The sequence below is a fragment of the Spermophilus citellus genome (genome assembly GCF_964194105.1).
Source record: "Spermophilus citellus genome assembly, chromosome: 8".
Classification (NCBI taxonomy): Eukaryota; Metazoa; Chordata; class Mammalia; order Rodentia; family Sciuridae; genus Spermophilus; species Spermophilus citellus.
Genome location: NC_138189.1, coordinates 3,076,626 through 3,137,573, shown reverse-complemented (window position 1 = coordinate 3,137,573; position 60,948 = coordinate 3,076,626). Strand labels below are relative to the sequence as shown.

Sequence of the window (60,948 nt, the reverse complement as noted above, 5' to 3'; positions counted from 1 at the left end):
TCGCCCACTGGAGGCCAGCAGCCGCCCACTGGACTGCTGCAGACCCAGGTCCCAGCCATGCCCAGGGGTTCTTTGGCCGCAGGGACGTAGCTGGTGCGGCCCACCTGTCCAGCTCCCGTCCAGTTCCCAGCACGGCTTTCGGGTTCGGCATGGGATTTGGCTAGTGTTCCCACCGAGAGCTGGTGAGGGTGAGCAGACAGCGCAAGGACGGAGGCTGGGGTCTGGCGGGGTCACACAGGTGAGGGGTCTCTACAAGATGCTGCCTGGAGTGCAGGCGACACCCTCTGCAGAGCTGGAGCGCCCCGGGCAGGGCTCAGCACACAGCCTTCCTGTCTGTCCACGGGTGAGAGTGCAGCCAGAGTGGCCACCGCTAGCCATGGGAGGGGCAACCAAGGCTTAGCTTTAGGAGTGGACATGTTTGGGCCTTGCTGCGGCTGTGGGCTGTGGGCTGGGCAGGCAGCATTCACCCCTCACCCAGGCCCAGGGCCCCACCTTGATGGGCAGAGGCCCCAGCTGGAAGAAGTCAGGCTGGACAGTGGTGTGCTGGCCATGTCCTAGACAGAAGCCTGGCTGGAGGTGTTTGCTGCTCTCTGTGGTGTGATGCCTCCCCTACAGCCCAGGTACTGGCATGAGGTCACTAAGGAACTGGAGGGCACAGGGCAGTGGCACCCCCTGGGGAGGAGCTGTGAGCATGGAGAGGGCCCACTGTGCCCAGGTGTCAGCCCCAGCCTGGCTCACACAGCTCTGGAAGTATTCCCTGGGAGTCGCTGCCCTCCGTGTGGCCAGCAGACGCTGAGAGCATGCATCCCGTCAGACCCCGTGCTGCCCACGAGTCAGTCTGTGTGATGTGCAGAGAGCTGCTTGCTGCGCTGCTGGTCGGAACCCCTGAGCCCCACCCTCTCCTGCCATCAGACCTGCCCTCGCTGCCAGCACCCTCTTCTCCCTCTACCACTGCACTGGCCCTCGGCCTGTCACCCGCAGCCCCTCCCCACTGGCCTCACTCATTCTAGCTACGGACATGTCTCAGCTCCACCACCAGTCACCTCCCTTCAGGGCCTTAGGCAAGCTTCGTCCCCTCTGAGCCTCACCTCAACTTTCCCACCTTGAACAAAGAGATGTTAATATCTACCTCATAGGTGTGGGATGAGAATTCAATAGGGTGATAGATAAAGGGGCTTAGCAGGTGCCTGGGGTATGGTGAGTGCTCATCACCACCATCACCCTCACCACCATCATGCTCACCACCACCATCATGCTCACCACCACCATCATCTCCATCACCACCACCATCTTCACCACCACCATCACCATCACCAGCATCACCAGCATCACCACCACTGCCATCTCCACCTCATCTCCACCATCCCCACACCCCCACCCCCATCAGCACCGCCATGATAGTGCTATTCTACACTCAACAGTGTGCGAGCAGAGTGCTGTTCAGAGCATAAGCCCACATCTTCAGGATGTTTGGGGTGAATGTCCCTGTTTGTGCGCTCACAGGTGCTGGCACTAAGCCAGGAAGTTTGTGGCTCCAGCTCAGGTCTCAGGTGGGCTCTAGGGGAGTTATCCTGAGGGGTACCAGCTTGCAGGTGGCTTGTAGGACCTTGGTGAGTGAACGGCAGGAAGGAGCGTCGTCTGGGTCATGACACCACCTGGAACAATCCCAGGCGCGGGTCCCCTTCTCCCTGAGCACTCGCCTCCGCGTGCTGGAGACTGCTTGACTGGGGCCCGGTTCCTGTGCAGGTCTCCTCCGGGAGACCACTCCCTGGGCCGCCTGGACCTTGCCCGCCTGCACCCACCTCTGCTGGGCCACTCCAGCAGCACCTCCATGGCCCCCTTGCGCCTCTGGCGGTAGTTCTTAACTGGCCTCATCTTGTCACACTGCTTTGGGGTCTGCTTCATTTTCGGCCTCTGTCTCCTGGCTCCATTGGGACTATGTTAGGGCTGAGGTGGCCTAGGGTGGGCTCACTGCTCACTGGGTTGAAGGGTGGTTGAGCGGCTGGGTGCCCATGACCCCAGCGCCCACCCCCTCCTTCCATGTGGTGACCCCCACACACAGTCCACGACCATCCTGCATCTGTGAGTGAAACCTGTCCCCTCTTGTGCTCACTCTTGGGGTTGCAGAAGGGAGCAGGCACCAGCACTTAGTAAGCACCTGCTGTATGCTTACATGGGCCACCTTGGATTTTTTACCTCCTTATACGCAGAATCCCAGCGAGGGGTTGGACATGGCCCAAGTTTTGGTGGAGGACCCAACCCAGGGTCTCTCAGAACTGTTTCTGATTTTCAAAGCAGTTCATAGCGTCCCAGAAAACAAAGACGTTATAGAAACAGATGAAGAAGTGACCACTTCTGGCCTTCCCGTCCCACCCTTTGTATGCATTAAGGTGTTGGCATTACCGTGTGTCATCTGCAACAAGCGTGTCTTTTGCCACCTGCATTTGGTGGCTCATAGAGCTGTTCTAGCGGAGTGTGATGGTGCAGCTGCCTTCTCTGTGTGGGAGTGGACTCCGCCCTTCAGGCTCCCCCACCCCCCAGCCCAAGTTCATCATTTATGCTGGCACGTCGTCGTCACATGACTCCACTGCGATGCTCACCTTGAGCTGGACCTCTGTGCTGCAGGGAGGGCGCAGAGACAGGTAGCCACATCCCGTCCTCCTCAAAGCGCTTCTGGTCTCAGGTGCTGTCAGCCTGTCTGGGCCGCAGGTAGTGGCTTGAACTCTGTGCTCTTGTCATAGAGTGCCATCTCATCTCCCGACCCAGATCTGTAGGGTGAGGCATAGGTTCTAATAAGTTTATCTTATCTTCTGAGTAGAAAAAAATTGTTAAAATGTTAACTATTTTCACCACGTTAAAAACAGTAATTCACAAAGGAACAGGGAGGGAGGTGGGGGAGGGAGGCACAGGGACTCAGGGAGCACTGAATTCCCTGCATGTCTGCCTATGCCATGCGCAACAGTGCCCTGTGAACCAAGGTGGCGGCTCCTTCTGCCACCTGCTCCTGCCTGCTGTTTCAACGTAAGAGTCAGGTGGGTCTCCAAGGGCCATCCTTGCTCAGAAGTCCTTAATGGCTCCCCGTTGCCCAAGAAGATCCTCTGTGGCCCCTCCACGCCTGCTGGAAGCTGGTCCAGCCACCCCCGCTGCCTTTGGCAGCCATGACTGTACACACACCCATTCTGTCATGCCTCCCACCTGACTTTGTCTCTGGGCTGTCTTGGCCTGCAATGCCCTTCTGCACTTTCCTTCCTGTCCAACCCTTCTAAGACGATGCCACCCCGTCCACCGAGCACCCCACCCTCTCTGCCACTCTCCTCTGAGCATGTCCCAGAACTCCTGCTTCAGCCCTTGTGTGGGAGCAGGTCTGGAGTGAGTGAGACATTTCTGCTCCATTATCAAAGCTAACTGCTCTGAACTCTTTCCTTGTCTGAAAAATAGGGGCAGGAAGGCCCATCCCAGAGGCTGCAGGTAGCATTAAATAAGGGACGTTAGATCAGCTTAGAGCCAGCCAAATAAGCTTGATATGTATTAGGACCCAATACTCGTCTCCCTCCTGGCTGACACCCCTCCTTGATGGCACTTAGAATCCACAGGGGGGCAGGGAATCGGTCACAGTGACAGAGCCTCAACCTGACGCCACGGGTACCGTGCCCTGGACTTTGAACATAAGACCCCTGTCGCTCAGGGTGGCTGCAGTGTCGGACCTTCTGTCCACGTCTTCTCCTGGCCTTGCCCAGCCTCCGGGTTTGTGTGGGTCCCTCACTGTGACGCTGTCTACAATCCCCAGAGCTGCCGACCATTCCTCAGACACCTGGGAGGGGCTGGGGGTGGGCTCCTCCTGAGCCCCTGCTGCCACCGTCACCTTCCCTGTCCAGGCGATTCCCCTGAAAACGTGGGGTCCACGGGAGCTGCAGGTGCCCAGCCTTCCCAGGAGTGGCAGGAGGACGTTGACGTCGCTGCTCTGGTTCAGGCAAGGTGGATTTGGTAAGAACTTCTTGGATTCAAAGCAGATTGGTGGGGTGCCCGAGAGGGGAGGGAAGAGGGAGCCCAGGCATCCCTGGGCAGAGCTGGCTTGGAGCTCTTCTGGTAACCTCTGGATGACAAGGGCCTTGAGTTAGAGTTAGAAGGACTGTGGTTGAACACCAGCCTCCTGGCGTTTAGCTGGGTGGCCTTGATGACACTAGCAGAGCCTTGCCTTCCCCTCCTGTGAAGTGGGACTGAGTCCTCACTTTGTTTAACCCTAACAGCAGCCACACGGGGCAGGTGCTATTTAGCCCTTCAAATCTCATTCCACCAGTGAGGAAATGGGGCACCAGGAGGCAACAGTGTGCCTGGGGGCAAGGCTGAGGGTGGCAGAGCTAGTCTTGTGCATCCATCCTGTCCCCCCCTGGGCCACCTGACTCCTCTCCACCCCTTGGGGCACTGGCACAGGGAGACCCATGGAGTTAGCCCCTCTCTCCAGAGCCCCTCTGCCCCATGAAGGGTTAGGTGTGTGGACTTGCAGGTGAGGATGGGTATGGGGGAGAGGGTCTGCCCTGCTTCCTGTCATGTCAGGAGGAAATGGCATTAACCTTCCTGCTACCAGCGGCTTCTGGGTGCCTCTGCCTTATCCTTGTCCTACCACTGACCACAGGACTGGGAGATTCCCAAAGGTGACAGGTTCAGAAGCTGTGAGAGGAGACACTGCAGATGGGGAGAGACATACCCCCCCCAGGGGCACCAAGAGTCAGCTGAAGGTCTCCATTGCCCCCATGGGAGCAGGTCCTTCCTGGCCACCCTCCTTCTCCCCTGGCCTCCCGCTCTCCTCTCCCCTGTACAGCCTCCTCCTCTTCCTCCTCTCTTGCTCCTTAGACCGTATTTTCTCCAGCCAGCCTGCTCGGATCCAGTGCAGGGCCTTGTGCTGGGGTGGGGGGCATAGTACCCACAGGGCTTGCTTTCTCTCTCCAGCTCCCTTGTCGCCGCACCCTGCCCCACAGCTCCCTGCTCCCTCCGCTGTCCCCACAAGCCACCAGGTCACTGTAGTTTGGTGCCAGCGACCCAGGTGAGGCACGGAATGAGGGGCAAAGTAAATCATAAAGGACCTGCTGGCTGGCGACTAAACCGAACATGAGTCACTGCAGAGGAGCTCTGGGCAGAAAAAGTGACCGTTGCAGGCACCGACCGGGTCGGGAGCAGAGGGACACAGAATCTCCTCCTGTGGTGCTGCCAAGAGGAAGAGGATGACAGGGTGGCAGCAGAGAGACTGTCACTCCTGAGCTCTGCACCCTCCCGCCTCCCCTCGCTTCAGCAGCTGGAAGGTGCCTCAGGGCCAGAAAGTCCTCCAGCGAAGGTTCAGCACCCCGGACAGCGCCACGACCTATGGCTGTCCCCTGCTCTGCCCGGCAGCTCCCGCTTCCGGAATCCCTCACTGTGGCGGCTTTGGGCGCATGGCTCTGGACCCTGTGGGGCTCTGGATCTCTGGGAGACCGTGGGTGCGCCGGCCTCGCTGCTCCGCATTCCCCGAAGCGAGTCCTGAGCGGGACTCTGTCCTCAGGGCGCCTGGTGAGCAGCTAGCGCCCTGGGTCGGGGTAAGGCACTGCTGGCGGGCTGCTGGCGCTGGCGCTGACCGGCACGGTGCTGTCCAACGCACCGGTGCTGCTCTGCTGTGCCTACAGCACTGAGCTGCGCGCACACGCCTTGGGCGTTTTCCTGGTGAATCTGTCATTAGGCCACCCGGTGCTGGTCGCATTCCACATGCTCTTCACAGGGCTTGGCTTACTGTGCGATCTGCCACCGTCAGGGCCTAGCGCGGGCCTGGCCGTCGGCTTCCTGGACACTTCTCTGGCGTCCGACACACGTTGAGCTGTCCTACACGTGGGGTCAGCGGCTGGCCATCCCCCGCGTGGTGCTAGCCTGCTGGCTCTGCTACAGCACCACCTGGGAGTCCGCACTTCTCTCCTGGCTGCTGGCTTACAACCATCTGGGAGCGCCAGTCACCAACACCAGCACCTACTTAGCCGTTTCCAGGCACCCTGCCCACGGCTTCACACCTTCTTACTCTTTCTGTGATAGCACATGGGAGGGGTTTCTCAGCATCTGTATTCGCCTCCTGGAATATGTGCCCACAGCACCCAGGGAGCTGTTGGAGGAGTGTGAGGTCTGGGTCACCGGAGAGGTTTGTTGAGGACCCTGCTGCGGAGCTCAGTCCCTGCTCCCCTCCTAGGACAAGGGGTGTGGGTCTGAAGTCCACAGCCATTTCTGCCCCTAGATGACCTGGTCCGTTGCTATGACCTGGTCTCAAGCCTTGGGGTGGGTTGGCTCACTAGGTGGCATGGGTCTGACCACTGACATTCTTGCCAGGGTCATTGCTCTGAGTTGCTGCTGGAGAGGTTTTGTCCCTACCCCCTCCGTCTGTGGATAGGCCTCCACCCCCAGCCTCTGTCTGCCACAGTGAGCAGGCCCAGTGCCTTCTCCCTCGCTGGGGTCTCAGTCCAGCTCCTCATACAAGGGCCTGACTCAGGTCCCCCTGCACAGTGGGAAGGAAGAGAAAGGGGAGGGTGGAGGGAGGCACAGAGAAGGACACGGGGAGGGCTGCCCCTCTGTCCCACCCTCCGTGCCTCCTTTATTTCACGTGCATCACAGAGAAAACCAGCCCTTCCTCCTCCTCGCTCTTTCTCCCTTGTCCTGTCCTCTGCCTCCCTCAGGCTCTCCAGCCTGGACCTCCTCCTTGAACCCACCCTGGTCAGTCCACCTCACCCCGCCTTCTGGGCTCTGGGCTCAGGTTGCCCGGGCCCCTCCTGTTGATCTGATGGCTGTCTCCTGTCCCTGCAGGCTGCACCAATGTTGCTGCCTCCGTGAGCAGAGAGGTGCTGCCCAGGAGCCATCAGGAGGGTCAGCACCTGCATCGGGTCCTTCGTCATCTGCCTTGCCCCATATGTGGTGACCAGGTGGGTCCTGTTGGTTGGGTCTCTGATCTGGGAGTTGCTGGAGTGGGGGCTGGGCCTCAATGGGCAGGCCCCTCTGAGGGTGGAGGATGTGGGCGGTTGGGCAGAGGGCCAGGTCAGCGCCCTGGGCCAATCCATGGCCAGGTGAGTGCTCTCTTTTCTCTTCCCCTGTCCTTTCCGTGGAGACTTTGGCCCATTCACCTGTCAGGCCACATGGGTCTGCACTTCTGTTGAGAGGTGTGTGGCCAGGCTCCCTGTGGTGGTCAGCTCTGGGGTGGTGTCTGCCCCGCCCTGTGCCCTGTGTCGGGCCCTGGCAGAGGAGGCTCTGAGTGCACACGGCTCGCTCTGCCCGGCTCCTCCCGCCCACTCTTGGCCACCAGTCCACCTTGCTCAGGACAGGTAGCCCAGCTACTTGTGGATCATGGGAGCCTTTTCCTCACACAGAACCTGGCCAAAGCCCTGGTTCTTAGGGAACAGGGTGCCGCCATGGGTGGGAACTGGGAGCAGGTGGCGTGCAGGGTGTGGGGCTGTTGGAACATGGCCAGTTGCAGAGCCTCAAGTGGTTACTTCACCCTGGGCTGGGAGGGACCGGGCCTCACTGCTGAGGATCATGTCCTTGCCCTTGGCAGGCAGATGCCTCTTGACCGTACTCCTGCTGCTTTGAGACTCAGGGGACATTGGTCCTTCCAAATGACAGTGGGACACCCTGGGACAGAGGTTCACTGTCTTGCTGGTGACCTGCAGCCTCTCAGCCAGCCAGGACCCAAGAGGCTGAATGGTGGCCCTGGTCAGGACGTACACTTGGGTCAGCTCTCAGAGGCCTTGGCATGACCTGATGGCCCCTGCCCCAGGCCATGCAGACCCATGTGCAGAGGGCACAGGGATCAGACCAAGGCCCAGAGTCTGAGCCCCTCCCTTCCCCTGAGGCTCAAGCAGGTTTCAGAAGAGAAACACCAACATGGAGCCCAGAATATCAGGTTCATACCAGGGGGTCTGCAGATGCCCCTGACTGCAGCTGGGGTCTGCAGTGTGGGAGATGGGAGGGGTGACAGTGCCACCGTCACCTTTCATGCCAGCAGCTGTGCCCAGGCAGGTGGGGGAAGTGAGTGTGGTGCAGGGGGGACAAGGCCACCTTGCAGACACCCTGGGGCCTGCTGCTGTATCTTGCTCAGATCTCAGTCCTAGGAGCCAGCCCCGTGGTGCCATCCTACAGGCAGGTGCCTGAGGTCATGACCTGTGCGAGCCACCTGGCTGCAGAGGATCAGGGCTGGAGGAGCACCGCGCCTGCAGTTCTAGGAACTCCTCCCTGCAGAGGGTGATGGTGATCCTGCTGTGTGCACTGTCCCTGTGTGGCCACCTGCTTCTCTTCCCCACAGGCAGGTGCAGCTGGTGCCCTTTGTCACCGTGAACACTTGCTATGGCGTCCTCAGCAAATGCCTGGCCTACAGCAGGGAGCAGGGACCCCTTTTTGTACGTCCTGCTCTGGCATGTCCTGGTGGACATGGCCAGCTGGCTGCTGCCCGCCTGTGGTGGGAACTGAGCTCACGCAGCCCACCAGAAAGCGATCCTGACCAGGGCTGGAGGAGGTGGTGCCCAGCTCCACTGCCCTCTCCCACTCATCGCCTCAGTCCTTCCTCTGGGCACCATGCAGGCTGGGTGCCATTCCTGTCTTCAACCCTGGAATAAGTTAGCTGTCCACCAAGCTCCTGGAGACTTCCTGGGGGAGCGTTGGCCCACGTGGGCAGTGGGTGTCCCGCCCGGGAACAGCAGCCCCTGGGACTGCCCTCAGCAGCAATCTGGATCTGAGAGTGACTGTCACCTGCAGCATACACTGAAGACACTCCCTACAGACATGCCACTGGGGACCCCATGAGCATGGCGGCTTGGCTGTGCAGAGGTGGCAGCAGGGAGGAGGGATGTGGCGGGCACCGCAGGGGCAGTAGGGCTACAGGAGGGGTGCGGTGCTGGGCTGGGCTGCGGGGCCTACTGGTGGCTCCCTTGCCCCTTGCTGGAGTTCCTCAAGACACTGAGCAGGGAAGCACCTGTTTGGCCCTTACATCGGGGCTGTCCTGGGAGGACAGCGGGCCCTCTGGGGACAGTGGCTATGCTACCTTGGCCCATTGGGACACTGTCGCCTGCCACTGCAGCCTGGTAACGACCTGCCTTTGCTCACGGCATCGTTCAGGCTGGAAGATGAACCCCCAGGCATCTGCTCAGGGCTCCAGACGGCTCACTGGGCAGTCTGTGGTCAGGGGCAGGCGGGAGGCAGACTCGTCTCTGAGAAGCCCACCCCAGCCGCCTCGCTCCACTCTGTCTGCTGTCAGGCACAGACCAGGCCGATGGGTGCAGCTGCAGCCCGTCTCCCTTTCAAGGGCGTCCTAGGTGGGATGGGACCTTGCCTGGGAAGGAGGGGGTCTGGGCACCCAGAGCTGACTTTGGGGAGGATGCCATGAGAGCAAATGGCCTGTTCTCTCCCTTCCTTCCCGCCAAGGCCACTGCTGGCCTCTGGTCATGAGATGGTCCAGAGCATGTCAGTAGTGGCCAGGGGGCAGGTGTCCAGAAAGGAGGGGGTCAAGAGGGCACGGGCTTCACTCCCCACTGCTCACCCCTCGGGACAGAAGCGGTTCTGGGAACACAAACAGCATTGTCCTCAGCCCCAGAGCTGTGGGCTGCTGTTCCCGGGCGGGACACCCACTGCCCACGTGGGCCAACGCTCCCCCGGGAAGTCTCCAGGAGCTTGGTGGACAGCTAACTTATTCCAGGGTTGAAGACAGGAATGGCACCCAACCTGCATGGCGCCCAGAGGAAGGACTGAGGTGATGAGTGGGAGAGGGCGTGTGGAGCTGGGCACCCCCTCCTCCAGCCCTGGTCAGGATCACTTTCTGGTGGGCTGCGTGAGTCAGTTCCCACCACAGGTGGGACAGGCTCTGGTAGGGCCTCACAGAGATCTTGCAGGTGGGAGAGCCTCAGCATGTGCCACCTGCCCGGGGTCAGCAAGGCAGGAGGCCTCCCTCCACCTCTGGGCTGTGTTCTTCAGAGCCTTAGTGCACAGCGTCCCCATTAGTACTCACACAGTGAGACCTGGTGGAGTCAGTTTGACAACACTTCTCCAAGTGACCAAGTGTTTTTAACTGATTCTCCAAGGCCCTCTCCAAAAGAATGCTAAGAAGTGTTTTGCAGATCATAAACTGAGATGCAATAAAATAAATCATTCCTAGGAATAATGATAACTATAAGTATGAAGCCAGGAAGCTGCGATCAATTAAATAGGGCTAGCGTGTCAATCAAAGACCCCCCAAGACAATGGAATCCCCCCATCCCTGCCCTCAGTTGTAGGGTCGCAGTTTTAGACTGGCTGGGGGCTTCATGCCCTGGGCTTGCAGACCTGAAGCCCCCACTGTCCCCTGGACCCCTGAACATGCAGAGGGAGCACTCCCACAGGGGAAACCAGTTTGTCTCCAGAGCCCAGGCCAGGAACCTGCTGTGTGAACTCTCTCCCTCCTGGGAAGCCACCGGCCAGCTGGGCCTCAGTGTCACATGGCATCACCATGGTAAACACCAGCTACAACCTTTGATCCACTCAAGGAAATGTGTGTTGCAGAACTGTGTGGGGCCCAGTAACACAGGGGCCTGGGCACACAGGGGGCCCAGAACACATGGGGACAGGAGCAGGGGCCCAGGAACACAGGGGGCCCAGGAACACAAGGGCCCAGGAACACAGGGCCCCATGAACACAGGGGCCCAGGAACACAGGGGGCCAGGAACATGGGGGCCTGCGAACACACAGGGCCAGGAACAGGGGCCCGGGAACACAGGGGCCTGGTAATAAAGGGGGCCCAGGAACATAGGGGCCCGGGAACACAGGGGGCCCAGGAACACAGGGGCCCGGGAACACAGGGGGCCCAGGAACACAGGGGCCCGGGAACACATGGGGACAGGAACAGGGGCCCAGGAACACAGGGGGCCCAGGAACACAGGGGCCCGGTAATAAAGGGGGCCCGGGAACACATGGGGACAGGAACAGGGGCCCAGGAACACAGAGGGCCCAGGAACACAGGGGCCGGGGAACACATGGACCAACAAACCTTTCACACAAGGGTCTTCATTTCCCTGAAAAGGGGCAGATGCTGTTTTTGCGTTAGCCGGAGGCCTACTTTTAACCAGGCAGCAGGCAGGGCTGCAAGTCGTCCCTGCAGGGCTCCTGGGACACATGGACTGGGCCCTGACCCTGGGCGGGGGCTGGCTGTCACCCCAGCAGTTGTTTTGACCCTGAAGCTGCAGCTGCTCCCCCAGGTGCGGCGGGAAGCAGAGGCCATGGGGCTGTGAGGCTTGCAGGCGGCTCGCAGGACACGGGGCTCACTTTTCTGGGGACCCGGAATTTCTGTTGTACCCACCGGCCACTGGAAGCAGCCTGTGGTGAGAGGTGGGGCAGAGGGAGACCCTGAGAGCCCAGAAGTGAAATCCTCCCACACAGCTTGTCTTGTCCTTCTGAGACCTTGGCCTGGTCCTTGAGGCTCCAGCCTCATCACACAGGGTGGCTGGCCAGCCAGAGGGACTGTGGGTAAAGACGCCCTCTCCCCACCCCCTCAGGTACCTTGCACTCCCACCCTCCTTGGACCCCACCTGGGCATCCATCGATGGCTGCAGCCTCTCCAGTCCTGGTCCCCAGCACAGTGGCCCTTCCCTGTACCCTCCCAAGCAGATCGGGCTCCTGGGACATGGCCCAAAGCAGGCTGCGCTCTGCTGAGGCCTGAGAGCTCCCCGGCTCTGCTCCTGTTCCCAGTCTCCACCCTGCCCACCCCCCCAGGCTACAGCTGCGGGTATGCAGCCTCTGGGACCGCCTCCAGGGCTCATGCTTCTGCACCTCCCTGAAAGAACTGCCTCTTCCCAGGTGAGCCAATCCCAGCTTCTAGCCCCACCCCACATTGCTGCCCCCCTAGGCAGATACCACCCGGTCCCCTCAGGGTCTCTAGTAACATGCCCCTTCTCTTGCTGCCCTGTCCCAGGGTGTGGTCCCTGCCCCGGCACCCTGCCATGCTCCTGGCACCTACCCTGTGTGAGTGCATGTGCAGGAATTATCTCAGCTGGGAGCACAGGCCACCACCACCTGTGGGCTCCTATAGCAGACACTGGCTCACCTTGACTGGAAATTGATGGACTAACAGGGGCTGTGCTCTCCCGGACTCCACGTGACTTCTTGCCGGCCCCAGGCTCTGGCAACTCTGGAATGCAGGTCTGCTGGCCACCCTCCCTGCCCCCAAGGCCCATTGTTATTGAAAGGGAGGCACACAGGGACGAAACCTGTCCCAGGATGGAAACTGGACGCACTTGTCTCATGCGGGTACCACCATCACCCAGCCTCTGGGCTAAGTGGCTTGTCCAAAGTTGAGTGGCATCTGACTCCAGGATCCATGCACTGACCTCTGCCCTGGCCTCCCAGCTGCCCAGGACAGTTGTCCAAGGATGCCCACAAAGGCAAATGCCCCTGAAGATCATTTGGGCCGAATGTCTCAGCAGGGAATGTAAAGGTAAAATTTCTAAGCTGATTCTAAGCTGCAAAAGTCTGAGTTAAAGTGTAAAAGACTAGGGCATTGTAAAGCTTCTAGATTACAAGGCCTGGGCTAAAAGGTAAAAGCCTATTGTTACAATTCCTCTGCTATCCCCAGAACCTGTAAGTTGTTAGGACAATGCGGGAGCTGCTCAGTAAATATCTCCATTGATTCCCTGGTTGTTTAATAGCTAAGGGCTCCAGGTAGCATGGCACGTAGGCATATAGGCCCCAGGACCAATCAGTTTGAATGTGTGCCCCACTTGGAAGTGACCAATCACCCCTGCCCAAACTGTTCCCACCAATGAATGGACTAATCACGTATCAGAATTGTTGTTCAATTTTCCCGCGCCTCATGATGATTTGTTCTGATGTATGCAAAGCCCCCCGCCCTCTCCAAAAAGTGTACTTTAGCTCTGCTTGACCTCTGCTCTGGGCTCTGGGCTGCTTTCCCTTCTTGAGTGAGCACAGAGTCCCAGCGCGCTGGAAAGGGTCCCTCTAATAAAAATCCCCCTTGCCATTGCATGGAGTTAGTCTCGTGTGGTCTCTCCTTCTCCGACGCTTCGCCGGACCCTTACAGGAACACCACAGGGCTATGAGTCTTGGGATCTGGGCAGTCCTGGCCCCAGGGCTCAGATGTGCATCCAGATGGCACACCAGCTGGACCATACCATTGGGGCAGCAAGAAGTGGCCAGAAGGAGCCAGAGTCTGTCCAGCTGCATGATGGACCCCCTTCCCAGGAGGGAGAGGCTCCAGCCTGGCCAAGTCAAGGGCTCAGGATTACCTTTGCTTCTGGGTCTTTCAGGCCCTGGGGATCTCCCAGGGGGGTGGCTCCAAGGTGGTGTGGCATGGAATAGGAGACTGAGGACGGTCCGAAGAGTCCTCGGCTCCCTAGGTGCAGACCCAGGAGTCCTGGCTTATCTCCCTCCACCATGACCTTGCCTTTGGTTCCTGGTCGAGGTCAGGGGTAAGTAGAGGGCCTTCAGGCCACTCCTGGACCAGGTGTCCACTCCTTTGATGAGAGGGGGCCAGTTGTCTGCTGGGCCCTGTGAGTGAGCAGGAACCCAGGGAGGGACTTCTCTCAGCCTGGGCTGAAGACAGCTCAGAGAGAAAGGCAGCCACGGAGGGGCCGCCTCTCCCTTCCTGTCTCCTAAGTGTTTCCTCCACAAAGACCTTCGGGGTGGACACACTTGCCTCCCGAGGGGGAAGGGTGGGGCTGTGGGGACCCTTCTGCCCTCTTCATTTGCGGGGGCCTAGAGCTGGGCGATTAGACGGCTCGCTGCTGGCTGGGGTGCCATGGCCTCCAGACCCTCCCGTCCAGGCCCCAGGGGTGGGGGCTGCCTCTGCAGGGAATTTGTTCAGATTGTCCATCGGGCGGGAGGTGGGGTAGCTGGTCCCGAGGAGAAGCCGTCGCCCGCGGAGGGGGCGGGTTTCCCCCCCTGGGCGGTTTGTCTGCGGTTCTCCTCCTCGTCCTCCTCTCCACCGCACCCTCCGCGGCTCCTGCCCGCTGTAACCCGACTCCTGCGGCGCTCGGGGCGCCCCCCCAGAGGCGGGGCGGGGGCGAGCCGCGCAGCCCGGCCGCGGGCCCAAGTGCCACATCACTGCGCCCTCGCGCCGCGCCCGCGCCCACCATGCCGCCGCCGCCGCCGCTGCTCCTGGCCGCGCTGGCCCTGCTGGCCTCCGCCGCCGCGCGGCCCGGGTGCGGCGAGCGCCCCTCGGACCCCGCCGGTAAGGCCCGCCGCGCGCCCCGGGGAGGATGCGGGCCCCGACCCGGGAACTCTCCCCGCGTCCCTCGCTAGACCGCGGTCCCGCCATAAGGTCCCCAGAGCGGACTCCGTGTGACTTTGGACCAGTAGAGGGACCTCTGCCCGGAGGGGGCGCGGGTCTCTCCAGCACCTGGAGGCTGGGACCCGGGCGCCCCAGCAGTGGGCGGGGACAGCGGAGTGACACCGCGCCAGGCCAGGCACAGGCCCTCGCGGTGGGGGCGCAGCGGACTGGCGGGGTCCCGCAGGTGGGTCCCGTCCAGCAGGTGCCAGGACTTTTCGGGGCAGAGGCCGTCCCAGGCCTGTCCTTCCAGGAACGGGAGGGCTCTGGCGGCTGCGGGACTCGGACTCTGATCCCTCCCTCCCAGCTCGCGGCTGTGACAGGACTGCAGCTTCTCCGGAAGTGGGCCCAGGGGTGGGAGGGGCTGCGGGCCTTCTGGGGGGATCTGGGCAGGACTCTGGGATCCCTGGGAGGCGCACCTGTGCTGACCTCACCTGAGAAGGTCCTCCAGCTGGGCCTGGAGTCTGGGCCCAGTCTTGGCCACGCCTCCCCTCCAGGAGTGGGCCCCAATTTCCCTGCCTAATGAGAGTTGGGGTGCATCTAGTCCCCACCGTCGGGGCCTTATCAGCCGCAGACATCTGCTTCGGCAGGGCTGGGGTCCCCAGAGGCCTGGATACAATGGGTGTCAGATTTGTGGACACCCGAGATCTTGCCTGGACCTGCCAAGTGCATGAGGGGACGAGGCCCCTTTCAGTCTCCCCCACCTTTCCTTCTTCCTCCCTCCCCCAGCCGCCCCTGACTGTCTGGCACCTCTGGCCCTGCTCTCGCTCTTTCCTCCGGCTCACTGCAGAAAGCCCAGGTGTGTGTAGCCAGGGGACACCAGGACGCATCCCCTCATCTGACCCCTGGTGTGGTCCGAGCCCCCTGCAGGCACTTGGCCTTGAGAAGCAGGTGTTGGGTGGATGCCCACTTGCTCCTGGGGTCCTCACCTCCAATTCCTCTGAGGCCAGTAGAGCCCCAGGTCAAGCCCAAGTTGGTTCTTCCCACTCACTGACCTTCTGCTGAGCCTGGGGATGAACTGTGCCTGCTTGTGAGATGCTTCTAGAACCTGCAAGCTCAGAGAAGGTCTGGGGTCACAGTTCATTAGGGCCTCCCCCCATCACCTCCAGGAAGCCTTCCTGGTCATACCCAGGAGCAGTACAGCCACCTCCATCTGGGCTCAGTGCCTGCGTTCCTTCATTTCCTGCAGGGTGGGCAGGTGAGCTCTGTCCTTGCCAGGGCTGAGAACACAGATCAGGGCTGCCTCTGCAGCCCCTTCCTCCTCCAGGCCCCTCCTTCCAGAGGAGCGTGGGAGTTTATAGACAGTGGCCTGATGTGCGTGGGGCTGGGCAGTGTGGGCATCAAAGGCTGCCGTGACCCTGACTCTCTTGTGCCTGGGGGTTCACAGCAAGCCTGGACTGCTTGCTCACGGTCCCTTCCCTGGTGGAGGACTCCAGGGCTTCATGGGAGCCTGGGGTCCCAGGTGCCTTTATGCTCACGGGTCCTTGGTCCTGGCTTCCAGCCCTGATTCCTCCACTTGGCGACCTCCCTGAGTTGGTTCAGGTGTCTGCTCTGCTGGAGGAGACCCTGACCAGGAGGAGCAACCTATTGTCCAGTGAAGAGGGAGGGAAGGAATTGAGTTCAGTCTCCATCCCCGGTTTGAAGAAATACTGCCTCCTTGTGGTCATGAGGTGTCACAGCACTGTGGGCTGCGGTAAAGCAGCAGTCAGGGGACTGCCCTCTCGGATGGCCACCATCGGCGAGTGCCACGCTAGCCACGCAAGCGGGGTTGTTTTCTGGCAGCCACACGAAGGAGGCAATGAATGAAATTAATTTTTATAACAAGAATTTTAATCCAGCACATCCAAAAGGTCATTCTAATATTTAGTCATTAATATAAAATCACTTCTGAGACGTTTCCTCTTGTTCTGACGCTGGTGTGTATTGTCCTCCCAACAGGTGTCAGTTTCAAGGCCCTCAGTAGCCACCTGTGGCTCGGGATGCCAGGCTGGCAGTGAGGATGCAGATCCTTCTGGGGCTGCCCTTTGCCCCTCTGTTTCCAAGGCTGCGGGGGGGTCACGTGTGCAGGGTGGGCCTGCATGGGTGGTGGGCGGGCTTGGTGACAAAGTGCTCCAGGTGTCCCTGCTTCAGCATTCTGTGGCTACAAGAGCAGGCAGGTGCTGGGATGGGCAGGGTGGACTTTGGGCTGTCTGGTCCATCCCTTGATTTGTAGACAAAAATTGGAGGCCCAGAGAGTCCACGCCAGTTGGGCGAGGCCCAGCTTCACTATTAACTGGCTGTGTGTCTCGGGGCAAGTTGCATAACCACTCTGGGTCCCTCCTCCATTCCATCCCAGCTCCATGGTGGCTGGAGAATCACCCACTTGCTCATTGTTATGGCTTGAATAGTGTCCCCCTCAAAAAATCAGCTGAGGTCCTAGCCCTCAGTCTCTGAGGAGTGAACTCACTGGGAAGTGGGGTCGTTGCAGAAGAAACCTGGTTAAGATGAAGCACACTGGGTTGGGGGAGCGCCAGGTCCCTGACAGGTGACCTTAGGAAAGGGGCACGTCATGTGCTTGCCCTGAGCAGAGGCTGGAGTGATGTGGCCGCAGGCCAAGTGACCCCTGGAGTCCCCAGCTCATGGCTTGGCTTCTGGGTCCTGGCCTCCAGACCGTGGGGCCTTGCTTTCTCTTACTGTGGTGGGTGGTCAGCTTGGCAGATGCCAGCCCCCTGTCTGGAGTCCACATGGCCTGGGTGGTCCCTCCTTCTGCCCACTGACCCAAGCTGCTGTGCTGAGCACTCACGGGGCCAGGCCCTGCTGGCCCCCGCCTTGGGGGACCTCAGCACGGTCATCTCACGCACAGTGAGCAGACCCAGGCCTGGGGCTTACTCCCTAAACCTAGCTTTCTTAACTATAGCCTGGGGACACCTGAAGCAGGGGACACCAGGACGCATCCCCTCATCTGACCCCTGCTGTGGTCTGAGCCCTCAGCAGGCACTTGGCCTTGAGAGGCAGGTGTGGGGGTGGATGCCCACTTGCTCCTGGGGTCTTCACCTCAAATTCCTGAGGCCAGCGGAGCCCCAGGTCAAGCCCAGGTTGGTTCTTCCACTCACTGACCTTCTGCCAGCCTCGGGATGAGTCTCCAGGTCCCCACGCTCAGCTGGTTGTCAGTGCACAGCAGGTGCACAGTCCAGGCCCAGGGGACGAGGGACAGGGCGGAGCAGAGCACAGGGGCACAAGTGTCCACCTGATGAGCCTCGTCCTGAGCTGATGTCCACTCCCAGCATCTGCCTCAGTCCAAGCTCAACAAGGGACTAGACAGCCACTCTGCAGAGTGTGGGTCCTGGACCAGGATGAACCTGGAAAGTGTAGTGCCAGATGGAGCTGCTGCCAGGCCTGCAGGGTGGACGCTCACCCCTGACCTGCTCACCCCTGGGCCTGAATGGGGTGGATGCTCACTCCTGGTCCTGCTCACCCCTGGGCCTGAATGGGGTGGATGCTCACACCTGGCCCACTCAGACCTGGGCCTGCTCACACCTGGCCTGCAGGGGTGGACACTCACCCCTGGCCTGCTCACACCTGGCCCTGAATGGGATGGACGCTCACTCCTGGGCCTGCTCACTCCTGGGCCTGCTCACCCCTGTCCCTGCTCACACCTGGCCTGGAGGTGTGACTCAGTGCCTGCCTGGGGTGGTCCTCCCATCTCTCCCCACCGTCACTGGTTGCCGACAGGTGGATGATGCTGTGATGCTCCAAGCCTCTGTCACTCTGCAGGGGGTGATGACGGCGTGAGTCTGGGAACTCTCAGGGCTATGGAGATGTCCCACCTGCCTGAGGAGAGCAGGGTGAGGCCCTTGTGCCACTTGGGTGGCCAACCAGGTGACTTGAGCCCCCTTGACAGCTGCTTGTGGATTTGTAGATGAAAGTTGCTTTGCACATCCCCACGTGTGTGGCAGGGCATCCAGGGCCTGGGGATGGGCACCCTGCAGCCCTCTCTGCCAGGGGGCACCCAGCGGTGCTGTTTCCAGACATGCTTCCCTAGGGAGGCCAGCCCGTTAGGACACCCGGGAGCTTCTGGCCATCTTAGGGTTGGTGCCAAGTGACAGGAACGGGAGTGACCAACCACGGAGTGCCTTCCAGGCCGGGCCTGTGCCGGGCGCTGAGCCGAGGTCTCCTGGAGTCTTCACAGTCCCCTAGAGACTGGGGACACTGTAGGAGAGGGGCTTGCCCGGGCCCCTGCTGCAAGGGGGCTGAACCCAGAGCTGCCCACGTCCAGGCTGGCTGCCTGCCCTGCCTGCCCCTGTGGCTCATGGCCAGGTCCTCTGCTGCACGGCTGATGAGGAGGGACCATGAGTCATAGGCGTCTTCCTGGGGACCCAGGTCCACCCGTGGACGTGTCAGTGTCCCCTGTCATCAGTGGCTAGGGTGGCAGCAGCACGGTCTGTGGTGGCCTGGGGGAGGTGTCCTGCCACAGATGCTGTCATCCCATGAGAGCTGGGCTAGCTGGTGGGTGTGGGGATCGTGGGGACCATGGTGGCCTGTCCCCTGGGGTCAGGAGTTCCTGCAGTGGGCAAGCCCAGAGCCCCCTGTGGGGCCACACGGGGTGCTGAGTTCAGCTGGGTTTTCACGCCCTGGGTCTTGAGAAAACAAAGTGGCCGTGCCCTTGCCAGCCTCGCGGTCAGGCCCGGCTTTCGTTCAGATTGCCTCTGGACCCAGCCTCCTGCCCCTCCTCGTGGGCTTCCCACCCCGTGCCCACCCGCCCACGTGCCCACACCTGCTAGGGAGCCTATCCTCTGGGTCCTGGCTGGTCTGTCCACCCAGCCTGCCTTTCCCTTCCCAGGCCAGGTGGGGACGCAGCCAACCCCATGCCCAGCCCCATCCAGAACCAGCTCAGCTGCAGTCTGACTCGAGGTCCCTCCGCAGAGCCCCTCCTTCCCCCTCAGCGCTCACCGAGCACCTGGCCCTGCTCACACCAGGGGCTTGGCAGGTGCACTGGTCAGCGTGAGTTTCATCGGGCCCTGCCAAGGTCCTTGAGGAGACCCTTGAGGTCCCACGGTTGCAAGGACAATATGTGCGGATCCTTTTCTGGGAAGGGGCCCCAACTCCAGCAAGCATGTCACCCCACACTCTGGGGCGTTCTTGAGGACAAGGAGCCTGTGCTTAGATGTCCTTTTGGAAGGGACTTTTAGTAGCATGGGGGTGCAGCCCTTGGGGGCTGATTGTTAAAGACTCAGGGCACTGGGTGACAGCCTTGGGGGGCTGAGACTGACCTCGGTGGTATTTTTAGGTCAGGCTGCTCAGCCTGGACAGCAGGGCCACCTGCACACTGCTGGCCAGTCCTGGGCTGTGGGGCTGGAGGCTTTCCTGGGACCCACCCCCCACCGGGGGCCTTGCTTAGGTAGGTCTCCTGAGCTCAGGCCCAGTGTCCTCACCTGGTAGCAGGGTGCCTGCTGCCCTGGGGGCGCAGTGGGGACTGAGATGAAGCTGGCCAGAGAGAAGCCTGGCCCCCAGCGAGCGCTGGGTGAAGATGGGCTGAGGTTGGTGCCGCGGCAGGCGCCTGGGGTGGCCGAGCAGGACGCTAACCGTGGTGCATCTCTTCGCAGATGAATGCCGCAGGCCGACGGGAGCCGACAGCGGTACGGTACTGGACGCCCCTCTGAGGCCTAGGTCACTGCCGCCCCACATGCTCCAGAGCGTTCAGAGCTGAGCCCAGGTTTCCGCAGCGGGTAGAGAGGGACAGTGCTGCTGTCAGACCTCGGCTCTGGCTTCAGCGGCTGAGGGGACAAAGGAAGCCCAGGGCCAACCTGCCCCACAGAGCAGCTTGCCCAGCTGCTCTGCTGCCCGAGCTCTGCAGACGTCCCCTGCCTCCCTCCTTCACCTGCTGGCTCTTGGTCCCTCCCACGGTCTGCTCCAGAGGGCTGAGGGCAGGCCTTGAAGTGACAGGCTTTCTTTTGGGGGGCAGGTGCTCTACCCTGGCCACACCCCGGCCCCCTGGTGCATCTCTGTGGGCCTGTGGGCCTGGTGAGCTCCTTGGTCCCAGTGTCCTTTAGTGAAGGGGTGGGGCAGGGCCATCTCCAGGGATGCTGTTGGAAGCGTCCCAGGTACGCAGGAATGTGCCAGGGGTCTGGTGCCAGAGGCCGAGGCTGTCCTGCCAGATTTGGGCGACTGGTGTATTCTCCATGGAGAGCCCAGACTTCCGAGAACTCGGAAAGCAGCCCCAGCCTGAAAGCCAATGTCCCAGACAGAATGCTTTGAGCAGAGAGAAGCTGAACAGGAACCACCCATCCTTTCTGATCCCTGACTCAGGACAGGCAAAGCCTTATGCCTTGTGCCAGACTCTGGTTGCCCCATCCCTGCGGCCCTGGCCCTGGGTGGACCTCTTGGGCTGAGGTCATCATGTCACCTGCCCACCCTGCCTCCTCAGCCACCTGCATGGACCTGCAGCTCAGCTCCTGTGCGGACGCCGCCTACACCCAGACTGCCTTTCCCAACCTGCTGGAGCAGCGGTCGCGGGAGGCGGTGGAGTCCAGCCCCGAGTACATCCTGCTGAGCGTCCTGCACCATCTCTTGGAGGGCCAGTGCAACCCTGACCTGCGGCTGCTGGGCTGTGCCGTGCTGGCGCCCCGGTGCGAGGGCAGCCGTGTGCGCAGACCCTGCCAGCACGTCTGCGAGGGCCTGCGGGAGGCCTGTCAGCCGGCCTTCGACGCCATCGACATGGCCTGGCCCTACTTCCTGGACTGCGCCCACTACTTTGCCCGGGAGGAGGAAGGCTGCTATGACCCTCTGGAGAAGCTCCGGGGTGAGGGGGGGCCACAGGGTCCTCGAGGCTCTGCGGGAACTCAGCGGAACCACCAAGGGGGTGGCACGGGGACCATCTCTGTGCCAGGAAGAGCCCCCAACAAAACGTCCCACCTCTTCATGGACCCAGGCTCATGGGAGGCCTAGTGACGGGAGGGGGGGGCAAGTGCTCTGGGGAGGCCCAGAAGGGGCCCCCAGTGGAGGTGGCCGTGCTCAGAAAGCAGATGGGACATGGGCGTGGTGGCCCAGGGGACAGAGTCCTTGGCCGCGGCTTCCCTGGAAAGTTGCAGTGCTCGGCCATGCACCTGGGCTGCGGTGGGCAGGGAGCCCCTCGGGGGGCTGCCAGGTGAACCTGGGGTTGCTGGGCCGGGAAGGCCACACCAGGGGTTCTGGCCTGGAGAGAACTGCTGGAGGTGGCCCTGTGGGGCCTGTGGACAGCAGGAGGCAGGAGGGGGCTGCAGAAGGGGGCCCGTCCTCCTGGGAACCAGCTGGGTGATGGAATGGGCAACTCTGGGCTAGTGAGCTGCACCTTCGGGGGTCCCAGAGGCTACCTGGCTATGATGCTGTGGGGGTACAGGTCTGTGTGCCCCAGGTGGGTAGGAGTGGATCCTGAGAGACCAGCTGGCCTGTGGCCACACTGACTGGGGGGCCTCCTGTGTGAGGAGTGAGTCTCCTGTGGACGTGGCTTGATGGGAGGGTACAGTCTTCAGCTGTAGTGACCCAGGCCAGTCATTGGTGGATGGACCGATGTGTCCATTCCTCAGCAGATCTTGAGCTCCTCCTGTGTACAGGACTCCACTCTGACACATGGTGGATGGCTGGGGAGGGCCCCAGACATGTGTCTGGTAACGTGTCGGTGGGCGTGGGGGGCTCAGGGCTGACCGGGTGCTTGGAGCCCAGCGTTCCCCGAGGAGGCTGACGGCTTCAGCACAGTGCGAGAGGCGGCCCAGGGACGCTGTGCTGGTGGCAAGGAGCTGTCTGCTTGGGGGCGGCGAGCAGCTGCTGAGGCTAGGGTTTGGGGAAAGAATCCAGACGTCTCCCCGGTGGCCAGGCCCCTGCCCTGGGGAAGCCCGAGGAGGAGGCTGAGAGGTTATTTTGGGCATCTCCACCACTAAATTGCCAGTTCCACCTGCCTTCCTTCCTCCCAGCCATTCTGAGCAGAGGCAAAACCGCAGGCCAGGGTGGCACTCAGGGAAGGCCGCAGCAACTGTGGCCCCAGGCGGCCTGCAGGGAGCTGCTGCCCTGGGCGGGGTCATCGGGGCTGCGCAGGGTCCCTGGTGTCCTGGGGCTTCTGCTCCAGGGAGGGAGAGCAGGGGGTCCTGCTGGCACCCGCCCGGGTGCCTCCCTGCCCTCCTCCTGGTGGAGGCGCTGACAGTGGACAGCCGGGAGTGGGTGCAGCAGTGGAGGCAGGCCATAGGGAACCTCTGGAGCTGTGCTTGCTAACTCATGCTGGCTCTGACCAGGGAGAGCTGACCAGGGAGAGCTTCGGGGTGCCCCGCGGGCGAGCCCCAGGGTTCAGAGGGTGTCAATGGGCTTCGAGGGCACAGGGCTGAAGGTGTTGCCACGTGCTGGGGTGCTGGGTGCCCCAGGGGAGGCCCCTAGTCCCTGCTGCCGGCTGCACTGGGAGTCCTCACCCCGTCCCCACATCTTGCCAGCCCGGGGAATGCTGTTGCTGGGCTGCGTGTGCCTCTTGGCCGTGTCCTCGCTGTGGATGGTGATATAAGTATTACTACAAGAATCTGACTACAGTCAGAAGCAGATTGGCAGAGCCATCCGAGGGGACACGCTGCTCCCACCCGCAGGTCACTGCGGTGTGTGGGGGTGGGGAGGGAGGGTGCTGGGGAAGGGCTTGTCCCCAGACAGTGCCAGGGAGGCTGGGGTGCAGACAGAGTGGCTGCTGGCAGGCGGGCAGTGCCACCCACTACCCTCTCTTCCCCAGGGGACCTGGAGGCTGAGGAGGCCCTGCCCTCGGGCCTGCCGCCCACCTTCATCCGCTTCGCCCATCACTCCTACGCCCAGATGGTGCGGGTGCTGAAGCGGACTGCGACGCGCTGTGCCCAGGTGGCCAAGACCTATAGCATCGGGCGCAGCTTCGATGGCAAGGACCTGCTGGTCATCGAGTTCTCGGGCCGCCCTGGCCAGCATGAGCTGAGTAAGTGCCAGGGAGGGGCTGGGCTTGGTTCTGCATCTGGGGAAGGGCTCTGGGCCGCTGGGCCTTGGGGTGCACCAGCTGGGGGAGCCGTGTTTGGGGATCAGGGTTGGAGGAGACTTGGGGCTCTGCCTGGCTCGTGGCCACATCCCCTGGGGAATCTCCCCAGGGTGCACTACACTTGAGCACTTGGTGACGGGAAAAGAGCTTTCTTCATGGTGACAGGGACACAGGCTAGAGGGATGGACGGGAGACCAAGCAGGAATTTAAAACAAGCGGCAGCGCGGGGGTCCGGTGAAGGCAGAGGCCTGTTCTCTAGGAGCTGGGGGTCAGGTCCCCGAGGAGCTGCAAGTGGGGGAGGTGGTTGCGTTGGCTGCGGGAGCTTGGCCTCACCTGTTGGCAGGCGTCCTGTGTCCCTGGTCCTTGCTGTCCCAGGCTTGCCCTTGAGCACCAGGCCCCGGCCAGGTCTGTGCAGCCTGGGTCCTGGTCACTGTCCAAACTCTGCCCTGCCCAACTGCCCAACTGGCGATGTGGACGGTGCGGCTCCTCCTCCTGAGCAGCCCTGTCCATGTGCATGCAGGCCTGTGCTCAGCAGCAGAGGGCAGTGTGGAAGATGCTGGGTCACACTGTTCTTGCAGGGAGCTAGGAATCACTCTGCACCGCTGTAGGCTGCAAGAGCTCCCCCAGCTGGCTTCATGAGAAAATCTAGGGGAGACTCGGCCTCCTGGCTGGGCAGCCCTGCTTCCTGTGGGGTGAGGCCAGGGTGACCATGTGGTCCCCCCACCCTGAGCACTGAGAGCATCCAGGGCACAGGCCTCTGGGGATCACTGGGTCCAGGTCTTTCCTCATCCCCGTGCCCCAGCCTCATTGGTCAGCAGGATCAACCCAGAATCAACCCCATTCAGCCCTGGGCTTCACAAGTAGGTAACAGACTCAGGGCCTTTTCTCTGCATCTTGTTGGCCTAGGCAGTGTGTCCAGCAGGAGCCCCAAAGCCCTGTCTCCTGCCAAGGGTGAAAGGCCACCCAGATGCACCCATCTCCAAGACCTGCCCTGTTCCCATACCTGCAGAGGGCCCAGGGAGGTGACTGGCATGGGAGGCCTCCTGGTCATTTATACCCTGGGATCTGGAGATCAAGGGACATAAGTGTTCCCTCCCATGGCTGGAGGGTTGGGACACACGGAGCTGAGGAGAGACACCATTTCCACGTGAGCAATGTGAGGCTCTGAGAAGAGTAGCAACTTGCCCAGTCCCGCAGCAAACAAGCTGCTAGGCCTGATTGACTCCTCTTCCCACAATCCACCCACCCATCCCTCCATCCACCCATCCACCCATCCCTCCACTACCCACTCACCCATCCATCCATTCACCCACCATCCCTCCACCCATCCACCCACCCATCCATCCATGCATCCACCCATTCATCTACCCATTCATCCACACATATATCCACTCATCCCTCCACCCATCCACCCACCCATCCATCCATTCACCCACCATCCCTCCACCCATCCACCCACCCATCCATCCATGCATCCACCCATTCATCCACCCATTCATCCACACATATATCCACTCATCCACCCACCCATCCACCCACCCATCCATCCATCTACCCACCCATCCATTCATCCACCCATCCCTCCCCTCATCCCTCCACCCATCCATTCACACATCTACTCACCCATCCACTCACTCATACATCTACCCATCCATTTATCCACCCACCCCTCCTTCCACCCATCCCTCCCAGGGACAACGGCCTTCCCAGCTGAGCACCAATGTGCTTGACTCATACAATCATAGAAAGTGACTATCAAGGAGTCACAGGAATGAATGACACCCATCATGTTAGTAGTATCCTTGGTTTGTCATGCTAATAATTATGGTTAAATGTAAGAAATCAGTTCAACAGGTGGCTCCTCCAGGAGCCCTCGTCATGCAGAGGTTCTTGGGTCCAAACAAGTGTGAATTGGTGCAGGTACATTGGCTCACCCTTGCTAAGTGGGGTCCCCAAGGGTTTGAGATGATGCCCCAAATTGGCACCTCTTCCCCCAGTGGAGCCCGAGGTGAAACTCATTGGCAACATCCATGGCAATGAGGTGGTGGGGCGGGAGATGCTCATCTACCTGGCCCAGTACCTGTGCTCCGAGTACCTGCTGGGCAATCCCCGCATCCAGCGCCTGATCAACACCACCCGCATCCACCTGCTGCCCTCCATGAACCCCGACGGCTATGAGGTGGCTGCTGCAGAGGTGAGTGTCCCTGACACCCGGTGGTGGCTGCTGCCCTCGACACACCTCATTCCCTTGTTGCTGCGGAGGGTCTGTTTGTGTCTACACTTCCGGGTGACAAGGACTTGGCAGGGATCAATATTGGCCAGGTCCTGCTTTGGGGGCTGGGCAGGCCCATATCATTCTGTGCTGAGGAGGCGATGCTTACAACAGAAAATTGTGGGAGTTGAGGAGGTCAGGGTGGCTCTGCTGGTCACGCTGCTGCCCTGCCCATTGCTGAGAGCCAGAGGGGACCCACAGCTCCTGGCTTCAGCCCCTGCCCTCGGGGCTTCTGTCTAGAAGGAGTTGCCGGGCTGTGCTGACCTCCCTGGGGATGCTGGTGTTTGCAGGGTGCTGGGTACAACGGATGGACGAGTGGGAGGCAGAATGCGCAGAACCTGGACCTGAACCGCAACTTCCCGGACCTGACATCCGAATACTACCGGCTGGCCTCTGTCCGTGGCACGCGCACTGACCACATCCCCATCCCGGAGCACTACTGGTGGGGTAAGGTACGAGCGCTGCTACCCGTGCCTGCCCAGGGCTCCAGTGCAGCTGAGGCCTCCACAGGGCTCCTAGCTATCTGGGACTCTTGGGTCGTCCTTCCTTGGGGACAAGGCACCTTAGCCCCCCGAGCCTCAGTGTGCCCCAGTGCCATGGGGAGAGCCTTGCTGGCTTGGTGGGAGTCAGGGAATAATGTGTTGGAAGCACCTAGTCCTGGCCCCTGCCTGGCCCAGGCAGAACCTCTGACAGTGTCCCCCCCCCCCCCCCCCCCGCGGCTTGCTCTTTGTCGGCTTGTGCCGAGCACCTGCTGTGTGCTGGGTGCTCAGGGACTGAGTGGGACCAGATGTTTCCTTGGAGAGCTGGCTGTCCTTGGACAGGTGCACCTGCAGCTGGCATCGCATGCTCAGTGCAGGGACAAGGGGCAGTCAAGAGTGCAGAGGCCCCAGAGGGCATCTGGCCCTGCCAAGGCCTGCCCGCCCCCCCATCCCCGTGAGGCAAGCATGTGCTCCAGGTGGAGGCCCACCTGGGCCTGCTGGACGCTGGACAGAGTAGGAAAGGCTGGGCCGGAGTTCAGCTGGGGCCCTGGGCAGGCTGTCTGCCTGAGGCGTGGTCAGCAGGCATGCCTGGCCCTGAAAGTGTCTCCTCTGCCCTGGGCAGGTGGCTCCTGAGACGAAGGCCATCATGAAGTGGATGCGGACGGCCCCCTTTGTGCTCTCAGCCAGCCTGCACGGGGGAGACCTGGTGGTGTCCTACCCCTTCGACTTCTCCAAGCACCCTCTGGAGATGAAGATGTTCTCCCCCACGCCTGACGAGAAGGTGAGCAGAGGGAGCCTGGGCAGGTGCGGGCCAGCCGGTGCCACCTGCTCTGGGCTCACTGGAGCCTGGGGGCCTCTGTGCGCAGGACCCCCTTCTCCCAGAAGGCCCCCGCCCAGCAGGAAGCAGTCTCCCGCTCCTGGGCCCATGTCCAGTGGCCTCCAGAGTGTTTCCTGCCCCTCACCCTTGGGGAGGGTGCAAGTCTGGACGTGGCCAGCAGAGGGCAGTGCTGCAGCACGCATGGCCCACCCCAAGCCCTTGGCTGCCGTCCCCCTTTCCTGGGGCCCACTGAGGCCCTGGCTGATCTGGACAGGGCGGCGTGGGAGTTGGTGCTTCCCAGTGCACGGGCCAGAGAACTGAGGCTGGGGGCAGTGACCTGAGGTGGGCTGCGGCCTGGCCTGGGTTCAGGGGCTCCCCAGCCGGGCCTGAGATGAGCTGGGGTTTCAGAGCTTAGACACCCACCCTGCCTCTGGTGACCCCGCATCCCAGGCCAGCCCTCCATCTGCCCAGCTAATCAGCTGAATGCTGGAAGCCCTTCCCTGCCCCCAGGTGTGGCCTCGGCAGGCCTGACCTCTAGGCTTAGTCACGAGCCAGGCTGCCCTGCCTCCTGAGGCAGTGTCCAGGGATGGAGGGCCCTGTCCAGGGTGGGCAGGCTCCAGCCCCTGGATCCCTGCTGAGGGCTTGCAGGCCCTGTTCTCTTTGAGGCCACCAGGGTAGGTGGTCCACCCTGCCCCCCGGCGGCCACTAGGCTATCAGGTCCTCAGTCTGTGGTGGAGAGGAGGAGGACAGGAGAAGGACAGGTGGGTAGACTGAGAGCAGAGGCTGCGGGGCAGGGCGTCCTACGGAGGCCTGTGCCCATGTGTGCTGTGCCCGTGTGTGCTGTGCCCGTGTATGCTGTGCCCGTGTGCTGTGCCCGTGTGTGCCTGTGCCCGTGTGTGCTGTGCCCGTGTGTGCTGTGCCCGTGTGTGCCTGTGCCCGTGTGTGCCTGTGCCCGTGTGTGCTGTGCCCGTGTGTGCCTGTGCCCGTGTGTGCTGTGCCCGTGTGTGCTGTGCCCGTGTGTGCCTGTGCCCGTGTATGCTGTGCCCGTGTGTGCTGTGCCCGTGTGTGCTGTGCCCGTGTGTGCCTGTGCCCGTGTATGCTGTGCCCGTGTGTGCTGTGCCCGTGTGTGCTGTGCCCGTGTGTGCCTGTGCCCGTGTGTGCTGTGCCCGTGTGTGCCTGTGCCTGTGTATCCTGTGCCCGTGTGTGCTGTGCCCGTGTGTGCTGTGCCCGTGTGTGGCTGTGCCCGTGTGTGCCTGTGCCCGTGTGTGCCTGTGCCCGTGTATGCTGTGCCTGTGTGTGCTGTGCCCGTGTGTGCCTGTGCCCGTGTGTGCCTGTGCCCGTGTGTGCCTGTGCCCGTGTGTGCTGTGCCCGTGTGTGCTGTGCCTGTGTGTGCCTGTGCCCGTGTGTGCTGTGCCCGTGTGTGCTGTGTGAGTGTCCGTGGGCCCCGGCCTGGCCTGGGTTCAGGGGCTCCCCTGCGGGGCCCAAGATGAGCTGGGGGTTTCCAGACGAGGGACAGCCAGGGACAGTGAAGGCACAGGTGGCAGCATGTGTCAGGCGTCAGGGCCACCTGCAGAGGGGCCCAGGAGGAGCCCGCAGCCCACCTCTGAGCACAGGAGTGACGGCAGAGCCGCGTCCGCTGGGTCACCTGGGTCACCTGGATCACCTGTCCTTCCCCTCCAGCCCCCACGCCCTCCCTTGCTCCCTGCATTCATCGACTGACACCCGCACAAGCCAAGGGCAAGGGGGTGCTGGGCTCTGGGCTCAGACCTCAGGAAGTGCCCCAGGGTCTGGGTGGCCTCCAGGGCTGGCCCTGCCTGGACCCTGGTGCCCTCAGAGAGCAGGGGCAACAACCGGACAGCCCAGGAGTCCTGCGGGCAGCAGGCACTCCTCCACGTGGGCTCAGCTCCATGGCCTCAGAGGGCAGAGCTGCCCCGAGGGGAAGGTTCACCTCAACAAGTCCCCCAGGTCAGGAGACATGAGGCTGGGCCACCAGCCGTCGCAGCAGTGGTCTCTGTGGAGACCAGAGCCCAGGGGCAGGTGGGGGCCGTGAGGTGGGGCTGGCGGGGTCCTGAGGTGGGTTTTTCCCAAACTTCCCTGATGCCCCAGGCGAGAGCCAGTGCCTTGGGCAATGTCCAAGGCCCCAGGCCCACCGCGTCCCTCTCACCTCCACACTGCCCTGGAGCTGGATCCTGCCCCCGGGGAGAGGGTAGCAGTCCCCCGGGCTCCCAGCAGGGGTACCCCATGGCCCTGGACCGTGCCCAGGTCCCCGTGCCCCTCCGTGCCACCCTCTCCAGCAGCCCGTCCACCCCTCCTTGTATCTGTGGTCCTCCTGTCTGTCTGTGCCCTGCCTGAGGCTCGGGGCCCAGGGTCAGGCCTGGGACAGGAAGGGTGAGGACCGAGGGCTGGGAGGTCCTGGGGCGCAGAGTGCCCCGGTGCCACACCCACCCCAGACCCACGGCTGCTTCGTGGGGTGGCAGGGCTCCCCTGACGCACCCTCCGTGGAGGACACCCAGGTGCCCCCGGGTGGTGGCGTCCTGTCCATGCGTGGTGGGGCAGCAGTCCTGGCCTGCTACCTCAGGGCCAAAGACAGTGGGGTGGATTTGGGGTGCCTGGTTTGTGACCATGGGAACAAGTTGGGGTCAGACAGCATCCCCTCTGGGGACCCCAGGTCCTGGCTCCAGGTCCCTGGAACCCACCAGGGAGAGACCTCATTCTGACCTCCACCCACCCACCCTTCTGTGTCCTCCTTTCTAACAGATGAGTCCCAGGCCACGGGGCCCCAACAGCCCCAGTGCAGGACGCCCATTCATCAGTCTGGCCCACATTTGGAGGGTCTCTCACTGGGCCAGGCCCCATGTCCAGCCCAGGACTGACAGATGACAGAGACCCTGCCCCAGGAGAGGACCTGGACCCTGCCTCAGAGGAGGGGGCCTGTGTGGGAAGCTCTGGGCAGGCAGGTGTCCAGGCCACGCACAGGCTGGGTGGGAGGTGCTACAGGTGTGTCCAGGGTCCCTCTACCATATGTGGAAACTGCACGTGGCTTTGGCCAGCTGGTGGTGGCCAGAGAGGGGCTTCCTGCAGGCTGAGTCCCCGCAGCTGAAGGTGCTGGCTGGCCCCTGTGGGCTGTGTGGGGGACAATGATTGTGTATGTTTGTTGGGATGAGAAGTCCTGCCTCTCCTCCGACCTCCACTCCCAGCCTCCTGCCTCTGCCACAGCCCCTGCCAGGCCACACGAAGCTGGGTAGACTGCCAGGCTGACTGCAGTGTGCCCTCTCCCCACAGAAGACGGTGGCCCAGCGGGTGTGCCATTCAGGGACCCAGAGCACTACCCCGAGGTTGCAGGGGACCCAGCCTGTGCACCGTCCCTGTCCTGCCTGTGCCTTGGGCTGTCCTTCTCCTGCTGCCCTGCCCAGTTCTGAGGGCACCTGAGAGCCCCTGCCCTGCTGGCCTGGCCCGAGGAGAGCTCTCTCTGTCTCCTTTCCAGATGTTCAAGCTGCTGGCCAGAGCCTACGCCGACGTCCACCCTATGATGATGGACAGGTCGGAGGGCAGGTGTGGGGGCAACTTCCTGAAGCAGGGCAGCATCATCAACGGGGCGGACTGGTACAGCTTCACAGGAGGTGCGGCTCTGCGGGGGCCGTGGGCGCAGGACCCACTTGGGAGGAGGCCAGAGACCGAGGCCGGGAAGCTCTGGGCCGGGTGGTCGGGTGGGAAGAGCTGGGGTCTGGCTTGGTGTTCATTGAGGGTCTTCATGCAGCAGAGGGATGTGGGGGGCCACCCTGGGCCTCCCGCAGCGGCTGTTGCTGTGGCTTATGAAAAGCCCCGGGTCACGTGCCACGCATCGCCCATGCTCTTTGCCCTTCAGGGTCATGGAGGGCGGGCAGGCCACTCCTGGACCCCAGTTAGGCCAGCCTTTCAGAGACAGCAAAGATTTTCTGAGACCGTATCTGTGCGTGCGCGGGAGGCACGCGTGCGGAGAGAAGGCCCGTGGGGCGACTTACACCAGGACTTGGTCATTTCTCTGGCCCTCAGCTTTACCTGGGCACCTGCATTCTGACTGACTGGCACTGCCCTGGCTGCAGGACCACAGGGACAGTGTGGGGCCCACAGCTACCGCATGCCCCGGGGGCGCCCCCAGGCCCAGCCCACGGTGTTCCCGTAGCTGGTGTCCCATGTGCCAGCCAAACACTTGTTATTTGTTCCAGATGAGGACGAGGGAAAGACGGGCTCTCATTTGGCGGCCATGGGTGGCGGGGCTGGCACTCGGGATGCAAGCCCGTCTCCCCACCTGCCCACTCCTCCTGCTTGGGAGCTCTGCATAGCTGTGGGCAGGGCCCTGGTGACCTGCCCCTTGCTGTCCATACTGGCCCAGGCCCTCTTCTCTCAGGACCAGATGCGTGGGCTTTCTGACCCCAGCCAGAGGCCGGCAGCCTGGGTCTTGGCTCTGTTCTGGATTCTTCAAAGGACCCACAGGGCAGGGTGGGCTGATAGAGGCCATTGGACTCCCCTCCCAGCTGACAGGGCCCGTGGGCAGGGTCAGATGAGTCCCGGGTGGCAAGGCCTTGGGGACTGCAGACAGGGGGTTACAACACTAGTGCACTGTGGGGGCTCAGAGGAGACCCTGAGCTCCCACAGCGTGGGCTCCCGGCGCCCCTGGCACAGGGTGGCCTTATCCTACTGTCCACCCAGTCCTGCTTTTGGGCAGCGTGGCTTCTCTTGGCCAGGAGACTGGAGCCCAGTGAGTGGGGCAGGAGCCGCAGTCCTCCCAGCCGCCGCTGGGTGGTTGCGGGCGTCCAGCTCTCCCAGGCCCACAGGCCCCGGGAAAGTGGAGATGCTAAGATGTCTCTGGGCTGCTGCTGGGCCAGGGTCCAGGGAAATGGACATCATTGTTCCTGCCAGACTCCTGGGGCCTTGAGGCCAGGGCAGGCCCGTGGATGGGGTGCAGGGGCCCGTGTACCCCAGGCGCTGCCTTCTCCTGGGGAATCGCCCCAGACGGCGGGGAGACGCAAAGCCTGTGGGCTTCGCCACTAACCTGTCAGGTTCCAAGTCCTCCTCTGGGGTCCTGGCGAGAGCCCTCCATGCCCGTGCCTCAGCTGCCCGTCTGTGAGGCGGGGAGAGTCCCCAGCACCTGCGTGCTCGCCGGTCCCTGCCCTGACGGCTGTGCCCTGTGCGTAGGCATGTCCGACTTCAATTACCTGCATAGCAACTGCTTTGAGATCACGGTGGAGCTGGGCTGCGTCAAGTTCCCCCCGGAGGAGGCCCTCTACGGGCTCTGGCTGAACAACAAGGAGTCCCTCCTGAGCTTCATGGAGATGGTGAGCCGGGCCTGGGGACAGACTCGCCCACTCAGGCTCTCCAGCCCCTCCTCCATGTGCCCTGAGGGTGTGGGGACGCCAGGGGACCTAGTCAGACTCCCCTTGAGTAAGGGTCTCCCCCTAGAGGGAGCGCGGGAGCCAGGCAGCCCGGAGGCACTGACCCAGCCTTGGAAGCCAGGGGCCTTCCTGGAGGAGGTGGCTGATGTCTTGGGGAAGGAGGAATCAGGGGACAAGACAGAGGGCTGGGCAGAGAGGGCCACGTGTAAGAACTCCTGGGTGTTGGGGTCCCCCGGGGGTCCTATGGCTGGAGTGAGGACCTTGGCTGTGGGAATGGGGCGGGGATGAGGTGATGGCTCAGGGGAGCAGGGGTCCACGTGGCCTGCCTGAGCAGGCTGGAATGGACGGTCAGAGGTTGGGTCCAGAGGTGGCCTGCCTGAGGCATAGCCACTGCCAGGGCTAAGGCCACCTGGACACAGGTGGGTAGCTGGTGAGTGGGGATGGCAGAGAACACAGCCACGGTGATCCTGCTGAACCAGAGAGCCAAGGCCTTCCCCAAACAGCTGGGGGCCTGGTGCCCAGTGCCCACCCCCTCGCCCAGCGCAGCCTAGACAAAGCGCTGCAAGATTCAAGGGGGCCTGGGGAAGCCACGGGGAAGACCACAGGGTCCTGGGGTTGGTGGATGTCCTCCGCGATATGCAAGAACCACCCGGATCCCCTGTGGGCCCAGGTGTCCCGGTAGGAAGCCGGCCCTGGGGGAGAAAGCTCTCTAGTGGGAATGCAGGGTGCTCCACAATTGGCGCCAACAGCACGTGGCAGATGCAGGGCTGCCCACTTAGAGGTGGGCTTGGGAGAGGTATGGTGCTGCTCTGGGGCCCCAGGGCTAGGACACATCCAGAGGAGGAGACAGAGGGTCCAGTGTGGCCCAGCAACCGCCTGGAGCTGTCTGTCCCCAAACTCCAGTAGTCCCCAAGAACCCTCCTTTCTAGAAAGATCGGGAACCCTCTCCAGGTAGGTCGGGAGCAGAGCCTCCCTGTGCAGGAGCACCAGGGCAGGAGGAAAGCACAGCTCAGGTGACCGCGGAGCATGTCGCCCTGCTCAGGTTCCTAACTGGTGGCTGCACTAGTGCTCCGGGGGCCTCCTCCTGAGATGGGCCCCAGGTGCTCGTTTCATCCCGTGTCTGTCTGGTGGAAATGAGTTTTAAGGAGTCTCAGAGCAGCTGGGATTGCTCTGTGGATATTGCACATGAAGTCCTGGGATATGAAGATTTAATGGCGTGTGGCTGGGGGTGGCCGGCGCGCGGCTGCTCCCGAGACGGCCCCCCCAGCAGAGCCGGCGCAGGCTTCTGATAAGGATCGAGCCTGTCGTGGCCAATTGAGGCTTTTCCATGTGATGCTGGGCAGGCCGGGGAGTCTGCAGCGCCCGTGGGCTGGAGGGCTGCCTTCCTCTCTGTGAGAGTGCCACGCCCCGGCCGCCCAGGAGGGCTGGATGGGAGGGAAAGCAGGGCCCAGGGTGTGGGGGAGCCACCGCAGCGCCCCTGTGTGCCCGGCCTGTTCTCCCCTGGGGCGGGGAGCCGAGGAATGTCTCAGGGAGCCCAGGGCCACGGGACCCCGAGGAGGCCCCCAGTGTGGCTGGGGTCAGGGCGGGCTTCCTGCAGGAGGACAGCGACCGTCTCTGGAAGGGGGGGCAGCGACTGTGGAAGCTGACCAGAGCGCTCTGAGGGAGGGGCAAAGCCGGAGGGTAGAGGTTGGGGTGGCACAGCCATGTGGAGCTGGAGGGGTGCCGCAGAGCAGAGGGGAGACTGCAGGTTGGGCTGAGCCCTGAAGCCTGGTGGGGACTCTGTGTACCCCGCCAGCCCCGGATGAGCTGTGTGACATGGCCTGTCACGCGATCCCTTTGTCCTCACCACCTCCCACCCCTGAGGACCTGACTTCCTTCCGTCCACCTAAACAAGCCCACGTGGGATTGTCCCTGTCCGCTCCCATGGGCTGCAGGCCGTGGACACCCATGTCCCCCTGTGGGCACAAGCCGGGGAGGGTGGCCTGCCCCACAGGAGCAGATCAGGAGGCGGAGACCCTGGCATCAGGACCCACGTGTCCTCGTCTCCTGGGTCCTCTCCGCAGCGGGGACCTGGCCAGAGCACAGGCAGACGGGATGGTGGAGCCCTTCACACGGGGTCCAGCTGTCTTAGGCCCCTGAGGCCACCGAGGGTGAAGAGGGTCGGGAGTCATGGGGGCTGCCCAGGCTGAGGGCCGCTCTGATGGCCCCTGCCCTGGGTTTCCCACAGGTGAACCTGGGCGGCGACCCTGGGTGGAGTCCCCACACCTGCTCCCCCTGGGGCAGCGGGGCGCAGGGAAGGCCTGCAGCATGGCCAGCGGCTCTGGCTTTGCCCGCCCCAATTTTATAGTAGAGAAAATGAGGCACAGAGAAGCTCGTGGCTCGCCCAAGGCCGAGAGCCCTGGGCGGTGGCACTGGACGTCACAGGAGCAGAGGGGCCTGGCTGGGACCAGTTCACGTCAGGGCCGAGTGCGCTGTGTCCTCCTCCAGGGCTGTCACAAGGTCCAAGACCTTGCCCTGTATCCTCCCTGATGCCCACACTGCCCTCAGGAGGGAGCCTCTGCCCTGAGGGAACTCTGGAGGCCGGCTGTAGCTGGGAGGCTGGGCGGTGGCTCAGACACACCAGTAGGTGGACAGGCCAGGTCATCTCCATGTGGAGGCCAGGAGGTGGAGGCAGACCACAGGTAGAACCGCAGGGTCATGCACACACTGGGAACGCGCCAGGGTGGATTCCTGTCACCTCATTTCACTGCTGAGCATACGGAGGCCCAGGGAGGAGGGCGCTCCTCATAACCATGCAGCCAGGGTGGCAGAGCAGGGCGCCACCGGAGGGCTCCCCAGAGACCCCAGACCCTGAGGGGGCTGGCGGGTGGCCTGGGCTTCCCGGGAGCATGAGCCCATTTTTGCGCCTCCCCTCTCAGGTGCACCGGGGCATCAAGGGCGTGGTGATGGACAGATTTGGCAGACCCGTCAAGAACGCCCGCATCTTGGTCAAAGGCATCCGCCATGATGTCACCACAGGTGAGCACCCTCCTGGCCTCCCCCTGGGACCGTGTCGGACAAAGGGGCCAAGGGGGTGCCTGCAGTGGCTGCTGGCTCCAGTGGGCGGGGTGCTCCGTCTGTCCCCAGGCCAGTGTGGGCTCCGTCGGCCTCAGGGGCCTGGTGGCTGGGGGTCCAGTCCGCTGAGGGGTGCTCCCGTGTGTTTGGGGGGCTGGGCGTCTGTGAGGTCTTCCGAGGAGTCCGTAGCAGGGCTTTGAGAGGTGGGAAGGACCTGCCGGGTAGAGGCAGAGGCCAGAGCAGGTGTGGGGTCTGCGCCCCCCTCGAGGGGCAGCCTGGTGAGTCATTTTCCCTCTCTTTGAAGCCCCGGATGGTGACTACTGGCGACTGCTGCCCCCGGGCTCCCACATCGTCATCGCCCAAGCCCCTGGCTACTCCAAAGTCATGAAGAGAGTCACCATCCCCCTCCGGATGAGGAAGGCAGGCCGTGTGGACTTCATTCTGCAGCCTCTGGGGACAGGACACAAGAAGCTGTCCCGTGAACTTCAGAGAACTGCGCCTGCATCTCGGGACCCGCTGGGAGGTGCCGGCCTGCGGGACCAGCCCCTGCAGCTGGACCTTGAGCCCCTCGGGGCGCGCAGGCAGCCCTCGGCTGGCGGGAGCAAGCCCTGGTGGTGGTCCTACTTCACGTCCCTGAGCCCGCACAGGCCGCGCTGGCTGCTCAAGTACTAGGGCACCGTCCACGCCCCCACGGTGCGGAGACCTGGCCCACCCCGCGCCCGGGCTCGTGGTTTTATCTGGCACAGACTTGGTACAAAGCCGTTGTGGCTCCATTAAAAGGTTGTGTTCACCACGAGGTCAGACCTGAAGTGGCCGTCCAGGGAGGGATGGGCCTGGCCCTGTTGGGGGTGGACATGCAGCCTGGTCCCTGGGCTGGACCTTGGCGAGGCTCCACCTGCCCCATGAGTGCCCAGCACCAGGGCTGGGACAGACAGCACTTTTGCTGGGCCCACTGGGAGCTGGCCTTTCCTGACCACCTAGGCACAAACTGGCTTCGTGGGGGGGGGAACTGAGGCAGGGTAGGGGCTGGGGGGAGAGGGTGGTGCCTGGCCACGGCAGGAGCTGAGCTCTGTGTCCTGCCACTGAAGGCTGAGTACCTTGGAGGACAAAGGAGAAAAATAGGCGGAACGGGAGGAGTCTGGCTGGGTAGAGGTGGCCCCCAGGGGAGGACAGCTGGCCAGAGCCTGGGGCCCTGCAGCACTGTCCAGGAGGCTCACAGGGGAGGCTCACAGGGGAGGCTCACAGGCTCTTGTGGGGCTGACTGCAGCAGGATGGGCTTCCTCCCTCTGTGGCTCATTAACCACCAGCTTGAGTCCAGGGTCCACAGGCGGGGAACCCCTGGTCCACCTCTGGCCATCAGGGATCCGTCAGTCCTGGGGTCCACCAGGCAGGAGCTATGTAACCTCGTAGTGAATGCTGCGGAGAAGGTGGGCTCCGGGGGCGGGAAGCCAGAATCCAGGTGTGCACAGGACTGGTTCCTCCTGAGACCTCTCCTTGGCTTGGGGCCACCTTCTCACTGTGTCCCTGTGGAGCCTCTGGGTCCTGGTCTCCTCTCAGCCCCCCGATGACCTCACTGTGATCTGATTATCCCATGTCAGGGGACACCGTGAGGTTTGGAGTTCCGACCTCACCTAACTCTGAGGGACCTAGGCTGGCCCAGGGCAGAGGCCCATCTGCCGCAGCGGGCCCCCGCCTGCTCCTGGCCATATCGCTGACCCGAGATTTGCAGGCCTAGGTGAGGTGACTGCTCAGGAAACAGTGTCCACGTGGTCCCCGCCCCACCAGCCAGCGTTGTCCCCTGGCCCCGGGCAGCCTGTGCTCTGTGTGGGAGGCTTCAGGGTGCACGGCCCACGCCGAGGAGCAGGCCACTGCTGGCACGGGCCTGACCTGTAGGCGAGGTTCAGGGCAGGGCTCTGGTGGCCACCAGTCACGGTGTCTCACATCTGGAAAGTGGCTCCCAGCTTGTCGAGCGCAGGACACGTGCCTCTTTTTTTTTTTTTTTAAGAGCGAGTGAGAGAGGAGAGAGAGAGTGAGAGAGAGAGAATTTTTAATATTTATTTTTTAGTTCTCGGCGGACACAACATCTTTGTTTGTATGTGGTGCTGAGGATCGAACCCGGGTCGCACGCATGCCAGTCGAGCGCGCTACCGCTTGAGCCACATCCCCAGCCCAGGACACGTGCCTCTTGAGAGTGACCTGGCGTGTCCTGCGAGTGTCTTCGACTCTCAGGGCCTGTACCACTGGACCGGGCCTCTGGTGCTGCTGACGTGAGCGTTTGTTTGGCCCTCCCACGTGTGGGTCACTGTGGGAAGGTCCTCTGGCATCCCTCCAGTCATGGAGCAGGGACCCCAATCCCTGCCTTACAGGCGGGGTGCAGCAGCGAGGCCCGTCCTGCCTGCCTAGCCCCTCTGGCAGGCGCGTGCACGGGGCAGCCGCGGCCCCCACCCTGCCCACTCACACTGTCCAGTGAAGAGCTGTCAGGCCAGGAGTTTGAGGTGGACATGATCAGTGGAGTCTCTAGTTCAAGTCAGGGACTGGGGCTGGCTGGGGGAGGGGACAGGACAGGGAGCTGGCCAGGGAGCTGGTTAGGGAGCTGTGGGCAGGTGGTACGGGGGGCTGTGGCAAGAGCTGGGGACAGGCTGGGGATGACAAGGGCCTGACGCGCTCTGCAGCCTCCCTCGTGATGCCCACAGTCTGTAGGTGGCTCGCGGGAGGCCCTTTGGTGGCTGCTGTGGAATCTCAGCTGTCCAGCAGGCCCAGACGGCAGCTCGAGGACATCGCTGCTGTGGCTCTGGAAGGTGGCCCACTGGGGACCCAGGCTCCAGGGCTGGCTTTGCCTCATCCAGGCAGTGGGAAGACCACGCTGCAACGGCAGCAAAGACCCACAGCCCCTGGGAGGCAGCTCTGCTCCAGGAGGAAGTGCAGGCAGGACACAGGCCAGGAGATGGGGCCAGGGGATGGACACACACCTCAACGAGGATCTACAAACCCTGATTCATTGGCTGAACCTCAGGAGAGACACGTGTCCCTGGATTCTGAATTTGCGTGGGGAGGACGAGGTGGAAGAAGAACTCAGGATGCAGCGTGTGTCTGTCAGGAGGAGGCGTGCGGAGGAGAGCCAGCGACAGCAGCAGCCCCAGGGCGAACGACAGGGAAAGAGAGGAAGAGGAAGAGCAGTGGGTGGATTGGAAGGGACCACAAAGCCGCAGGGGGCCGTGCAGGAAGCCCAGGAGGTTCCCAAACTGGAGGGAAGGAGTCTCAGGCCGTGCTGGTCAGCGCATGTCACTACAGCACAATGGCCGAGGCACTGACTTGGTGGAGACAGAGGTTTATGGGGCCCACCATTTCAGAGGTTCAAGACCAGGTGGGTACACTGGTTTGGCCTCTGGTGAGGGCAAGTGGCCGTGGTGTGCCATCTGTCACTGAAAGCTTTGTGGTGTCCACAAAGCGCCCAGAGGAAGGGGCTCTGCCCTGGAGCCCCCAGAGCCCTGACACCCAGGATCCGCAATAAGAAGTGGTCATGGTGCTGGTGGACACCCTGCAAGCAGATGGGGTGAGCTGTGCTCCCCCAAAAAGGCCAGAAAGAAGGGCGCTACAGACAGGTGATGGTGCTTGAAAATACAGAGGTGTCTGGAGATGCCACTCACACGTGTACGGGGGACGGCGGGCCCATGGTCAGCACCAGAGCTAGAAACGAGGGTCCACGCGTTAAATGGGCAAGGAACGGAGGACAATGATGAGAACGACGTGTGAATAAAATAACATGATGAATCTGTCTCCCGCCACTGAGCTACACAGCCAAGTTCCCAAAGCCCAGGAGAATCTCAGGGCCACGGGGCCCAGCGGGGATGGCAAGCCCTGTTCTCAGGGCCAGACCGACATGGTGGACGGCAAAGGATCAGTCAGGTTTAGAGACACGGACCACATGTCTGCAAATTCAACTTCATACATTCCTAAAACATCTCGAACTTGAAGTAGGCGCCATATTTTTTCAAAGACTCATTTAGCAATTTAAAAAATGGGAAATGTACTTAATTACAAAGAAAAATTTAAAAGGTAGATATTTTTACTCATCATATTCTAGGAAAATCACGAATCCTAAGTTCTCCCTTCCTCTCGACTTGGAGAAGAGGCTGAGCTGCCCCTGCGCCCCAGGGCAGCGGCCTGCGCGGGAGGCTTACTTCCCACATGAACGTCGGGACTGCGGTCGGTAGCAGGACCCCCTGCGAGGGCCCAGGTCTTGGTCCTGCTCCTGGCTGACCCCAGCTGAGCTGCCACAAGGTCTGCACTGCTCACCCCACACCGTGCCCAACAGGCTCCGCCCACACTTCTGCTGGCTTCCCATTGGCCAGAAGGCTCTCGGGCCACACCCTGTGAAACCCAGGGCGCTCTCACCGCGACAGCGAGGAGGGCAGTGGCTCTGGGAGACAGACCTTGCGACATCCCTGGGTATTGAAGGAATGGCACCTGAAATCAGGCTGATCCGAGAGCGTGGGAAGGGCATTCCGCCAAGGGACACAGGACAACCTTAAGTACACTTGCTACTGGACAAGAGAGGCCGAAGACCCGGCCTTGGTCAGTCACCCTCGGAAAGGATTTTTGAAAAGAGATCCTATGGTTTGGATCTGGAATGTCCTCCAAAGCTCCCGTGTCAAGGACTCTGTCCCCAGGGTCCAGGGATGGGCCTTGTGGGAAGCGAGTGGTAGCACCTCGAGGTGGATTAATCCATTTGGTGGATTCATAGCTGGAGGAACCACTGGGAGGTGGTGGAGGCTACAGGCAGTAGAATTGGAGGGAGTGGGTCCTGGGGGGGACATGCCCTTAGGGACAACGTCTTCTCTCTTCCTTCCCCTCTGCTGCTTGGCGGCATGAGCAGCCCTGCTCTACCACGAGCCGTCCGCCATGATGTCCTGTCTCACCACAGGCCCATCGTGCTGGGGCCACACAGCATGGACTGAAATGTCTGAAACCAGGAACCAAAATAAGTCCTTCTATCTTTTAAGTTGCTTTTCTCAGTTATGTTGTCACAGTGACAGAAAACTGACCTACAGATGAGAATGACGGAGGTAAAAGATAAACAGAAAGCAGAGCCACTGAGCCACAGAAAGCATGAAGAAGCCCCAGAGCCGGTCCCGGGACTCGCCAGAGAGATGCGTCTCTCATGAGCCTGGTAAAGAAAGAAAGAGCAAACAAGACCCAGCACAGAATGAAAAAAGTAGGCCGGGGCCGGGGCTCAGTGGGAGAGCACTTGCCTCTCATGTGTGAGGCATTGGGTTTGATTCTCAGCACCACATAAAAATGAATAAAATAAAAATAAAGTCCATCAAAAACTAGAAAAAATATTTTTAAAAAAGGATGTAAAAATAAAATTGGAAGAAAATTAAACTGTTTTAAAAAGGAAATTTCATTTAACTATTTCACTTTGTATAACTCTACAAGTAAAATTAAAGACCTAGAGAAAAAGAAAGGGCTTCTTAGGAAAATGTAATTAAATATGTGAGGTGTATTCAAATGTCAATACAAGTGGGAAGAATGGGCCCGGAAGAGTAGGTAGGTGACCAGGCCCGAACCGCAAGAGATGGGAGGGTAGCTGCCGGTGGGTGGTCGACATGCTATGGGATTAGTGAGCAGCTGGCACCACTGTCCAGCACAGAACCCCGATGAAGTCTTCTCTTTAAAGATGGTTAAGTGGCGCATCTTGTGTTCTCTCGATTCATCTCGGTGGAGTGCGAGGATTCAGGCAGCGGCGCCTTGAGGAGACTAGAAGGTGGCGGGGTGGACAGCTGGCCAGGTGCCGTGATGATGGGCATGAGGCGGAGGGACTGTGAGAGCAGGCTGGGTGGGCAGTGGGGCAGTCCTTGGGCCTTGCCTGGCTGAGGGGGCGCCCACCCTCTGTGGTCCTGGTTGACCTGTGAGCTCCCTGGTGGGGTGGCTCTGTGCCCTGGGTCCTTGGCACCTCTGGGCAGCCGCTGAGGCTCGTTGGGCAATGAAGGAATGAATTAGCAACAGAACCTGGCCTTGATGTTGGTAGTGTGGTCACCAGAGAAACCTGTCGGCCATGGGGAGGGCCTGGGGTGGGGTGGCTGAGGGCGGGAGGAGTGGCCGGCCTGGCTCTTCCTCTGGCCTCCCTGGCCAGCTGGCTTCCAGCAGGGGAGGCTGGTGCCGTTCCAGGCCAAGGGCTCGCTGCTGGAGGAGCCGAGGAGGGCTCCGGCCCAAGGAGACTGGGCGAGGGGAGGCTGGGCGAGGGGAGGTCGTGTGGGTGGTGAGGCGGGGGGCTACTTCTGAGAGGGAGGGAAGGAGAGGGTGAGGGTCGCCCCTGGAAATGGGGGGCCCAGCCATCCCTGTGTCAGCAGATGAGCCCTAGGCCCCGGCCACCAGCTGGGTCCTGTGCATGAGCCCTCCCCGGCCCCCGTCCTCAGGGCTGGTTTGGGCTCTCCAGAATCCTGGACTCTAAGGATGGCCCCGAAGGTCGCCTGGAGACTGGGCCTCGCCCTGGCCGGTGGCTCCCTATCTGCGTGGCCTTTGGGGAGGGGGTGAGAGCCCTTGCAGGGAACCCACTGCTGGGGGCTGGTCTCATTGTGGACGGGAGTGGTCCTTCCCTGGTCCCTGTCTTCTTAAAACTGTCCACTGTGAGCCTCCCTCTGAGGGATCTGGCTAAGCCCTCCGTCTTTCCCTCTGACAATCCCTGCAGCTGCGGGCGGCTCTGTGGCCTTCCCATCCCTCTCTGCGAGTCACCCTGGTCCCCTCTCCCCAGGTGGACAGGACTCAGGGAGAGGAGAGGAGCCACCGGGGCCAGTCTCGTGGCCGCCCAGGCATTAGACCATGAACCACTCTCAGATGATTTTATGAGACTCATTTTTCCTTCCATTCTCGTCTACAATCTAATCTTTGCGAACCCACTCCCTTCTAACTCACATATTATGGGCTTTCATCAATACTGATATACGATCAATTACCCAAATGTAATTGATTAGTCGGGAGAACAGCATTTTCTCCTCCCGGCTTGTGTCTGGCTGGATGCAGCGCTCGGCCGCGTGAGGTGGCCTCGCCCTGTGGCTGTGGACTATCTACCTTTTAGCTGAGATTAGATTTAGACACAATTTACTAATGTTAGCTTAAGAAAAACCCAAAAGGGCACTTTATACCCCAGCCCTACGCATGACACCACCCCAGGATGCGATAAGCCACCCGCGAGCGGGATTAGTGGCCGAAATCGCCTCCTGAGTGGCCTCACAGCCTCGTCCGTCTTTATTTGGCCCCACAGATAATTTTTGTCATCAGAAATGTCAGTTCCATAAATCCAATGTCAGTGAATTCAATAAAGGGAAACAGAGCCTGTTTGGGCGGGTCCACCCCCCCAGCTGAACAGAACCGAGACGCTGTACCAATATGGCGTGATGACCAGGCCGGCGGAGCTGCAGGCCCTGGCCCAGGTGTGGCCCTGCCATGCCGGAGAGAGCCAGGCTGCCAGCTCTGGGCCGGGCCTTGCCACAGCTGCCCTCCTGCCGCCCTCCAGAGCAGGTCGCTGAGTGCCACGGTCCTCCCTGGCAACCTGGTTGGTTCACGACCAACAGAATTGTGGAGTAAAGGCCTGGCCACCATGCAGGAGCTGGCCAGAGCTTCTGCCTCCTGAGTGGGTGCTCTGCAGAGGACAGACGGCGTCCCCGGGTGCCGGGATCTCAGGAGGTGTCTGTCGGCCACCAGGTTTGCTGTCCTGGTGAAAATGGGCTGGAAATCCGGGTCCTTTGAAACCTTGGCCATCCTCAGGACCCAGGGCAGAGTCTATTGCTCCACCCTGCTCAGCACCCATCCCTCAGATGAGCCGCCCCCTGTGTTTAAATCCCACAAGACAGAAGCAGAGCAAGGAGGAGGCAAGGCAGGCCGCAGCGTCACCTCCCGGGGCTCAGGGTCACGTCTTCCTGGACATGCGGGGAGGTGGCGCTCCCTGTCACTGCCTCCCTGTTCTGTCACAGCCCAGAGCCAGGGCGAGGGGTTCCTAAGGCGTCCTGAGGGTAGGACCCCGCTGGCACTACCAGCCGGTGCTCAGAGATGGGGCAGGAGACACAGGCCCCTGGGGGGGCAGAGGAGCCCCGCCAGTCCCGCACAGCAATCGGGGGCTGGGCCCGTCTTGGTGGCCTCAGCTCCTTTCCTAGGACCGACCCCAGGCATGGGGGGTCCCCACACTGCCCGGGAACCCGGGTGGGGAGCCTGATCCTCAGAGAGGCTGCTGTCTGCCCCCAGGAAGCCACTGGCTGGTCCCTCCAGGCCTCTGGGGTCAAGCATGGCCCTGAGGCGCGGCCGGGTACTGGGCACCAGGGTCTCACTGGCCCAGCCAGCAGAGCCTGCGGGGGCTCAGCTGTGCAGGTCGCCTTCTTAGCCCCCCCCTGGCTCCCTGCCCCTACGAGCTCCTCCCTGCCAGCCAAGTGGAAGCCGGCTGCTCCCTCCCTGCCGCCCAGTTGGCTCTCTGCCCGCCGTGGGCGTGGGCAGGCTCTGCTGCTCCGTCTCCTCTGTGGCTGTCCTTCCTCTCATCAGGCCTCATGTCCGGGGGGCTCAGGGACCCTCCTGGCCAATTCTCCCCATCTCCCTGCAGGTCAGTGTCCACTCCCACTGCTCAAGCGTGGCCCTAGGACCCCGCCATCACAGAGCTCCTCTCCGGACAGCCTAGGCATGTCCCATGACTGGTTCCACCTGGCTGCAGACGCTTGTCTCCATTACTCCTCAGACCGTCTGAAACCCTTTGCTGAAACGTCACCTGCCGGTACACATACCCACATGTGCCCACACGTGTGCATGCACGCGGTCACCGACGCCAGGCCCCTGAGCTCCGCCTGCCCTCTGGTACCCTCCACCCTTGGCAGGCACTTCACAGGTCTGTCTAGAATTCCTGAATGATGGCATCAGCTCCTGAGCACTGAGGGGCACCAAGTCTCAAAACAGAAATGCCCGTGAGCCCTCAGAACACAGAGCACACCACCGAGAGTGCAGGCCCACGGCCTTGCCCACAGCTTGCTGGTGGGGAACAGCGGGATGACCACGGCACCTGGAGGAGCCGCTCCTTCAGTGGGCGGCTCTGGCCTCGCTGCAATAGAGACTTGCACCCCTGGCTTGGGTTAGGGTGCCGCTGAGCCAGGCCGTGGGAAGCAGCGGATCAGAACCTCCCAGGACAAGGCTTGAGTGCAAGGAAAGCATCAAAGTCCACCACCCAGCACCCACGCCACCTCCACTCCAGCTGCCCAGCCTCTGCCCTCCATCAACGTAGACCGTGGGCCTGAGGGGCAGCCCCTCCTGGAGGACACCCCATTCTGCAGTGTGTGCACCCCGTAGAGAATATGTGGCACACGCAGCATGATCCTTGCACTCTCCACCTGCCTTGGTGGCTGCACTGGGGTCCCCTGTCCTGAGGACTTGGCTGGGGGCAGACCCCCCACAGGGCCAGGGCTCTCCTCATTCTGGGTGGTCCTCCTGCACAAGCGTGGCTTTCCTCCAGTCACCTGAACAGGAGCAGGTGGCTTCCCGGGACCCAGCACACCCCTGGGGAGGGTCACGAGGCTGAGCCGGCTGCGGCAGGCTGTGGGAGCACCAGGTCGGCTGCGGCAGGCTGTGGGAGCACCCAGGCTGCTCACCGACTCCAGGAACCACCAGGAACTGGAGGGAGAGGCCGGGCCTGGTGTCCAGTGTGGCTCAGGCTCCGTCACCACTCATGCGAGAAATGGGGACAACGTCGTGGTGCGGGCACATTCTCTCCTAGAGCTCTTAACCGGCCCCTGTCCCCTTGGTCCTCGTCCACAGGAGGCTCTAGTGTTGATTCTGGAGGGAGGCACAGTGGTGTTCCTCGCTGGTGCTGGAATTGGAGGCTCCCGGGGCAGAGCTGGCAGGAGGCCTTGGAGACCCTGGCCTCTCCCATCCCTCCTGTCACTGGCTGGGAGACTTGCCACAGCTGCACGGCCTGTGGTGGCCAGCAGGGGTCTCTGCCCAGGGCATCTTCAGGTCATCGCTGCGCCCTGCACGTCCCCGGGCTCAGCTCCTCTGCTGGCGTGTTGTGGGCAGCGTGCTCTACAGAAGAGCCGGCTTGAGTGTGGGGCAGGGCAAGGCCACGGTGCAGCCTGGCCACCCTGACTGCAGCCGTGGCCAGCTGCTGGACCTCAGGTCCCCTCTGCGAGCTGGGACAGCCATGCCTGAGCAGGGCAGGGGGCTGCCCTGATGGGAATGAGCAGCACGTGGAGGTGGCTGAAGGGGCAGGTGTGGGCCCAGGGTCTTGGAGCAAGTTCCCCGCCGGGCTAGGCTGTGTGTCCTGTGTCCCTGCATACCAGGTCACCTGGTCTACAGGAGACGAGGCACTGTCACACGCCTCCTGGGGGGACTAAGCGAGAAGGTGACTTTGGTTCTTGGAATGTGCTGGGCTTGCTGAGCCTCCTTGGAGGGGCCCACGTTGACGGTCAGACCATGTGGGTGCGATTGTGTCCCCAAACATGTCTGCTGAAGTCTCAGCCACAGGTGCTTGTGATTGTGACCTTATTTGGAAATGGGGTCTTTGCAGATGTCATTAAAGTGAGGTCGTCTGGGTTTAGGATGACTGGGTATGCTCATGAAGAGGGACAGGGACACAGAGAGTGTGGCAGAGGCAGGTGGGATGGGTGGGACCTGCAGCCCAGGAAGGGCAAGGAAGGCAGCAGCCACGGAGCTGGAGGGGCCTGGAAGGGCCTCAGGGAGCACCAAGAGGGAGCACTCTGGAGGGCACTCGGTCCCGGGGGAGCAGTGGGAGGGAGCACAGCCCTGTGGGAGCACTGAGAGGGGAGCACAGCCCTGCAGGAGCACTGAGAGGGCGCATGACCTCACAGGAGCACTGAGAGGGAGCATGGCCCTGCAGGAGCACTGAGAGGGAGCACGGCCCCACGGGAGCACTGGGAGGGAGCACTAAAGGGAGCACAGCCCCATGGGAACATTGGGAGGGTGCACGGCCCTGCAGATGCCGCCATCTCAGTCTGGCTCCCAGACGGTGAGCTTAGGCTCCAGCAGGTCACAGCCCCGCCCAGCCAGTGGGTCGAGGCTGCCCAGCCCTGGGAAATCACTGCAGAGGGTGCCACGTGATGGCCAGGCCCTGTGTGGCTTCTGCCGGGCAGGCCTGGAGGGCCCTCGAGGGGAAATGGATTTGGAGTGATTCCTCGGGAGCCAAGAGCATTCTGCTTCCCCCGGGGTGGTCATTTAATGAGAGAAGAAATCCCTTGCGCGGCCTGAGCCTGCCCAGCGCCAGGGCTCGATGGGGCGGCCTAATCTGTTTGTTTTGCGATTCTCTCCCCTCAGTGGAGACAGATTGATCTGCCCATGGAAACGGGCTGTTGCTGGGAGGCGGCCGGCTAGTCAGAGGACAAGGTTGGCCGCAGTGAAGGGACGTCCCTGCAGGGCTGGCGGGAGCAGCCCTGTGCTGGGGACAATCTGTCTGGCTGCTCCCAGTCTGCGCCCCAGCTGACTCTGATGGCATTTGTGTCCCCAGGTGCCAGCTCCTTGAGCGAATCCACGCAGGACCTGGCCATGCCACGGAGCCGGGCTGTGCCTCCTAAGCATGAGTCGGGGGGGTGTCGTCGAGAGGCAGGGGCAGGACAGCCTCCACCCTGCAAGGACCACTCGACTGTACCCCGTGTTCCACAGGCGGGGACGACCGTGACCATGACAGCAGAGATGGCAGCCATCTGTGGCCGGGTACCCTGGCTTGGATGGCTTCCCCTCTGCGCCTGGCTGGAGCAGCGAGCCCCGGGCAGGACAGAAGGGCGGCCGGAGGGGCACCCAGGGCGGCTGGCACAGCGGAAAGGCCCTCCGTGGGCCTGCAGCGACACGGCCAAGGGAGACACAGACAGAGGAGTGCTCAGGGTGCGAGGCCGGGCTGGCCACGCTCCTGTCCCTGTTGTAAGGTCCTTGCTCAGTGTGGACAGCCATCTTAGGGAGGGCGATGTGGAGGAGGGCCCACCACTCCCCATACCTGCCCGTAACCAGCATTGGGGCCCGGCTCGGGTCCCTGAGCCTGCCCCGTGAAGGTCCCCAACCACAGGCCTGTCCTGCCTCTCTCCATCTGTGGGGAGATGGCCCTCATCTGTCGGCTCTGACAAACTCTCGTGCGTCTCCGCCTGGTCTCCGGGTCCTCACTTTCCTTTCACCTGTGTTTAGATGGGCGTTGGTCGCAGCTCTGACCAGGAAAAGAGCATGAGTTGAATAATTCAGAGCCCGGCTGGCAGGTCCTGAGGGTCTTGCTCCTCCCTTCTGCTGCTCGGGTGACCCACAGGATGGACACCGCCAACCTTGACGTCCAGGGCAAAACAACAAGTGGGCAGAGCCCTGGCCCTGCAGAGCCGGGCCCTGGTGTCTGGGGAGGCCTGTGGCTGAGGAGCAGCCGTCCGGCTCTGGCAGCTGAGTCTGACCCAGAGCCCCTGGGCGCTTTGGGGTGGTCCCCAAAGGGAGTTTGCTCTCTCTGGACCTCAGGTCCTTCCTCTCCCAAGCGGGCCAGGGAGCCGGGTGAGTTGCAGAAGGGTCAGGAACATGGTCGGTTCTCAAAGCCGCAGCTGCCATTGGCTGTGGATCTGCTGGACTGCAGATCTACTGTCATCACCAAGTCAGCAGGTCCTGCCCGAGCAGGAGTCACCCTGAGCAAAGCACTGTGGCACCAAGGGACAGCAGCCACCTCCACCAGCCCCGCCTCCGGGCTGCTTCCATTTCCTCCAGGTTTCCTCCAGACTCTGTTGCCCAGCAGGACATTCCTGGTTAAGAACATCTGATCCCAAAGCTCTCAGGCAGCTTGTAGGGCCTGTCAATGATGCAGCATGTGATCAGTCACGGGGCTCTGGGAAGGGGACCCAAGCTGAAGGGGAAGCGACAGGAAAGGGCAGCCACAAACGTAGCTGCAGCCCTGGGTGCATGTGAGGTGGCCAGACCCATGGTCATCCCGCATGTCCCAGCGTCCACGTAGGAGGGACCTACACCTCCCATGTGCAGGGAGACAGGCGTCCTCATCCAGGGACCAGGAAAACTGCTCAGGAGGTCCCTTTCTGCACGTGGCCAGTGGCACACCCTGCTCCGAGGTGTGGGTCGGGCGAGGTCTAGGGGTCACCCCGTATGCTGCTCATGTCTGTTGCCCTGGACCTGACCCAGTCCCCTGGGGGAATCAGCAGCCCCTGGTAAGAGCGGAGCCCCTCTGCGGCATGAATGGTAGGAGGGTCCTGTGGCCCTCCGGCCTCTGCACAGGCCGTTCACCTGGCCCAGAGCAGTGGCCGGTGTCCATGTGCACAGGGAAGGCAGGGCCAGGTGCCGCTCACCGCCGCAGGCTGCCCTGAGATGGGCGGGAAGCCCGAGCAGAGACGGCCTGCTCCTGTCGCCCCAGAGTCAGGGGTCAGGCAGTCTCGGGCCGAGCCCACGCTGCCAGAATTAATACGCAAGATAAACAGAGCCCCGAGCGCTCCCCGCGCTCTCCACGCCGGGTCAGAGGTCTGCTCCTGAGGTGTGAGGACGGCTTGGGGGGCGGGTCAGACGGGCCAGGCCGCTGGCTCCTGCCTCTCTGGCGGCGTCTGGGGGGCAGGGAGCGCAGAGTGGACTCTGTTTGGAAGGGCCCAGAAAGCGGCCACGGCTGCTCTCGGCTGCCTGAGCGCATCAGCGTCAGCACCCCGCCTGCCCGCTGGCCGCCGCCTCTGGCCCTGCTGGCTCCAGCGCCCCCACCTGCCACCATCTGGGGAGGGGAGGCCCCGTGGGGCTGGGGGTACGGGGGCTAAGAGGGCTGGAGTCCTCGGTGCCACATCCTGGACAGGTGGGCCTGGACAGGGGGCCCTGCCCATGACCCTGTGCTCTCCACTTCCCAGAGTGCCTTGAGGACCCTGACCACTTGCGACCTGGCTCTTGGCCCTCTCTGCGCGTGGCCAGAGGTTGGGACTGCAGTGAAGAGGCAGGAATGTCCCCTTGGCTGGCCATGCCACCCAGCTGTGTGTCCTGGCTCATCCATGAAGCTGGAGAGGGTCAGGCTCAACAAAGGCCAAGCAGGAGCCAGCTGAGCTGCGGTCACTCCCTGACCACCTCTCCAGGGCCTTTGGAGATGTGTGGCTCTGCCCCTCTCCAGACGTCCATGTCCCCATTCTGAGCTCATTCGTCAGACACTTCGCTGAGTATGTGGGGAGGTCAGGCCCCACACTGTGAGCACGTGGTCAGCTAAGTGGGGTCAGGGCGGCCACCAGGCAGTGCTGGCACAGAGGGCACACTCTGGGAGACGCACTCGCTGGGTGGAGGAGGGGCGGGCCGCTCGGCCTGGTCAGGTGCTCCTGGAGGGCTTCCCAGAGGCGGCAGCGCGGGTGCTCTCCCGGCACACGGCAGGGTGACATCCACAGGGGCCTCTTCTGGGGGTCCTTGCCCCGTGTCAAGCCGGGGAGGCTCTCAGAGTGCCCTGGGACACATCCCTGTGACCGGCTCTGACAAGTCCTGCAAGGAGGAGATGGCTCACCCATTCAGTCCTCCAGGGAGACCACCCCACTCCACTGTCCCCAGCACCCATCCCTACAAGAGGAGGCGTCTGCCAGGAGCAGAGATGGCCGCTGCCCCCTGCCTGCCCAGATGAGGGCCTGTGTGCAGGCGGGGACCCTGGCAGCTGTATCTCCCGGCACCAGCCTGTCCCAGCTTCCCAGGGAGCTGCGAGGAGGGAGGGCTGAGAAGCTGGGAGCGGGCCCTGGACGCCCTGAGACCCAGATTCCCGGACCCTCAGGACTGGGCCAGGCCCTGTCCTTCTGCGACCAGCACGTGGTCCTGCCTGGGGAGGGCCTGGCCACTCTGACGGACATGCTGGGAATCCCAACCTGCAGCCCCCACCCACTGCAGCCGCCTCCTCACCCTCGGGACACATCAAAGCCGTCTGCTGGCCGGGGGGGGGGGGGGCGAATACCTCCTGCCCACTGACCAGAACGCCCCTCTGCCTGCGGCCCCCTCCGCCTGCCAAATAGAAAGCAGACTTGTGCACTGCCAGCTCCACAGCCTGAGCCGGGAGGGCGGGCGAGGGCCGGCCCCAGCAGACTGGCTTCTGAGCAGCAGGGCTGGGGCTCCTAGTGCCTCCCAGGGAGGTGTCCGGCCTGGAGGGGCCCCGGACGAGGCTGGCTCTGCAGCGGCTCTCCAGGCTGGGGACCCAGGGGCACGGCTTTGCCCAGAGCCCACGAGCTGGGAGCAGGGGAGGACTTGGCCCTCTGCAGGACCCCAGTGCCACGCTGAGTCCATGGGTACCAGGTGACGCGTGCATGCCACATGACCCAGCCACCTCCTGAGGCTGTGTCCCCAGTGCTGAATGTCCGAGCACCGTCACCTTGGGTCTTGGCCCTGTCCCAGGTGGTGGGTGGCTGGGGACCGTGTGTGTCCCCATGCCGTTCCTCAGCGTGTGAGGCTGTGCCCATTGGAGCTGGCCCGGAGTCTCCCAGCGGGAGGCAGTGTCGGGGGAGGCCGAGGGCGCGAGCAGACTCCGCACCAGTCACACACGGGGCGGGTGCCTGGGACCTGATCGCCTTGGGGTCCAGGAACCTCTGCACCCCAGATGCCAAGGGACGCCTGGAATCACGAGTGGCCTCGTAAGATGGAGGCAGGAGAAAAAGTGGGGACAGAAGCAGAATTCAGAGCCTTGTGACCAGGAGCCAAGGAGCCCTGCAGCTTCTGGAAGCTAGAAGTGGTGACGGACCCTCCCTGGAGCCTCCCGGGGAGCCAGCCCTTCTGCCACCTTGATTCTGTGCCCACATGGGTCCTTTCAAATCTCCATCCCAATCGTGAGGGAACGTGTGTCTCGGCTGCGTCCACTGTGACAGCAGCCGTAGGAGGCCAGTGAGAGGAGTTTCCCTGCCTCTGCTCACTCCTGAATCCGCAGTCCAGTGGACTCCTACGCACCCTTCAAGGCCCACCCTCCCGTCACCCCCAGCCAGGTCTCCTCAGCTGTGGGATCGATGGCTACTTCCGCCTTGGTGGTGACCTCGGCGGCCAGTTTTGCTGGCCCGTGGCTCCCTCCCCTCCCTGTTCACACACACCTGGGACAGCGTCTTCTTACAGGTCTCTCCACCCCCTTGGGCTGTGCCTGCTGCTCACAGGGCTGAATGAGCCCTGGCACAGTGACTGGCTGGCCACCGGGGAGCGTCCCTCCAGGCCGAAGCCCCTGAGTGGGACTGCTCTGTGATGAGCGTTTTGGGAGGAATTTATGGGGCTTTGGGAAAGATCTGCTGATGAGCCTCGGCTCAACACGGGCCCCGTGTGCCGTGCGGACTGCAGGGAGCGCCCGGAGCGGGCAGGTGCCGGGGAGGTGGGGCCCTGCAGGCTGGCAGAGGCTACTGGTCAGCCTGGGCGCCCGGACTCCTGGCTGGAGTGATGTGGAGCCAAACCTGACCACAGGGCCATCTCCGTCTGCAGGAGAAGCTTGGTCCCGAGGGCCCAGAGGGGCCCAGGAGGCTGGATTCTGGGGCCAGGAGAAGCCCCTTCCTAGGGGCTGGGGGTGTCTGCTATGGGGCAGCTGCTCGTGTGGGCTGGGGCAGGGCCTGGCACACTCATGCTCACCTTGCTGGTGACCCAGGCCCCGAGTGGACTTCTCCAGCTCAAATCCACCCTCCACCCCCGCCACCAGCCCAGGCTGAGCCTCGGCGGCCACTCGGGACCTGAAACTGGTCAGTGGGGAGCCTGTGCAGCCTCCCTGGACAGAAGCCCTTGCCCATTGACCACGTTCAGACCACAGAGGCGGCCTGGGGGCCCAAGGGAGCCCAAGCAGGCGGGGCCTGGGGGCCTGGGATGAGGAAACGCAGGCACCGAGGGGCGTGAGGTGCCGGCGAGAGGCAGCGCTGCCCGCTCTGACCTGCAGGTGCCGTGGGTTGGCTGCTCCGAGGGCCTGCTGGGGCACCAGGCTGGGGAGGCACCCCCAGTGGGGCACACGGCACCTCACTGCACCAGGGGCTCTGCCGCCCTGCCCTCGCCAGCTTGCTCCCCGGGGCTGGCCTGCGCTGTCCACCTGCCCTGCTCTGCCTCCGCCCCACTCAGCTGGCCCTGGCTCTCTCCCTGGCCTCCCTCCTTGGGTGGGCTGGAGGGGAGGCCTGAGGACAGAGGGACAGAACTAGGCTCCCAGCTTCTCCGTTCCCGGTGGCTGGGTGGCCAGGACGGATGCTCAGCCACCTGGCCCTGCCCACTCTTCACTCACACATTCCCTCAGCCTCGGCACGGGGTGGACACTGGGCTTCCTGGGCCTGGGCAAACCCAGGGACCTGCCCTGCGAGCAGCCTGAGGTCTATTTGCTGGATCCTGCACCAAAAGTCTTCCCCAAAACGCAGCTGTAACTCGCGCACCAGCGCAGGTGGCCTTCAGAGCCCACCTCCGGAGCCGTGGGAGGGCCGGCTGCCTCTGCACCCGGGAAGCCTGCTGAGGGCAGGTGAGGCTTGTACCCCATCTCTGGTGTGGGGAGGTGAGAAGAGGTGGGTACAGCGTGTGAGTGGCAGGGGGCGCAGCCCTGCCGGGACCGGTGGCCTCTCACAGGAGGGAGGGGGGACTCCCGGAGCAAGGTGGCTCCCCAGCGGTCTGGCTTTCCTCCTGGCACAGCTCCCTCTCTCCTGTACACACTCCTGCCATGATGCCATCTGCCCCGTGACGCTGTCAAGGGGCCTCCTCAGAGCCAAGCCAAAGCCAGCGCCATGTCCTCGGGACTCCAGGATGCTGAACTAAACAAACCTCTTTTCTTCCAAAGTCCCTGGCCTCAGCTATTTTGTCATAGAAATGAACCAATACAAAATCTCCTACCCACTGGCAGCCACTTGCCCTTCCTCCTGTCCACAGCCTCTGGGAGCCATGGACTTCTCTGCCCTGGACACTGAGTATGACGGGATCTCAGGGTGGTCCTGGGTATCTGGCTTCATGCACTGAGCATCATGTTTTCAAGGTCACCCTGTTACCCAGGTGTCAGTCCCTTCTGTGGTCAAAGAGTTGCCTCTGCATTGACTGACCAATTGTGCTTACCCAGCCCCACCGCTGGACGTTTGGTGGTCCCTATTTTGGGGTGTTGTGAAACGGCTGTGGACATCTGTATGCAAGTTCTTGTGCAGTACAGATCTACAGTTGCCTGAGGCGCACACTAGGAGCAGGTTCCTGAGAGCCGAGTTGATCTCTGTGACTTCCCCAAGTGTCCCGATACCTAGAGGGGCAAGCCCCTGACCCTGCTGCTCTGCAGGGTGCTGGGCCCACCTTGGCTCTTGGACCCACCATGGCCTGCGCTCCCTCCACAGCAGGAGAAAGCAGAGGCCACAGCAGCACCCGAGATCTGTCTTCTAAAGTATTAAGTAAACAAAGGCCCCAGACGGGGCTCGGGAGTAAAGATGGCCCAGCTTGGCAAATTAGATATGTGAAGGGATTAGAACCGGTCCCTCCCCGGAAAACTATGTTATCAAAATTTAAGGAAGCCAGGCGCAGTGGTGCGCACCTGTAATCCCAGTAGCTGGGAGGCTGAGGCAGGAGGATCACGAGTTCATAGCCAGCCTCAGCAATGGCGAGTCCCTAAGCAACTCAGTGAGACCCTGTCTCTTAATAAAGTACAAGATAGGGCTGGGGGTGTGGCTCAGGGGCCGAGTGCCCTGAGTTCAATCCCTGGTACCCCTTCCCTCTGAAACTTTAAGGATAGAAAACCTACAGCCATGTTAAAGAGCCCGGGCACTTAAAGGTGCATCTGCACACGTCTTCAACGAGCAGAGAGCCCTGCTGCATCAGACTCAGGACACAGAAGTAGGACACCTGGCGTGGAAGGTGCTCGAGGTCCCCACACAGACCCAGGGGTCCCCGGAGGCTCAGAGAGAGACACGGAAGGTTAAGTGCAGTAGATTCCGAACCCGACGCCTCAGGACTGCGAGGTTGCCCTGGAACAGACGCCTCCACCCCGCGAGGCCCACGCCCCACAGCTGCCTGGACCAGCCAGGTCTCGATGTGGAAAAGGAACTAAGAGGACGTTCAGGGGCAGCACCAGGCCTCGGGCAGGAGACCAGAGACCAGACACAGGCAGAATCCTCCTGGAGGACGGTGGACTCCGGCGAAGGCGAAGGCGGAACCAAGCACCAGGTGGAAGAAGGGGAGCGCAGCCTGTAGGACAGCCGGGGGACAGCCAGGGAGGCAGGCAGGTGACCGCTCAGCAGCATGGGGAGGGAGCAGGGAGGGGTGTCACGGGGCCACATCCAGGGAGGAGCCTCAGCACTGGGCCCCTGGGACTCACACTGAGACCCTCCCCAGAGTCGGCTGCGACCATCGACCATCGTCTGCTCAGGGCAAAACCTGGGGAGCAGCCCACAGGCCGACGGTGGGAAAGTGGAGAAGATGGAGTGGATGAAGGGTTAAAATGACGTTTAGGTGCACATGCAAGAACAAGGGCTTCCCCAGGCGCTGCGGAGGGACCAGACAGGCAGGGCCCTGGAGAAGGACCTTCACGCCAGCTGTGGCCTCGGGCCGGGGAGGCCGGCGATTTTGCCTTCTCTCCCCTTCATCTCAAAGCATGGAGCAGAAGTGATGAGACAGGAGCTCTGGTCCTGGGAGCGGGGACCTGGGAGGACCTTTCTCTGAACTTTTCCGTGTTTTAGTTTGTTTTGAAGAAGCACAGGAGGAAAAGGGCCTCCAGGAGGAGAAGAGGAGGTGGGAGGAGGTGGAGGCCGGCGCTGGGCCTCCCTGGCCCTCCCTGGCCCTCCCTGGCCCTGCCAGAGCCGAGACTCCCCAGGCCAGGCTCCGCCGCGCTGCAGTATTGATTAGAGATTTCCCTCTGCAGCCACAGCTCCCGGGTGTCTGCACACAGCCTGGCACAACCTGGGCAGAGGCACCCGCAGTGCCACAGGAGAGGGCTGGGCCAGGAGCCCGGGAGCCCGGTCCCAAGCCTGTGTCTCTTCAGACTTGCTGGTGGCCTTGCAGGTCACCTGCTGATTCTCATTCACATGCTGACAAGGAGGGGCTGGCTGGTTCTCTGGACAGGTCTGAGCTTCCTGGGCGCTTTCATCTCATTGTCATTGGGAAGCGTGGAAACCTAAGAAGGGGGGGTCTGTTTGGGGTCTTGAGGGATGAGTAGGAGTTTGCAAGGTCTAGGAAAGAAGGGCGCTCCTAGGAGGGCGGAGAGCACAGACAAGGTGACGGGCTCCGCGGGCTGCAAACAGCCCCGTGGGCTTCACCGCTGTCCAAGTGCCACCAGCTCCCCCACCCTGCCCCGCACCCAGGACGTCAGCATCTGCAACTTCTAGAGAGAAGCAGCTCAGCGAGGGCAGGAGACCTCACTGGGCAGCACCCACTCTCCCCAACCCCATTTGAGGGGTGCAGCCCTCTGAACCCTATGGGGGTTCGCTTCGGGTGCCAGCACAGGCAGATAGGAAGCGGCCCTCCACAGAGATCTACAGCGGCTGCCAAGGACAGTGGGAGGGGCACGGCCTCCATTATCATCTGGGCCAAATCAATATCCAAACAACCGGAGTCTAGACACATAAATGTCAAACTATTTAACAAGAAGCAGTTAGTGCAGAAAAACACTTAAATGGCAATTGAGGGGCTGACGAGCCTGAGAGCAGCCAGGAGGATTTATGGAGGATGAGGGCGGTTTAACTAAGCTGCGGCCCGGCCCTGGGAGGCCGTCGGGACTCATCCTCCTGTCGGCTGCTGGAGGAAAGGGGGGCCTGTGCTTAGGCTCGCCTCCTCCAGGCCAGGCCCCAGGTGTGTCCTGACCCGGGGACCGTCCAGCACAGCTGGATGTGGAGACATGGCAGGGCCCTGCAGTCCCCGGACGCCCACCATATGTCACCTGCTGCCTGCATCAGGACGGCCACCTTCCTGGCACTGTCACCTGGAGTGGTCTCCCAGCCAGCCTGCAGGGGGTTCTTCTCTGTGTTGAAGGACAAGAGCCCCAAGGCTCAAGGTCTAGATCAAAGCCATAGCTCAAGGTGACCACCAGGTTCCCAGATCCCTCCAGGGCACCTGTGCTCTACCCACCTGGATAGGCTATTCAGCCAGAGTGACATTCAACTCCAACTAAGCCACCGCTCCCTGTGTCCCAGGGGGTTCACAGAGGGTCCCAGCTGTCCCCAGAGAGGGCAGGTGGCTACCCCTGAGGACCAGTCTCCAGTGCCCTGAATTGCCCCTTGCTGTTTGGTGGGATCAGTGGTGGCTTCTTTTGTTGGGAATGACTCAGGCCCATCCAGTTACAGCCGCACTTAAGGAGAGCCCATAAATCACCTGAGCCTAAGGAGAGGGGAATGGAGATGCTGGGTGCCAGGGACCAGGGACACACCCTCCTCCCCTCCTCCCCTTCTCCCCTCCTCCCCTCCTCTCCTCCTCCCTTCCCCTTCTTCCTCCCCCTCTTCCTCCCCCTCTTCCTCCCCTCCTCCCCTCCCCTTCTTCCTTCCCCTCTTCCTCCCCTCCTCCCCTCCCCTTCTTCCTCCCCCTCTTCCTCCCCTCCTCCCCTCCCCTTCTTCCTTCCCCTCTTCCTCCCCTCCTCCCCTCCCCTTCTTCCTCCCCTCCTCCCCCCTCCTCTCCTCCCCCTCCCCCTCCCTTCCCCTCCTCCCCTTCCTCCTCCCCTCCTCCCCTCCTCCCCTTCCCACTTCTCTCCTCCCCTCCTCCTTCCCTCCCCCTCCCCTCCTCCCCTCCTCCCCTCCTCCCCTCCTCCCCTCCTCCCCTTCCCACTTCTCTCCTCCCCTCCTCCTTCCCTCCCACTCCACTCCTCCTCCTCCTCCCCTCCTCCCCTCCTTTCCCCCTCCTCCCCTCCTTCCCCCTCCTCTCCTCCCCCTCCTCCCCTCCCCTCCCCCTCCCTTTCCCCTCCTCCCCTTCCTCCTCCCCCTCCTCCTCCCCTTCTTCCCCTCCTCCCCTTCCTCCTCCCCCCTCCCCCTCCCATCCTCCCCCTCCCCTCCTCCCCTACTCCCCCTCCCCCTCCCCTCCTCCCCCTCCTCCTCCCCCTCCATGCTGATTCATGCTCTCCTACAGGGAGACCCCTGCTGGCCACGCCTGGGATCTCAGGACATACCAGTGCCTCCCAGATTATGGCCCAGAACCTTCCTGAAGGAGCGGTTCTTGATGCGGCTCAGCCCAGGGCCTCCTCTGCCACCGGCTGGTCATGCCTTAATTATAATCCTAAACTGTAAACGATTTGCTGCTTTCTGCTTCCTAAGCCTTGGATTGAAAAGAACATGGCGGTCCCCATGGCAGCTGGGTGAGCTGGGTGGCTCTGCATGTCCCCCTCCACTCTGGGGGCCCTTTGGGGGCTGGTGACTCCGGGAGTCAGGCAGGTGAAAGTGCCTGGGCCCAGGGAACGCATTTAATAAAACCCTCATCCATCAGGTACTTCTGCACTGTGACTGGAACTAAAATCACAATAAAAATACTACCTGAGACATAGTCACAGAATATAGACCCTACAGACTTAGACCCCAAAAGACTGCAATAGCACAATCACCAGATGAAAACCAAAGGGTTTCATATATTTAAAGAGTTAAAAAATGATGTTGAAAACTCAACTAGGGAGAAGGAACTATCAAAACTGACCAATCTGATTTGAAAGAATCAAAATGAAATTCTAGAAGTGAAAAAATGTAAACACTGATCTTGGGAAGACAATTAACAAGCAGAGTTAATACAGCTAGAGAGAGAATTAGTGAAGGTGAAGGAGGCTCAAGGAAATCACCCAGGAGGTGGCACAGATGGTGGTGAGAATGGTGTGGGGGTGGAGACGTGGGGGGACAGCTGTGACTCAGCAGGCATTCCTTGGACTCAGAGGGAGGGACCAGGGGGTCAACAGCCGAAGTGCCTACTAGACAGGGGCAAAACGCCCCGTGAAAGGCAAAGGTGAGAGGGCAAAACCCTGTGTGCTGTGCCTGCTTCCATTTATGACATAGGACAGAGAGGACCAAAAAGAAAATAAGGGAAAGAGTCTTCAGGAAACAGAAAAAAAAAACAAAAAATCCTGGTGCAGCTATGACAATGTCAACTAAATACAGTGAAAACCACCAGACGGAGATGCTGAATTGAAACCAAAGTTGCCACTTAATTATGATCCCAAACTTGTTCAATCCCAGTAACAACTTCAGAATCTACAGCATGCACTTTGTCAGGCTGCTCAGAGAACCACAAAGAGAGATTCTGCCCCACACGGCTATTCAAAGGCACGTTCTTTAGTGACTGGTGGAGCCAGGAGACAAAAACAGGGTGGCACTTTCCCAACCCAATTCACAAGCCTGATCTAGGAAATACACATGGAAAGCTCCACCCACCCTAGGAGGTCACCCACGTCCCACACCATGCAACTTATACTAGAAAATATCACCAGGCCAACACATTTCAAAGAAGGTTGTCAAAAAGACAAAACTCTTTGATCTCAATGCAGGGAAATGGACATCAATTAGGCAGAAAGAAAAGACCAGAAACAAGACGTCAAAGAACAAGTAACTCTAATATTTCACAAATGCTTTGAAAGGATAGGAAAAAAAAGAAACATATTCCAGTCCATTTAAAAATAAAATAGGGCAACTGGACAACCTCACTCATGAACGTAGATGCAAAAGTCCAGTAAAAAAAAAATACAAGGAAACCAAGCTTTGTGATAATAATGAATCATGGTTAATTGGGATTTATTCCAAAAATGCAATATTGCCTCATTCAAAATGTTAATATGGCTCATAACAGATAAATGGATGAATATTACATGATCTTCTTAATACACACTTTTAAATTTTCATAAGAATTCATGATGAAAATTCACTTTTTTTTTTTAAAAAAAAGCTCACTCTGTTAGCATTGAGGCTAAAAACTGAACTTTTATAACCCAATAAAGAATATTTACAGGGGCTGGGGATGTGGCTCAAGCGGTAGCATGCTCACCTGGCATGCGTGTGGCCTGGGTTTGATCCTCAGCACCACATACAGAGATGTTGTGTCCGCCAAAAAATAAATAATAAAAAATTCTCTCTCTCTCTCTCTCTCTCTCTCTCTCTCTCTCAAAAAAAAAGAATATTTACAAAATGAGCAAATGAGATCTCCCATGAGTATGACCCCCAATAAAAGAAACCCCTTAAAATCAGATGCAAAACAGGTTTCCCATCAGCACAGCTGCTAGTTCCCTTATGCTGGAGATGCTAGCCAGTCCAATAAGACAAGAAGAAGAAATAAGGGGTACAGCAATTTCAAAGGAAGATGTGGAAGTGTCATTATTATCCTACAGTGTGTTTTCCTATATAGCAAACCAAAAGATAAGAGAATCTATTAGATTTAGTAATAGAATCCAGCAATTTCTGGATATAATATTAATAAACTGTAGTCAATTACATTTATGTTTCAATAGTTGTTTAAAAACGCAATCAAAATATCATTTACCATAGTGAAAAAAAAGGAGCATCCAAGGATACACCTGATAATAGCTGTGCAGGATCACACAGTGTAGAATTATGAATATTACTGGGACATAGTAATCAAGACCCAGTGGAGAGGTATGTCATGCTTATGGGATTGCACGACTCAGGAGAGCACAAAGGTTGTTCACTATTAATCAATCTATAAAGCCTCAACAGATTTCCTTTTCATGAAACTTGGCAAGCTAATCTACAAGTTAATGAAACAGCCAAAGGCCATAATCAGCCAAAATACTTCTGCATTGAAGGTGGAGATGGAGGGATTCTCCTTGCTAGGTAACAAGATTTCCTAAAAAGTTACGACACTAATGATGGCGTGGGGCTGGCATGGAGAGGTGACGGACAGGGACACAGAACTAAGGAAGGAAGCTCTGTGATGTGGGGAGGGCCCCATTTTACCTCTGCTGCTCCCATGTCTTCTCAGCCACTCTCTGTGCACTCTGGTGGGGGGGGGGGTCCAGCCCCTGCTGCCCTGAGAGCGTCCTAAATGCAGACGAGAGCCCCTCCTCCACAGAGCTCACCAATCACAGGGAGGATGACCTGCATAAATAAGCAGCTGAGGTCACACATTAGGAGACTGAGTGTGGGGGACAGCAGGGGAGGGTGCTCAGGAGAGTGGGGCGGCTGCTGTTGGATGGTCAGGGCAGCCTCACTGAGAAAGGCCTTGGATGGCCGAGCGGGGTGGCCTTGCAGGTACCTGGGGAAGAGTGTTTTGAGTGTCAGGGACTGGCAATGGCCCTGGGTAAGATATGCCTGGGGTAAGAAGGCTGGTGCAGCAGGAGAGGTGACCAGGGCCAGCCTTGCGATGACTGGCTTTTCCTGAGTGGTGTGAGGGAGCCGTGGGCCCAGGGAGAGAAGGGGCAGGCAAAGGACCGGCTGCCTGGAGGCCGTGTGGAGCAGGGAGGTGGAGTGGCCTGGCTCGGGAGTGGACAGGGAGGTGAGGAGGGGCACATTCTGAATGTGTGGGGGAAGCTGAGCCAGCAGGGCCTCTGGCAGCCGTGGGATGAGAGGGCCAGAGATGTGGTGGGTGAACCTGGGTTTGCTTCCTGGGCAGCTGGGGGGTGGTGCCCAGTGACAGATCGGGGCTGGGCACCCAGCAGACGCCCCGCCCCTGTCCCTGTGACAGCTCTGTCCTCACTAGTGGCTGGAGCCCCCACCTCCCTGTCGGGGGCGAGCAGGAGGAACGGATCTGCACCCAGCCCTTCCCTGCGAGGTCCTGTGAGTGTGCTCAGGAGACCCCGAGGATGTGCCCTCACACTGCGGTCCTGGGCCCTGGGCCTGGTCTAGCCCGGGGGTCAGGA

General features: G+C 61.4%; 1 protein-coding gene and 1 long non-coding RNA gene across 3 annotated transcripts; both read left to right on the top strand.

The window, feature by feature from the left end:
- Positions 1–3,884: 3,884 nt before the first annotated feature.
- LOC308654559 lies at positions 3,885–11,437 on the top strand. The gene is made up of 3 exons (XR_014023292.1): positions 3,885–3,984; positions 6,811–6,926; positions 11,217–11,437. It is a non-coding gene; the product is annotated as an uncharacterized lncRNA (long non-coding RNA).
- Positions 11,438–11,805: 368 nt separating this feature from the next.
- CPZ (carboxypeptidase Z) lies at positions 11,806–36,032 on the top strand. Of its 2 annotated transcripts, none has more exons than XM_081304157.1 (11): positions 11,806–11,814; positions 19,879–19,911; positions 20,700–21,074; positions 23,013–23,225; positions 25,280–25,476; positions 25,845–26,006; positions 26,656–26,814; positions 30,335–30,470; positions 32,026–32,165; positions 35,141–35,240; positions 35,581–36,032. In XM_081304157.1, the coding sequence occupies exons 3-11, from the start codon at positions 20,708–20,710 to the stop codon at positions 35,946–35,948; spliced, it is 1,842 nt and encodes a 613-aa protein (XP_081160283.1). In that variant the 5' UTR covers positions 11,806–11,814; positions 19,879–19,911; positions 20,700–20,707; the 3' UTR covers positions 35,949–36,032. The 2 variants fall into 2 exon arrangements, with proteins under 2 accessions (XP_081160283.1, XP_081160282.1); XM_081304156.1 differs by lacking the exon at positions 11,806–11,814 and adding an exon at positions 13,365–14,200.
- The last annotated feature ends 24,916 nt before the right edge of the window (positions 36,033–60,948 follow it).

Bases quoted from the DNA above. Each gene is read 5' to 3' on its own strand.
- CPZ (XM_081304156.1), top strand. From the start codon at position 14,104: ATGCCGCCGCCGCCGCCGCTGCTCCTGGCCGCGCTGGCCCTGCTGGCC. The intron at 26,007-26,655 runs GTACGAGCGCTG...TGCCCTGGGCAG, and splicing joins AGCACTACTGGTGGGGTAAG to GTGGCTCCTGAGACGAAGGC. The intron at 35,241-35,580 runs GTGAGCACCCTC...CTCTCTTTGAAG, and splicing joins CCGCCATGATGTCACCACAG to CCCCGGATGGTGACTACTGG.